The 58,056-nt window shown below is 39.6% G+C and overlaps 7 protein-coding genes, 1 long non-coding RNA gene and 2 pseudogenes across 12 annotated transcripts; 7 read left to right on the top strand and 3 right to left on the bottom strand.

The window, feature by feature from the left end:
- The first annotated feature begins 4,896 nt into the window (after nucleotides 1-4,896).
- On the top strand, nucleotides 4,897-7,226 carry LOC104757781 (protein SENSITIVE TO PROTON RHIZOTOXICITY 1). 4 transcript variants are annotated; one of them, XM_087495645.1, is made up of 3 exons: nucleotides 4,946-5,135; nucleotides 5,503-5,973; nucleotides 6,090-7,226. In XM_087495645.1, exon 3 carries the CDS (start codon nucleotides 6,213-6,215, stop codon nucleotides 7,080-7,082), a length of 870 nt encoding a protein of 289 aa, XP_087351771.1. In that variant the 5' UTR covers nucleotides 4,946-5,135; nucleotides 5,503-5,973; nucleotides 6,090-6,212; the 3' UTR covers nucleotides 7,083-7,226. The 4 variants fall into 4 exon arrangements, with proteins under 4 accessions (XP_010478871.2, XP_010478870.2, XP_087351771.1 ...); XM_087495644.1 differs by having other exon boundaries at nucleotides 4,969-5,193; XM_010480569.3 differs by having other exon boundaries at nucleotides 4,897-5,135; nucleotides 5,503-7,226.
- Nucleotides 7,227-7,362: 136 nt separating this feature from the next.
- On the bottom strand, nucleotides 7,363-9,137 carry LOC104757782 (uncharacterized). Of its 2 annotated transcripts, none has more exons than XM_010480570.3 (5): nucleotides 8,710-9,137; nucleotides 8,481-8,624; nucleotides 8,113-8,347; nucleotides 7,710-7,932; nucleotides 7,363-7,607 (listed from the first exon to the last, which is right to left on the bottom strand). In XM_010480570.3, exons 1-5 carry the CDS (start codon nucleotides 9,061-9,063, stop codon nucleotides 7,508-7,510), a joined length of 1,056 nt encoding a protein of 351 aa, XP_010478872.1. In that variant the 5' UTR covers nucleotides 9,064-9,137; the 3' UTR covers nucleotides 7,363-7,507. The 2 variants fall into 2 exon arrangements, with proteins under 2 accessions (XP_010478872.1, XP_087351772.1); XM_087495646.1 differs by having other exon boundaries at nucleotides 8,477-8,624; nucleotides 8,710-9,130.
- A 1,079-nt stretch (nucleotides 9,138-10,216) lies between these two features.
- Nucleotides 10,217-10,737, bottom strand: LOC147923589 (uncharacterized). The gene is made up of 2 exons (XR_015586488.1): nucleotides 10,471-10,737; nucleotides 10,217-10,379 (listed from the first exon to the last, which is right to left on the bottom strand). It is a non-coding gene; the product is annotated as an uncharacterized LOC147923589 (long non-coding RNA).
- A 342-nt stretch (nucleotides 10,738-11,079) lies between these two features.
- LOC104757783 (putative auxin response factor 14) lies at nucleotides 11,080-14,808 on the top strand. Its single transcript, XM_010480571.2, has 15 exons — nucleotides 11,080-11,212; nucleotides 11,591-11,725; nucleotides 11,797-11,915; nucleotides 11,997-12,092; nucleotides 12,197-12,253; nucleotides 12,346-12,489; nucleotides 12,571-12,655; nucleotides 12,733-12,823; nucleotides 12,902-13,066; nucleotides 13,172-13,285; nucleotides 13,366-13,438; nucleotides 13,530-13,668; nucleotides 13,761-14,191; nucleotides 14,286-14,473; nucleotides 14,561-14,808. Exons 2-15 carry the CDS (start codon nucleotides 11,677-11,679, stop codon nucleotides 14,646-14,648), a joined length of 1,839 nt encoding a protein of 612 aa, XP_010478873.1. The 5' UTR covers nucleotides 11,080-11,212; nucleotides 11,591-11,676; the 3' UTR covers nucleotides 14,649-14,808.
- A 4,085-nt stretch (nucleotides 14,809-18,893) lies between these two features.
- On the top strand, nucleotides 18,894-22,314 carry LOC147923588 (uncharacterized). Its single transcript, XM_087495612.1, has 2 exons — nucleotides 18,894-21,776; nucleotides 21,852-22,314. Exons 1-2 carry the CDS (start codon nucleotides 19,202-19,204, stop codon nucleotides 22,157-22,159), a joined length of 2,883 nt encoding a protein of 960 aa, XP_087351738.1. The 5' UTR covers nucleotides 18,894-19,201; the 3' UTR covers nucleotides 22,160-22,314.
- A 56-nt stretch (nucleotides 22,315-22,370) lies between these two features.
- On the bottom strand, nucleotides 22,371-24,910 carry LOC147923587 (dihydrolipoyllysine-residue acetyltransferase component 5 of pyruvate dehydrogenase complex, chloroplastic). Its single transcript, XM_087495613.1, has 6 exons — nucleotides 23,892-24,910; nucleotides 23,402-23,593; nucleotides 23,221-23,308; nucleotides 23,024-23,094; nucleotides 22,785-22,868; nucleotides 22,371-22,665 (listed from the first exon to the last, which is right to left on the bottom strand). The coding sequence occupies exons 1-6, from the start codon at nucleotides 24,744-24,746 to the stop codon at nucleotides 22,561-22,563; spliced, it is 1,395 nt and encodes a 464-aa protein (XP_087351739.1). The 5' UTR covers nucleotides 24,747-24,910; the 3' UTR covers nucleotides 22,371-22,560.
- Nucleotides 24,911-25,553: 643 nt separating this feature from the next.
- On the top strand, nucleotides 25,554-31,478 carry LOC104759680 (putative long-chain-alcohol O-fatty-acyltransferase 10; annotated as a pseudogene).
- Nucleotides 27,035-28,215, top strand: LOC147923586 (uncharacterized). The gene is made up of 2 exons (XM_087494375.1): nucleotides 27,035-27,885; nucleotides 28,172-28,215. The coding sequence occupies exons 1-2, from the start codon at nucleotides 27,153-27,155 to the stop codon at nucleotides 28,213-28,215; spliced, it is 777 nt and encodes a 258-aa protein (XP_087350501.1). The 5' UTR covers nucleotides 27,035-27,152.
- A 3,355-nt stretch (nucleotides 31,479-34,833) lies between the features above and the next one.
- On the top strand, nucleotides 34,834-41,710 carry LOC147923584 (putative long-chain-alcohol O-fatty-acyltransferase 9; annotated as a pseudogene).
- LOC147923585 (uncharacterized) lies at nucleotides 37,941-40,038 on the top strand. The gene is made up of 2 exons (XM_087494177.1): nucleotides 37,941-39,772; nucleotides 39,813-40,038. The coding sequence occupies exons 1-2, from the start codon at nucleotides 37,941-37,943 to the stop codon at nucleotides 39,985-39,987; spliced, it is 2,007 nt and encodes a 668-aa protein (XP_087350303.1). The 3' UTR covers nucleotides 39,988-40,038.
- Nucleotides 41,711-58,056: the final 16,346 nt, after the last annotated feature.

The raw sequence follows: 58,056 nt of genomic DNA, 5'->3' as shown, positions 1-58,056 counted from the left end.
TTAAAAACTTATAGTTCTATATTTTACGTTAATAAATTTTGAAAAAAATAAAAATTCATTTTAAATAAAAATAAATTTGCATAAATATATAACAAAATAGTATTCTTGAGAACCAGAAATATCAAAGATGGAATATTTTGTTTCTCTATGAATCATATTATCAAATATTATTTCTCTTAAAATTAATTGTTATATAGAACTGTGTGAATTATATAGAACTAAGATTAGGTTGTATAACTAGGACTTGTTTCTCAGGATATGCAACTCCACCAATTTAGTTGACAAAATTTTTGTATTTCGAATATAAATTAATTTTGTTAAAATTAAATTTCAAAACAAAATTTAGCAATTTATATTTCTTTTTTTTTTTGCTAAGTGTGTAAATATCATTAAAAAGAAACCAGAGTTTGTTTTTACATGAAAATTGAGATCCCACTAATTTGGTTCCTTGGCAAAAAATAAAATAAAAAACAAGGAAGCAAATTTTGAAACATTTCAAAAGATAGACTCATCTAACCCAAAAATAGAAGAGCTTCTTAAAATTCTTGCGGTGTCTCCTCGCGATAGTTGTATTGATGATCTCCCGATCTATTTCCTTGAAGATAACATATGGTGGAACGGCTTGGAGATTGTGCAGAATGTTGTTTCTCTGTTTCCAGAGTGCATAAATTGTGGCTTGAGCGACGATCTTCCTCAGTGTAGATGGGGAGGAGGCTGTGCTCAATCTGATCCAGCCCAGCAAGCTTTCCCAATTCCTGAAAAGTGGTGGAGGCAGCGAAAGTCTTCGATGGATCATTCTCCAAATTTCCATGCTGTAGCTGCAAGATAAAAGTAAGTGGTCTCTAGTCTCGACATTTGAAGCGCATAAGCAGCAGTCGGTGGAGACCTGCATTCCCCAAGATTGGAGTCTGGAACGAGTGGGTAATCTGTTAAGATGGGCTATCCACATATGGAACGCATTTCGAGGAGTAGCTCCTTTGAACCAGACAAGACTTGCCCACGGCTGAACAGCCTCTCTGTGTCTCAGCGTTTCCCACGTACTAGATGAGGAAAATCCAGAACTACTTGTATTGTTGACATACCACTCATAACAATCTTCAATCTGAGTAGGTAGCGGCAGCTGGATAGTGGTGAGGTATATGTGGAGATCGGTTGCTTGATGAGAGCGAGGAGAGGGTAGAATCCAGGAGTCTCCTCGCGTGGCCTCTGCCACCGAAGCTGATAGAGGAACTCTGAGATTGCTAGGGCCTGCATCACCTAGGAAAATGATCAGAGGTCCAAACGGTGACCAGGAGTCGTTCCATAAACTGGCGGTGCTCCCATTGCCTAAAGACACTCGCATGAAACTCTGAGCAATAGGTCTCAAGCGGAGTAAGCATTTCCAGTTCCAAGAATCCTGAGCCTTTTCTTTTAAAAACCAGAATGTCGAAATAGAACTAGTTAGGCGACCCGGGAAGTGATGAAATCTGTGCCATGAAGCCCAAAGGGAATTCTTTTTGGTGAAAAGATTCCAAACAAGTTTTAGACCTAGGGAAACATTCCAGTCTGTGAAACGCCTAAGTCCGATTCCCCCCTCCTCCTTTGGTAAACATACCTTCCGCCAGGCCACTTTTGCTTTGTGATGGTTTTCAATACCCCCAGACCATAAGAAATGAGAGCATAGAGATTCTATTTCTTTGATGCAACCTCTCGGCAGTCTGAATGTTGAGATCCAGAAGACTACAATACCTGTGATTACTGAGGCTATCAGCTGCAGCCTCCCTACAAAAGATAGTGACTTCACTGCCCAGTGAACGAATTTATTCTTGATTTTCTGCACTAAGGGAGCGTACTCAGCCACCTTTAACTTCCTTGACATGAGTGGAAGCCCCAAGTATCTTATGGGTAGATTAGCCTCAGGAAAACCGAAGTGAGCAATTGCTGTATGCTCCACCTCATCAACACCTGCTAGGAAAAGTTCTGTTTTGTCTCTATTCATAGTTAGTCCAGACCAACCCGCAAAGTCATCCAAAGTTTCATTTATCCCTTGAAGAGATGAGCTTCCACCATCAAAAAATATCATCACATCATCCACAAACATCAAATGAGAGAGTTCCAAGTCTGATGTTTTAGGATGATAGAAGATGTAGCCTGAGGAATACCTTGAGAGAAGCAGCTTTGAGAAGACTTCCATTGCAAGGACAAACAGATAAGGTGAGAGAGGATCTCCTTGTTGAAGACCCCTCTTGCTTTTGAAAAAACCCCCAGAGACACCATTGATAACGATTGAGAAGGTTGGGGTAGTAATACATTCCTCTATCCATTTCACAAAGACCTCTGGAAGGTGAATTCCTCTTAGGGTGGATAGAACAAAATCCCATCTTAAGGAGTCAAAAGCTTTACGCAGGTCTACTTTAAGCATACCACTAGGTTCTATGTTCCTTTTGTTGTAGCCATGGACAATCTCAGTGGCAAGCAACACATTTTCTGACAGGTTTCTCCCTTTGATGAAGGCAGTTTGTGATGGAGAAATGATGTCAGGCAGAATGGTTTTGAGTCGATTTGCTAGAAGCTTTGAGATTACCTTATATAAGGTATTCAGACACGAGATTGGCCGGAACTCTGTAGGTTTGGTTGGGTTTGTAATCTTGGGAATCAAGACAAGTGTCGTTGCATTCCACTGCTTTAAGATCCTGCCAGTTCTGAAAAACTCCTTTACTGCTGATATCACTTCGCCTCCAACAATGGGCCAACATTTTATGAAGAATTCTGCCGGATATCCATCTGGACCGCTTGATTTATTCCTTGGAAGACTAAAGAAAGCCTCTTTAATGTCCTCTGAGGAGAAGTCCTTTGTCAACTGATTCTGCTGCTCCGAGGTGCAACTGAAGTTGAGGAGAGTTGTGATATCCTCTTGAGTTGACAGAGAGGGAGAGATCTCACTTCCCAAGAGGTCGGAGAAGTAGTCGACACAAATGTCTTGGATCCCTTTGAAGGAATTCACCTTCTCCCCAGCTGCATTTTCAAGATAGTGAATATGGTTTGAAGCACGCCTGGAATTTGCCATCTTGTGGAAGTAACTAGAGTTGCAGTCGCCGTGAGTTAACCAGGTAATGCTTGATCTTTGCATGAAAAATCTTTGCTTTGCTTTGACCAGCGTAAGCCATTTCCTCTCGTCATCTAGTAAAGCCTCGGCGTTTTGCGGAGTTGGGGAGGAGAGCATCCGTTCTTGACTTTTGATCACAACTTCATGGGCCTCGGAAACTCTTTTTTCAATACCTGAGTAGTTTGTCCTACTGAAATCTCTGATGATCTTCTTGAGACCTCCCAGTTTCTTTGAGACTCGAAACATATCGGTGCCAACAAAGTTAAAAGAGAACCAACTTTGGGAGATGAGGTGGATGAAACTCTGATCATGTAGGAGGAAATTGAACAGCTTGAAAGATTTCTTTTGACTCTGCCGTGGTAGCGAGAGGTTTATGTGAGCACAAGCATGGTCCGAGAAGTCAGGTTCTCCAAAGATACAAAAGGACAAAGGGAAAGAAAATGCCCACTGATCATTTACCAACGCCCTGTCAAGCTTTTTAGCTATAGGATCCGCTTTTCTCCTATTCCACCAAGTATATGTGCAACCTCTAAAGGTAAGATCATGCAGAACAGCATTGTGGATACACTCCTGGAAAACCTTGGTTGCTCTGTCAATCGAGTACCCGTCTGATTTTGAGTGGTCGGATGGGTTGAGAGTCTGGTTGAAGTCGCCCATAACAGCCCATGGTTTACCTTGCAACGTTTGATTTGTAGATAAGCTGAGGATCTCGCTCCAAAGGTGTAACCGCTGAGCCTCGTCGTTTGAGGCATAGACAAAAGAGACTACAAAGGTGTTATCCGCGGAAGGAAGCTGCACCTCACAAGTAATCATTTGGAGAGATTTTGAAATAACAAGGACCTTGACACTGGGGTGCCAAAGAACCCAAATCTTTCCTAGGTCCGAAAAGGCATAGTTGCCTTCGTACAGCCAGCCAGGCAAAACACTTGTGATGAGCTTATCACACTTATGCTGCTGCACGTGAGTCTCAATGAGACTACCAAAAAGTGGCTTATTACTACAAAGCCATTTTTTAAATCCGGTACGATGGGATAGCTTATTAAAGCCTCGGACATTCCAACAAAAAATATCTACACACATTAATATGGAATACTAGTGGTTGAGGCTAATGCCTCGTTCACGCTTGCGCTGCCGTTGTGACATCACCTTTGTGAACTCAAAATCATCGTAATCCTCATGACAGTCTGATTGATCAGAGCTCCCAAACTCACTCGATGAGACATCAGAAGAGTCTGGGTCCGCCCCGGATACACTATCCGAAATATAGATTTTACCTTGGGCCTCCTTGTGGTTAGTGGTAAGGCCAGAGCCGCTTGTTTCTTCAATTGCTTATAATCTCTCGTTTCTTCAATTTAGTCCTCCTATTGCTTATCAAACAAATTGTTTAGTCATCATACATGACAACATTTAACTCTTAAAAACTCTTTTCCACCAATTTGGATAATCCAATGTTGTTCTAAATTCTTCTTAAATGTCTAGTTGGGAAATAAAAGCAAAAAAAATATATTGCTCAATTTTCAATTATGGAAGTAGCCAAGTCAAATATTGCAAAATGAAGCCGCATGGAATAGACACAAAAGAGAAAGAGAAATATATTAATAAACTGACGGCTGTGATACATCGTTACCATGATTGATGCTATAATAAAACAATTACACACCGTTGGATCTAATTGATGCCGATACATACATATAAACTGAACGGCTGAGATGATCTGTTGACTTTACTTGATCGTCTCATAAATCAACGGCTGTAATGTAATTGTTACGGTGTTTGATGCGATAAAACGAACATAAACCGTCCGATCTGAGAGATATATGAAATGAACGGCTGAGATGAATGTGTTGACTTTTTTACATTGGGTAGATCAGAAAGTGGAGAGCACCCAGGTAGAGAGTGTAACATGAGCCCCGCTCTGGCGCTGCTTCTTCCTCTCTCTCTCTCTCTCTCTCTCTCTCTATCATCATCATCACTTTCTTTATCTAATCTCTCTTCTTTTAAAGCGGCCATTGGAGCTCTCCAAGTTCTATCTTAACCTTTACTTGTTGTGGTGATTTTGATTTTTTTTAATCTCTCTCTCTTTCTCTTTCAAGTGAATTTTGAATTCTGTAAGTTTTCTTTTTCAATTTCTTTGAACCGATTTGGTTGTGAAACTTTGCTTTTATCGTGAGGAAGTGAATTTATTGATTTTAGGGTTTTTAATTTTGTTGTCGGCGAGTTGTGATTTATGTTTTTTTTTTTTTTTTTTTTTTCTAATTGAGGAATTTTGGGTTTTTGGATCTTTAAGAGTTGTGTGATAAAAAGTGTTGATTTTGAGAAATGGGTTGGTTACTTGAATTGTGTATGATGAACTTTGAGCTGGGTTCTGGTAAAGATTTGTACTTTGTTTATTGATTTTGATTCTGTATGGTTTGTAGGTTTTATTGTTTTCTTTATTGAAATCAAAATGGAAACTGAAGACGATTTGTGCAACCAGACCAATTGGGGAAGCTCTTCTTCTAAACTGCGGGAGCCTTGTTCATCGGACCAGGCTTTCTCGGGTTTCACGACGCAGCAGAAGTGGGAAGATGTTTCGATCTTGGATTATGAGATGGGTGGTGTGGAGCCTGCTGCTTTGCAAGTTTTCGACGACATGAAAGCTTCAGGGCAAGCTAACGTTGATTTCCTTCAAGGTGTGAGGGCTCAAGCTTGGGATCCGAGGACGATGCTTAGTAATCTATCTTTCATGGAGGAGAAGATTCACCAGTTGCAGGATCTTGTTCATCTGCTTGTTGGACGAGGTGGTGGGCAGCAGCTTCAACAAGGAGGTCGTCAAGACGAGCTGGCGCAGCAGCAGCTTATAACTACGGATCTTACTTCCATAATCATACAGCTGATTTCAACTGCAGGTAGTCTTCTTCCATCTGTTAAGCATAATATGTCAACACCTCCGGGTCCATACACTGGGCAGCCCGGTTCAGCCATGTTCCCTTATGCAAGGGAGGCTAATAACGTTGCTTCACAGAGCCTAAACAACAACAACAACAACAACAACAACAACAACTCTTCTGGTGCCCAAGAGTTCGATTTGCCTAAGCCGGTCGTTCTTGTTGATGAGAGAGATGGCCATGTTGTGGAGGAACATGAAATGAAAGACGAAGATGATGCCGAGGAAGGGGAGAACCTTCCTCCTGGTTCATACGAGATATTGCAACTTGAGAAAGAGGAGATTCTCGCACCGCATACCCACTTCTGTACGATATGTGGCAAAGGTTTCAAGAGAGACGCGAATCTGAGGATGCATATGAGAGGGCATGGAGATGAGTACAAAACTGCAGCTGCTCTTGCCAAACCGAACAAAGAATCTGTACCCGGGTCTGAGCCGTTGCTGATCAAGAGGTACTCTTGCCCATTCCTGGGTTGCAAACGTAACAAGGAGCACAAAAAGTTCCAGCCTTTGAAAACGATCCTATGCGTGAAGAACCACTATAAACGCACCCACTGCGATAAAAGCTTCACTTGCAGCCGGTGCCATACCAAGAAGTTCTCTGTCATAGCAGACCTGAAAACTCACGAGAAGCATTGCGGGAAAAACAAGTGGCTCTGTTCCTGTGGTACAACATTTTCAAGGAAAGACAAGCTGTTTGGTCACATAGCTCTGTTCCAGGGACACACGCCTGCGATCCCCCTTGAAGAGACAAAGCCTTCAGCCGGTACATCTGCTCAGAGAGAGAGCTCTGAAGGCGGGAACAACAACCAAGGAATGGTTGGCTTCAATCTCGGTTCTGCACCTAATGCCAACCAAGAAACCGCACAGCCTGGAATGACGGATGGGAAGATGAGTTTTGAGGAGTCTTTCTCGCCGATGAACTTTGATACATGTAATTTTGGAGGGTTCCATGAGTTCCCGCGACTGATGTTTGATGATTCAGAGAGTTCATTTCAAATGCTTATTGCAAATGCCTGTGGTTTCTCGCCCAGGCATGTTGGGGAGTCTGTTTTAGATACTAGTCTCTAAGGCATTACTATATATGTTAAAAGAGTATTATTAAGTTATGTAAGATGTTCTAGTTTTTAGCCTTTTTAGCAGCTCTTTTATGTCTGTAATTTGTTTTCGCCAGAATAATATCAGGAAAGCAAAAAGTGGATTTCCTTTTTAAAATCTGTTGCTAATTAATTAGTTATAAGAAAGTTTAGATTCTTTATTTTTTCTTAGCTATTTTGTTTATCTTCATTGGACCAACTATGTCCATCTCCGGTGATAGCGTCAATCTAGGAAAAGAACTGATCAGCTCTCATGATACAACAAATTGGATGTAAATTCATATCTATGAAAGTATATAACAAAATTTGATATGAGCTACAACGTCGACAGTTAGTTTCAAGGTTACAGAAACTTGCTATCAGCTAAATTGCGATGGTGTGCTTGAGAGCTTCTCAGTATCATCTACGCAAGGTTGAGAAGAAGCTTGACAGTACTTGTGAATCATTGCTTGTATCTCTCTCAACAAGCCATTCCTCTTGAATCTGTACCCTCACATCCCTATCATAAAAGAATGCTTACAGAATTAGCAAGAATAACTTACAAGTAATGAATGCATAATCATCAAAATATGAAGGTGTTTAAAGTGAGAAAAGATAGAACCTTTTCAAGGCAAGAACTTGATAGTTTCTTCTCAAGTAATCTGCGTATTTCGTAAGGGCCTCTTGAGCATATGGTCTCCCCACGGTTCTTACAGCTGCAGCACTGAGTAAACTCTCCAAAGAACCATGTTTTCTCACAAGTTTCATCGCTGTTTTCCTTCCAAACGCTGGGACCACGTGCTGAATCCCCGGAACTCCATCAACTTCATCACCCATTATACATCCTGTCACCAAATTCATAGTCCTGCTTAATAAGAAAACATGCAGAATACTTCTCTGGCAAAAACCAGACATGTATTTATATATCTGGCCAAACACTCAGTTCGAGTTGGTTTTTGACACATAACAACGCAAAATTGCACAGGCATGTATGTCTACAGAGATAACTCGGATTAGGCACTTACGAAAGCTCAAATCGGACTGTGGATCACAATTATACTGATCATGGTAGTGTTTCAAGGTATAAAAGGACCATCTATTGAGATCTGCCAATGGAATGACAATCTGAACATTTTCTGAAATCAACTGCTTAAAGTCTTTGTCCGGTGATGCAATAACCACACGATATCCTTTTTGCACGGCTTGTTCCATCAGTGTAGCCACCACATCGTCTGCTTCATGCCCTTCCATTCTAACAACCTAGCTCACAACAACAAGATCCTTAGTCAGATCATTTTCATCTACTTCTATGGCTAATTCAAATAACTATGATCCTCTCTCCTAATCAACTATATCCAAGTGACAGAAATTGAGCTAGTTTAGTTTTACCCACTGGCACATTGCAATTTCTAAGAACTTCATCGACGAACTGATGTGGCCTCTTGGAGTATTTCCCAGGATTTGGTGATTTCCTATGAGCTTTATATGAAGGCAACAGTTCTCGGCGTTGCTGGTTACCTTCTTCTCCATCAATAACCTAAAAAAAGAACATCTTTCATCAATCGGAGAAGAGAGACATAAAATTGTGGCAGAATCAAAGAAAAGAAGAGATGTTTTTTTACAGCAATGACAGGATCAGTGAGGCTGACTTGAGAGAAGAAGAGTGAAATCCAGTGACCAAAAGCTTGCGAACTGGGTTTGTTTCCTTCGTAGCAAAGTGGACTAACGTCTAAGAAGAAGACCCTTTTCTTTTTCTTCCTACTTTCTTCATTGATGCTACTGAGAAAATCTTTCTGGAGAACTTGCCCATAACCTGTTCGATGAAATGTCTCAGCGGAAGATGACGAGGAAGGAGGAGAAGAAAGAGAAGAAAATGAAGAAGAGACCCATTTGGTTCGTGAAGCTTGTGGCTTGTCGATAGATTTAGTTGTGAAGGAAAGGAGAGAATTTGGTTGAGAAAATCCTACTGTTATCATCGTCTTCAACCTCGGCGTCTGTTCTACAAGACTACTACTACTAATGTATCCATAGTTGTTTATTATTTCCAACATACTTGAATCGAGCCTTCTTCTTATAATGGGCCTTAAGTGGGTAGTTTTGGGATTATGCTTTTCGGTCCAGTAACATATAACAGTTATGTCGTTTGAATTGGAAAATAGCCAAACTATTTTCAAAACACTTTTTCATATATACAATTATTAACCTAAACTAACTAAAATTTCAAATTTTCAACCTAAACTTTATAAAATTTAGCCGTTTTCAACTTTTCCGTAAATGATATTACTTAGCCTTTTAATGGTGCTGAGTAAAACACCAACATTTAGATATTTAAATGTTAAATCAGACCGCGAATAATTCATGTTGTTTGAACTCTACCCATATAATTTTTGCAAGACAAACCAACCAACACTAGAGTGTTTGGCTTATCTAATCTCCAAACGCTAAAATTTACATTTTTCCTATTAAACAAATATTTTGCCCGTGGCAACTAGGATGAGACTCCAACTCCTTGGCAACTTGGAGTTGTGGAAACCACACAAATTTCAAAATTTGGCACTTTAGAATCGGTTTTTCCTTTCTTGCTTCCGTCTTGGATGATCGTTTTCCTCCATTGTTGTTGTTTTTGTCTGTTATTTCTGTAGATTTTTGGTTTTATGCTACTTATATTCCTTGTAACTTCTGTCAAAAATTCAAAAATGTTATAAAATCTTCACATTGATACCAAAAAAAAAGTATGATAAGCATATATCGATCAAATTCTATCTCAATACATGAGCTACCTCTTTCATCATCAACACCAAATATTTTTTCGGCTTCACAATGGAACTCATGTCGGGCGCCTTCAAAACAGGCAATGGGGTTCATTTTTTCCTTTATGTATAAAAAGAAATTTTGTTGAATAGTTTTTCAGATTCAAAAATAAACAAAAAAGAGATATATTTTTTGAACGAAAAAGAGAAAAATCATTAGTTTTATTTTTCTACATTAACACAACGAAAAGATTAAGAAGATAGTCATAGAATATGAAAAAGAATCTAACCACTTGGCAAAAAATTTATTGTTGGTGCAACTTTAAACAATTTATAATGCTTATGATTACGAAAAAACAAAACACGAAAGTAAAAACTACCTAACTAGGCGAGCTAGCGAATACGCTTAATCGATGAGAGTTGTATCCTATATAAAAGATCAACCCAACACTGCCAATGACATTTGCCCATAAGTCCATGACATTGGCTCTTTCCTCAATTGCTGGAGGTCCATGCGGAGGATTGATTCCATATTTATTTTCCTATCAGAACATACAATGAAAACTAAAGTCATGAAATGATGGGAATATGAACAGTAATTATTTTAATTTTGTAAGGATAAATAAAAGCTACCAAAAAAATGAGCATAAAATTTATGTTAAGAAGCGAGATCGCTCTCCACGGCTTTGATTGATGAAACCAATTGTAGCATAATCCAAACCTGTCGTGAGGCCAAACCACTACCGTTGGTTCAAGCACGTCTCCACATGTTTTAGATCCTAGGCGAACTAAATTTGTAGGGGCCTATTGACAATCACTATATACCGTGAGATATAAAGCTCATAGGAACTGATTAGGAAACTAGAGAAGTCTCATTCATGAATCATAATCAAATATGAAAAAAACAATGTTTTGTCTGCAATTATCAATTTTCTTACCATATTGTTTAAGTTTTACAATTATAATGCAGATTTTATTTTTGGTAACCTAATCAAATCAACATCTAAGAATATTAGTAACTTCATTAAATTCATAGTCAATATAATAGGGATGTATCACTTAGTCAAATTAACAATAAATATCACTAAACTACCTTTTTTTGTAGTCAAAATAATGATATATCACTAAATTACCCTTATTCTAGTATATCATTTTTAGTAATGTGATTTAATTTTTATTCAAAATGTTCAAATATAAAGAAATCTTCAATGAACAACTTCAGCATTGTTTTCCTATAAACTTGTCCAATCTAGTTTATAGAATTCATCACAAAATAAAATAAAATCAATAAAGATCCTTTAAGGAAGAAAAGTAGTATTCATTTATTTTAGCTTTCAGAAATATCAAGAATTTCTCTCCATTTCATTAGATATAGGTACTCTGCTAATTCTATAAACGATTAGTTTGTTGTTCTTTGTTGTCTAAAATTTCATAAAATCCAAAGCTATGTTTCTAGCATATAGCTTTGAATAAACAACTTTTGAATGTGAAAAAAGGTTTAAATACTCAAACTCGTTTCTTGATATGAATTTGCTTTTGGTATTGATATGTGTTTTGTTTATCTACATAGAAAATATTTGTCAAGTAAATTTGTTTTGTTGGAAAAATTTAAAATTTAGTCAAAAATTATTATTTTTGGTTCATAAAATTAAAGATATAGTTCCTAAGTAAATTAATTAAATTGAGTTGAAAATAGATTTTCTTTTATCAAAATTTGGTTTGCTTTATGTGTGATTTTGTTTTCTCATGGCAGAGAGGGAAGTGGAGCAAAAAAAAAAAAGTGGTATTGGTACTGTTGAAAGAACATATTTTGGTATATTGATCTTTGCATAAGAACTGATGGAAAGTGGAAACGTTGTGAATGCACAACCTGAATTATCAGGCATAGGTAAAAAAAGAAATTAGTTTGTTTCTTGAATTTTAATTTTAATTAATAATATTTTGGTTTTTGTTTAGTAGTTGATGAAACCAAAAGCTATTTATATGAACAATTATGGAATCTGTGTGCTGGACCTTTGTGTGATCTTCCAAAACTTGGAGATAAAGTTTATTATTTTCCTCAAGGCCACATAGAGTTTGTAAGTCCTCTCCGTTTCTATCTATACTCTCTGTTTTTTTCTCCTTTATTTAGTCTTTCAACATTTTGATGCCTTTTAAAGGTTGAAGCATCTACAAGAGAAGAGTTGAATCAAATCCAACCAAATTTTGATATTCCTTCCAAACTTCAGTGTCATGTTATGGCTATTCATCGTAAGGTATATTATAGTAAATACACATGAGCAACTTTGTCTTATTTTCGTATATTTTAATTTCACTATTAAAAGAAGTTATTTTTAATTGGTTAATGTTTGATTTTTAGGTGGAAAAAAATACTGATCAAGTTTATGCTGAGATCACGTTGATGCCAAATACAACAGTGAGTGAAAAAATGTCAAAGCTTTACTTTTAGTTAATTGTAATGTTCCTCGAGTTATCTCTCACTGATTTTCTAATTTTGTTAATATTTAGCAAGTTATAATCCCTACTCAGAATGAGAGCAATGATAGGCCAAAAATAAACTTTTTTAAGAAAATTTTATCGGCATCAGATACAAGCACCCATGGGGGCTTATCCGTTCCTAAAAGAGATGCAACTGAATGTCTCCCTCCGCTGGTATTTTTGTTTAGTTTCTCTATTAATTAAATTCAAAATTTAAGGTTTCACTTGAAATTTATGTACTAAATAATGACGTAGGATATGAGTCTACCTGTGCCGACACAAGAGTTTCTTACTAAGGATCTCCATGGTAATGAATGGAGGTTCAAGCACAGTTTTAGAGGTAAGAAATCCTTTTATTTTCAAAAATATATGAAAATTGTGATTAAGAAATAATAGCAATATTCTTGTTGCATGCAGGGACACCACGTAGACATCTCATAACTACAGGGTGGAGTGCATTCGTAACAACGAAAAAATTAGTTGCTGGTGACGTTTTGGTATTTGTTAGGTAAATAAATTTGTCTTTTTAAAAAAATCTGTTTTGGGTCAAGATAATTGGCTTTAAACTATTCACTTGTGGTTTCAGGGGAGAAAATGGAGAGTTACGAGTTGGTATCAGACGAGCAGGACATCAACAAGGAAACACACCTTCATCACTAGTATCAACAGAAAGTATGAGACATGGAGTAATTGTTTCTGCAGTTCATGCTTTTCATAGCAAATGTATGTTCTCTATAGTTTACAAGCCAAGGTAATTTAAAGAACCACTTGAACTAACATTTATGAATCTATTAAAAATTATGATATTAGCTTCTTTAACATTAATGTTTATATTTTGGTTTTTGATATGTATCAGGTCAAGTCAATTTATTGTCAATCACGACAATTTTTTAGATGCTATGAACAAGAAGTTCAATGTCGGTTCACGTTTTACAATGCAGTTTGAGGGTGAGGATTTCTCTGAAAGAAGGTAATACCATATGATAACTTGTTTTCTTTTTCTTTTCTTATCTATTCTCTATCATAACACATTTTCATTTATTAACTAAGATATTTTGGGACAATTATTGGAGTTAATAATTTCTCCCCTCATTGGAAGGATTCTGAATGGCGAAGTTTACAAGTTAATTTTCTTTCACACTTTATAACATTACTTTGAATTACGTTTTTGAGTGCAATAAATAAAATATCACTAATTAACTCTAATTTTGCAGGTACGATGGGATGAATTTGTATCCTTTCCAAGACCAAACAGAGTTTCCCCATGGGAAATCAAACATTTAACGCCTTCTTCAAATGTTATCCAATCATCTTTGCTGAAGAACAAGCGTTCTCGACATGTTAACGAAATCGGTAAAAGAAACATAGACATTCTTATAATCTTCTATTTAATGAATAAAATATTTCTTTTGAATACTTTCTCACTATACATATTACATACATAGGTTCATCATCATCACATTGCTTACCTCCTATATTGATCGAAGGCCAGGATATAGGACAGCCAAGCATGACCTCTCCCATGAGTATTCCTCAACTCAGTAATCGTGATGCAGTTGAAGATGCTAAGAAGCCTTCTAATGGGATAATGAGCTATTCTGTCCCATCAATGCCTGACAGATATTACAATAATGATCAAATGATTACACCAATAAAAGAAAATATAACTATCAATGCAGGTTGTAGTTGTAGATTGTTTGGAGTTACTCTGACCACTCCTTCAGAGATCAAATATCCTGTGGAACCAAATGAATCATACCAAATATCGGATACTTCAAAACTCTCTCAAGAGAAAAAGCTTGGTTTAACCCAAACATCAACATCACCTACAGAGATTCGAAGCAAGCAGTTTAGTTCTATTAGAAGTTGCACTAAGGTAAGCATAAGATCACCATATTCTTACTCTTTATAAATGAACATGTTCATTATATTCTCAACTCAAACAATTTTGATATGGTGTTATTGAATAGGTTCAAATGCAAGGTGTAACTATAGGAAGAGCTCTGGATCTTAGTGTTTTAAATGGATATGATCAGCTAATACATGAACTAGATAAGCTATTTGATCTCAAAGGAAAGTTGCAAACCCGCAACCAATGGGAAATAGTTTTCACTGACGACGAAGGAGATATGATGGTTGTTGGAGATGATCCATGGCCGTAAGTCTTCTTTATCTTTTCTGTTTATAAAATATTTGTTAAAATTTTAAAAAATAATATTACATTTTTGGTATTGTGTGCATATAGTGAATTCTGCAACATGGTGAAGAAGATATTCATATTGTCAAAAGAGGAGGTCAACAATTTGAAGTCTGGAACCAACATTTCAAGCTAAATCAATAATTTAAAGATCTTCTAACATATACCACCATAAATAAAAAGAACTATCCATGACTATGTTTTGTGGTGCAATAGAGGTAAAAATAGTTGGAGAGGATTTTTTCTTTTCTTTTTAAGTTGTATTTTTTCTTTCTATTTCTATGATGTCTTCTTCTGTTTTTTTTTTGTTATTGTCAACAACGTTAATTGTTGTTGTATGATTCTGTATTATGACATCTCTATTGTTCATTTATAATAATAAAAAAATCTCCTTCGTTGTGTGATATTATGCTTATGTCTTCTGATGATATTTTTACTTAACCTATGTTATTATAGTATTTGTAAAACTGTATTCTTCAGAGACGAAAACCAAAATGTGGCTCAAATTTTATTATATAGTTCTTTAGATTGATCACTAGCTACATTATTATTAGTATGTTTATCATATAGATGTACTATGAAAAATGTATATAGTCAAGTATAACTGTCCACCTTTTTGATATTTCTTACCAAAGTTTGACTGCAGTAATTCATGTTACCTTGTGACATTTTTTGGAAGAATAGGTAAAAATGAGAAGTATGAAATTCCACTTTGCATCGATCATTTTTTACCCCACAAATGGAAGATTCAATCCTTATAGCAAGCATTTGCAACGTCATCATAACAAATTCAAGAAATAATATTTTTGTCACTTGTTTTGGGGGGAGTTTCTACTTTGTAGTGCAATAAAATTTTGTTGATATAGTCTAAGGAAGTTCAGCCCATTCTACTCCAACAAAACTAATAAGTCGACATCTTATGTTAACCAAATTCATAATCTACTGAATTCATCAAATGAGGTGAGAAAGGCAAAAGAGAAAAAAAAATGGAAAGAAGTCATCATCGATTAGGGAGTAATGGCATCATTAGGATTCATATTTGGAGAATCAGAGTAATTTATTCATTTTTCTGACAAACATGGCACACATGGACTGTATAACGACAATTTTCTCAACAAAACACATTTGGAACCAACAATAACAATGCATTTTTGTCTATTTTACTGTACGTTTATAGGTTTTTAATAAGGTTTCAGGTGTTATAAGTACTTTCAAGAGTCTTTACATGTTTTAACAAAAAGGGACAAAAGGCGAGAAAAAGAGTTTCATGACAATTTTCAAAATATTAGGGCCTTGAATGGCACTTGATTTTGGTGCAGTTTTTGGCTTTAGATTTTGTAAATTCCACTTTCTAAGCTATTAACGATTTTGAGAAAAATAGATTTCCTAGAATTTAGTAAAACCAGATTTTGGAGGATTTTAGCCATTTGTTCATAAAATCTAAAAACCACATTTTGTGGGTTTTTAAGCGTGACTTTTTCTTTTTTTTTTTTCTTTTTTTTTTTTTTTTCTTTTTTTCTGATATATATTTATTCTAATTTCTTTAAATTTTAAGATAAACTAAAACCTTTTTTTTGTGCATCATTGTATTTTTTTTAATCTTTTAATAAAAATTTATAATTATTATTTTATTATTTTTAAAATAATTATTATACATAAAAACCAAGAACTAATTAATTCACCATTCAGGATTTTGTAAAAACTAAAATCTACACCAAAAATCAAAAACCAAAATCCAAAAGCTAAAAACCAAAATCTAAAAACTAGTTAAAAACCAGCAGCCATTCAAGAAGAAGTTTGACACCAGTTAAAGACCTTCCCAAACACCAGATCAAATTTTCGAGGTGTCGTTGGAAATTTTAAAAAGCTATCTTTTATCTGCAAATGGAATTAGATGAAACCTCAAACCCAAACATAAGTTATGCCCGTTTGAAAGAAGCTCTGTCATGCCGCTCGTAAACTCTTAAAACCTAAATGTTCTTAATTGCTTTAATTAGCTTGAATCAGAATGATGGCAATGATTCTGGCAAACAAAGTATTATTAATGCAAGAATGATGTTAAACTCAAAACTTAAACGATAACACATCAAAGGTGCTAACACATCTTCTTTTGAATGGTGCTAATTACGAAAGATGGTCAAAATGAACCATAAATTAACGTATTCACTCTGATTCGGTTCTATGCTTCAGGCATAATGAGCTTCAACCGGTTGGTCGTAATCTTGGATAAAACCTTATAAATAATGTTGCAATAAATAATTGGTGGATGGTCTTGCATGTTTGTTATGTCGGTATTAAGGACAATGTTCTGGCGTTGACACTACAAGGCATGAATACATACACAGAAAAATATTAAACAGCCATGACAAATTTTTTTCCAAATATATCCCAATTGGCTTTAAAAATATTTGTCAGATGACTTATTTTGTGACATTATGGTTGCTTCAATTGGAACTTCTACAAGAGCCTCAACAATCCCATGTTTGAACCATACAATCCATGAGGTATTTGGGCTATAGGTGTTTTATTGATGGCTCTTGGAAGGATAGTGATTTTTTTGTAGGAATAGGGTGGTATTATTCCCGTTGTAAAGACCCGTTGCCAACCATGGGGGCTGCAAATCTCTGTCGTAGTTTGTCAGCTTTACACGCAGAGGGGAAACACTAGTGTGGAAAATGAAGTGTATGATGGAAGCAAACAAGAGAGATGTGATGTTCGTAACCGACTGCTTAGATTTGGTGAAAATGGTATCTTTTCCAACCGAGTGGTCCACCTTCTCAACCTACCTAGAAGAGATTCAAAACGATAAGAAGATTTTTCTTCATTTTTCATTTATTTTAGTTTCTCGTCAAGCTAATACTTAAGTGGATAATTTGGCACGTAAAATACGAGCCGAACTGCTTTTGGGTTTATTTGTAAACGATATTCTTTCGCATTGGTTGTTTTAAGGCTAATCAAATAAAGCTGTTGACAAAAACAAAAAAATGGTTGCTTCTCTACTTTGACAAGTGTGATGGAAGAAGGTAGTTTTTTGATCATCGTCCCACAGCCATGTTATCCTTGATTTTTGTTGGAAATTTTTTTCTGAACAATTGCGAAATAATTTTAGTTATGGCTGGCTAGCTTCAATTCAGAAGAAAAATTTTCTAGTGTTGGATCCCATAAAGCCAATTTTTGTATGAAATTTAGAGTCTCTAGAGCTTCTTGGAATTCATGAGTAGTGTCTCCATAAAAATCTATATTTAACGCCCGAATTAAGATTCATTATAGTTTTTTTCTGGAGAACATAACGTGAATGAAAAATAGTTTTCATAGAATAGTAGACTTGCGAATTTACTACAATAAAAAAATCAAGATGATTTGTGAGGAAAGTAAAATTTTTAAAAAGGTTTCCTCATATATTCCTCACTATTCGATTTAAGTGAAGTTCACAATATGCATAATCAGATATAAAATTTATTAAAAAGTTTCTATTTATGGAAAATACTACTAATTAAATTTGAAACAAAACTTGCATTAAAAACAATAGAACTTTTTCTCTAAAACATGCTTGACAATTTTATATTTTGTCGTCTTTAAAACTCCTAAAATTTTTATATGGGAATTGGAGTGTATAACCAAAATAAAATACTATAATTTAAAAACTAACCACACTAACCATGTGTCTAATATATAACCTATATTTTATGTATTAATGACATTTTCTACCCTTCACCATCCTACCTCCAACCATCACTAACACCCCAACCATCCTCTTACCACCACCATCACAACCTCCGACTACCGACCATCACCACCGCCGACAACTTCCGGCGAGAATCTCCTGCGACCACCTCCGGCAACCACATCCGGTGAACATCACCGGCGAGAACCTCCGGCGACCATTTCCGGCGAGAACCTCCAGCGACCATCTCCAGCGAGAACCTCTGGCGACCACTTCCAGCGAGAATCTCCGGCGACCAACTCCGGCCACCTCCTCCGGCCGTTGGCCTCCGGCAACTTCCTCCAACCGCCGGCCTCCGGCAATCTCCTCCGTCCACTGGACACCGCCGCCGGCCACCGGCCAACACCTCCGACCAATAGCCACCATGCCCTCCACTACCTACAAATACTAAATTAGTAATTTTGCTATATTCCAATCATAATCTTCTAATTTTTTTCAAATATAGTGTTAATTTCTATTATGATTTTTTTGTTTTGGTTATTAGACAAATTCACCCAATTTTATATGATAATCTTTTTTCCTGTAGACAGCGAATTATATATTATAGGCAATTCAAATTATGTATAAGCATTTTGTTTGAAATTTTGAAGGCCTATTTTTCCTTTTAAAAAACGTTTAAATGATTAGGGTTCTCTACGGTTTCCTCGAAAAAAGAAGGAACAAAGTAAACTATTATGGTCAACAATGTGAACGTACACTTTTGTCAAAAAAAAAAAAAAAAAAAACAAAGAGTGATGACGTGGGAAAGCTTCACTCGAAAAAGACTTGTGTTAACGCATCAGTCAAGTCAACTCCTTCAACCCAATCAACACGAGACGGAAAGTACACACTGTTAGCTATTCTCTTCACTTTCCTTGACCTGTCTGTTTCCGTTTTCTAATCGAATTTTCTCGGCAATCTTGACGCGTTAAGCTTTTCATCATACCTTTTTTGCCTGAAAACAATAATCACCGGGGTCAAGAAAGATGATGAAGAAGATACATGTTCATCCAGAAACAGGTAAGTTCATGTTCTGTCTCTTCTTCATCTTCTGGTCTTGTTGCCATGTATGTTTCTCGGAGCTGTCTCCGGACCAGAAAAACACAATGATCGAACTCTCAAGATTCCTTAATATCCCGGATTGGAACCGTCCTGGTTCTGAGATGAATCCATGTTCATGGAACGGTGTTCTTTGCAGCCGGCCAGACAATGGCTCTGTGATTAGCCTCTCTGTCTCTGGCTTTGATCTGTCCAATTCTTCCTTCTTACCAGTTGTCTGCAATCTCCATACTTTGGAGTCTCTTGATGTCTCCAACAACAGTTTAAGCTTAATCCCAGATGGTTTTGTGACGAATTGCGAAAGACTAGTTGGGTTTAAGCATCTGAACTTGAGCTCCAACAACTTCTCTTCTTCTCCTAGTTTCCGCGGTTTCTCCAAATTGGCGGTTCTTGATATCTCTTACAACGTGTTGAGTGGGATCATTCGAGATTATGGTTTTGAGGGGTTGGTTCAGTTGAGGAGTTTGAATCTTAGCTTCAACAGTTTAACTGGTTCTGTTCCGATCAATTTGACCAAAAGTCTTGAGAAGCTCGAGGTTTCAGATAACCATTTGAGCGGTACTATCCCCGAGGGCATCGGACATTATCAAGAATTAAGGCTGATAGATCTCAGTGATAATCATCTTATTGGCTCAATCCCGAGTTCATTGGGAAACCTCTCCAAGTTAGAAAGTTTAATTCTTTCCAACAATAATCTTAGCGGGACAATCCCAGAATCACTTTCAAGAATCCAAACTTTGCGTAGATTTGCAGCTAACCGTAACAAATTCACCGGAGTAATCCCTTCAGGGATCACTAAAAACCTCGCAAACTTAGACCTCAGCTTCAACTACCTAAACGGGTCGATTCCAGGTGATCTTTTGTCACAGCTTAAACTCGTCTCTGTGGATCTGTCATCTAATCAACTTGTTGGATGGATACCACAAAGCATTTCGTCTAGCCTGGTTAGGCTGAGACTTGGAAGCAATAAGCTAACAGGGTCTGTGCCCTCAGCTGCGTTTGAATCACTGCAGAACCTAACCTACCTGGAGATGGACAACAACCGTTTAACAGGCCACATACCTTCTGCATTTGGAAACCTTGTGAGCTTGAATCTTCTGAACTTGGCTATGAACGGGTTCTCCGGGATAATACCTCCTTCATTTGGAAACCTTACCCGCCTTCAAGTGTTACAACTGCAGCAAAACAAGCTTACCGGAGAAATCCCAGATACTATCACATTGTTAATTAACCTCTTGATTCTCAATATCAGCTGGAATTCTCTGAGTGGATCCATACCACCTTCTCTTTTGCAGCTAAAGAAGCTTTCCAACATGAACTTGCAAGGAAATCATCTGACTGGTACCATACCTGAAAACATTGGAGATCTGGAGAATGTGATAGAACTTCAGCTTGGACAAAACCGGCTAAGCGGTAGGATTCCAGTAATGCCACCAAAGTTACAGATTTCATTGAATCTCAGCTACAACATGTTTGAAGGGCCTATCCCCACTTCATTGTTTCAACTTATAAACTTGGAAGTTCTTGATCTGTCAAATAACAAACTTTCAGGCGAAATCCCTCCTTCTGGCAGTTTAATATCTCTCACGCAGCTTATACTTTCCAACAACCAACTAAGCGGAGATATGCCTAGGTTCACCCGAAATGTTTTAGTTAATATCAGTGGAAACCCCGGGATCAAGTCAATCAATGAGGATGAAGTCTCTATCAAGAGAAGCCAATCTGGGAAAAGCAAACTAGTTATGGTTGTAATATTTGTTGTCCTTGGAGTTCTTGCTCTCGTGGCAGGGATCACAACTCTCATCGTGCTCAAACTTTCTAGGCGCTTCAAGGGAGTTAACAACATGCAAGTCGACCCAGCTGAAGAAGGATCAACTGTTCTCCCCGAGGTCATTCATGGAAAGCTTCTCACTTCAAACCCTATACACAGATCAAACATCAACTTCACCAAAGCTGTCGAAGCTGTTGCTCATCCAGAAAATGCTCTGCATCAGACAATGTTCTGGAGTTACTACAGAGTAGGCATGCCCTCTGGTTCGAGTTACTTTATCAAAAGACTTAACACAAGAGACAGGCTTTTCCAGCTAGCCAGTAGCGAGCAACTAGAGCAAGAGCTAGAGATGTTGGGCAAGCTGCATCACACGAACGTAATGGTTCCACTAGCATATGTGCTCTATTCAGAAGGATGCTTGCTCATCTATGACTTTCCTCACATGCGTACCCTTTACGATGTTCTACACAACCATACCAGTGATGTGGTTGATTGGACGAGCAGGTACAGTATTGCGGTTGGCATAGCTCAGGGGATCTCTTACTTGCATGGATCCAAATCCAGCGGCCGTGAACCAATCCTTCTACCTGATCTCTCAAGTAAAAAAATTATGCTCAAGTCGCTCACTGAGCCCTTAGTAGGGGACATTGAACTGTTTAAGGTAATCGATCCATCCAAAAGCAACAGCAGCCTCTCAGCAGTTGCAGGCACCATCGGCTACATTCCACCAGGTGAGTGCAAAATGTTTTTCGGCTTGTCTAAAAAACATCAACTCTCTTAATCCTTCACTTTTAATCTTTCATCAGAGTATGCTTACACTATGAGGGTGACAATGGCTGGGAACGTCTACAGCTTTGGGGTGATTCTTTTGGAGTTGTTGACTGGGAGGCAAGCGGTAAGCGAAGGAAGAGAATTGGCTAAGTGGGTGCAGAGTCATTCGAGCCAACAAGAACAGTGCAACAACATTCTTGATCTCAGAGTGAGTAAAACATCATCTGTAGCAACAAGGCAGATGCTCCGTGCCCTCAGTGTTGCTCTTGCCTGCATAAACATCTCTCCTGGGGCAAGGCCAAAGATGAAGACTGTCCTAAAGATGCTCACAAGACTAAAGTAAAAGTGTCAGATGATAGATGTAAATTTTTGCTTGTTACTGTATGTATAAGCAGCATATGGAGATTTCTTTCCTCTGGCAGACACTATTCTCTGCATCTCCATTTTAGAGATGCTGATAAACAAGAAGGATCTAATGCATTCAGAGTTGTGGTTTAATATTATCAGTCCATATTAGATTCATCACAGGAAGTGGATAAATATGAAAAAGTCAGTGGGAAAATCATGTGAGAAGGCCTTTCAATGCGCCAAATGTTGCAAAGATAGCTCAAAACAAAGAAATGATTATGTTCAACATTACTCTTGAAAGGTCGACTCTATCAAAGAAATTGATTACCGCAGAAATACAAGCTCCCATGAAATCAAAATCAGAGAAGACTGGGATGCGAAAAGCAGTCATTTGGCCTAAAATGTCAGGTCCTTTGGGTCCTCAATAATGCTTGCCAATGTTTGCAAGAACTGTGCGAGATCAGCACCATAGATGACACGATGATCTGCTGTCACATTCACCTGTGGGTTTGCAAGTGTTCAGTCATCAGTGACAAGTTCCCAGGACAACTCGAGACGATTTCATGAAGACAAAAGGAGAAGATGACCAAGGTCTAACGATGGTTGATAATAAGATTTACCTGCATCTGGTTTTTCATGCCAATGCGTCCGTCTTTAGTAGCAACCGTTGAAGGTTGAGATGCTCCTACAGCCATAATTGCTCCCTTCATTGATCATAGACAACAAAAAAAACTCATTGAGCTGTTATTCCTTAGCATAATTATTAGGCTAAAAGATATACGCTAAATAGTTTTAGAAACTACATTAATGTATATAATATAAAATAAATAAAAAAATACGTAGAGTAAAAAGCACTTACAGTTCCAGGGGGTAGAATGGCATCAAACCGATCGACGCCAAACATTCCAAGGTTAGATAGAGTGAAGGTTCCTGAAGGAGAAAAAAAGTATCAAGTCTCAAACAATGTTGACAACTGATTATGAACCTACTTAACAAACATTTCCGTTGCAAAATCTCAAACTCAAAATCACTTGTATATTCTAGTATTAGGTTTACCAGTGTTGTACTCCTGAGGCTGTAGCTGCTTGGCTCGGGCCTTATCAACCAATTCTTTCCATTTTCTAGACAACGAATAAATGTCAACCTATTTACAAAAGAGAGAACAATCTGTTATATACCGGTTTTGAAGACAGAATAAAACTCAAAACCTGTTATAAAGCATACAAAAGAAAAGAACCTTATCAGCGTTCTGAAGCACCGGAGTGATCAGACCACCATCAATAGCAACAGCAACAGCAACGTTGATGCTACTGTTATACACAAAACTGTTACCATCTCTACAGGAAGAATTTACAACTGGATGTTTTGCCAGTGCGAGTGCAGTTGCCTTTGCTAGGAGTGCCGTCATTGTCACACCTTTCGACTTAATCTAAACCAAAGAAAACAATACAATACAAATCAATACATAAACTTACTGTTCGAACTCAGTGTGTGCTTCTGAGCTATCTATTGGCCAACATATAAACCTTGGACAAAACGAGACCCCCAAATCAGTGGTGAACGATTGATTATATAGGTAACAAAAGTGCAACCCTTAAAGCTACAATCTTCTTCAAATTTTCTATCATAAAGTTCATAAAATTTCCATCCATTTGTATTATTCTCATCAACCAATCTATTCCAGTTTCCTATCATGTCAACCAACCTAATTTTCAGAACTTACTCACCTTCTTGTAGAGAGCATCAAGAGCATCAGTAGTGATCGTGTATCCGACTCTAAAAGTAGGAACCGCAAGACTCTCCACCATATTCCTACTCACAGCACCCTGCATTGTCGTAAACGGAACCACCGATCCGAGCTCCACACCAGGAGCTGCCGCTACCTCCTTAACAGCTGCGGCAGCTTGAACTCCTCCTCCAGCTGAAACCGCCTCAACATCTTTAGCCACAATCCTTCCCATCGGTCCACTTCCAACCAAACCAGCCAACTCAACCTTCAATTCCTTAGCTAACTTCTTAGCATACGGAGACGCAACAATCCTCTTCCCTCCTTCAGACGCCGGATGCACCGAAGACGCAGCCACAGCCTTAACCGACACGGGAGCCGCAACCTTCTTCTCAACAGACACAGGTGATTCAACTGCAGGAGTCGGAGGAGAAGCCGGAGGAGGAGGAGGAGGCTTAGAATCACCACCACCGGAAGCTTTAGCCTTAGCATCAGCGATCTCATCCTCAGTCTCAGCTAACAAAGCAATAGCTGAACCAACGGGAGCAACACCACCTTCTTCAACCATGATTGCAGCGAGGTAACCGTCGTAAAAGGTCTCAACGTCCATATCAGCTTTATCGGATTCAACAACGACAACACTCTCTCCTTTGTTGAGCTTATCGCCTTCGGATTTAACCCAAGAGACGATTTTGCCTTCGGTCATCGTGGAACTTAGTGCAGGCATGAAGATTTCTCGGATCTTTGCTTGGATTGGGATGGTCCGGGGCTTTACCCGGAAACCCGGAACGGACGATCGTGTTTTTGTGGGGAGAGACACGGAGGGTAAGAAGGGTGTTTGGAGAAGACGAGACATTTTTTTCCCAATTTCGTTAATCACAATGCCAGAGAGAGAGAGAAATGTGATTTAAGGAGTGAGAGAGAGAGAGGCGGTTCCTCGGAGTTATCGAAGAGCAGGCGGAGTGAGTTGCCAACTAATTTACCGGTGACGATCATGGTGTCACTCTACCTGTGTGATTTATTGTTTGGCTTTTCGTGAAGGCCCAATAGATAATTATTGGGCTTTTCACCCTTATTTATAGTTTTTTCTTTTACCCACGGTTTCACTTGCTTTTGTATTTCCCTATAGACAGAGAAAATATATGACTTCAGTAGGTAGTAGGAGTGCTCTCTCTCTCTCTCATTGGTTCTAATTGAAAGTTTTTAGTTTAAGCAATCAAGAAATATAATGAGACTAGAAACTACTTGTGAGTTTCATAATGTCAAAACAATCTCTGAAATACAATGAGGATCGCTCAATGTCTAAGAAGAAGCCTGCAACTGTGATAATCATATATGTTTGACCTTCATGGTCGTTGAAGTAGTTGGTGGAATCAAAGCGCATAGTCTTGCAGTCCTGACCGATGCGGTTCAAACGAGACGGAGTACAAATAAGACAAGAGCCAGCAATTAGAGAAGGAAATCAGAAGTCAAAAGACAGATTACGTAGAAGCAAACCTTGTTCTTCATTGTTTGACCTGTAAACCACATTCCTAATTTTCTCTTCAATTCGATTACTTTTTGGACACGCCAAACAACCAGGTTAAAACTTAGCCAGACCTAGGTTATATTGCAGAAACTGAGCAACGCACAAAAAACTAAAAAAAAATAAAAGAACAGAGCGATGGAGGAAGAACTCAAGAGCTTCGTCAAAGTATGGGTTTCTGCAATAATCTCTGTGTCTTACTGTTACTACGTACCATCCAAGATCAAAAGTGGTGTTTATCGATTACTCTTTGTTCTTCCCGTCTGTGTTCTTTTTCTTGTTCTTCCTTTGTTCTTCTTCTTTACTGTTTTCTCTTCTACTACAGCGTTTTGCCTCTCTATACTTGCCAATTTAAAGCTAATCCTATTTGCTTTTGACAAAGGTCCTCTTGTACCACTTCCCAAAAATCTTTTCCGATTCATATGCTTCACTTGCTTCCCCATCAAGCTTCAAGAAAACCCTAACTCTCAAAAGCATGTACCCAAATGGGTTTTCCCTAGTAAAGTTGCATTTTTGGGGGTGTTGTTAAACGTTCGTAACTATACAAAATTTTTTTGCCTCCAATTCTTCTACGATGTCTCCATCCATTGCATCTATACCTGGTGTTGGACGTTCTTTTAACCATCGTCAACGCTTTGCTAACCATCATTCTTGGATGCGACCTGGAGCCACATTTTAATAAACCATACTTAGCCACGTCTCTTCAAGATTTCTGGGGTCGCCGTTGGAACCTCATGGTCTCGGCTATTTACCGACCATGCATCTATTTTCCGGTGTGTTCAGTATGGCAGCACCAAATGGGGTCCACCAATTGGGCAAGGTTCATAGGGCGTTTCACGACATTCGTCTTCTCTGGTTTGGTTCACGAGCTTGTATACTTCTACATAAACCGTGAGACGCCTACATGGGAAGTTACTTGGTTCTTTGTATTACATGGGGTCTGCACATCAGTGGAAATAGCGGTGAAGAGGAAGATGCCGATGGCTGTTGAGTCCGATGGTGTCACGGTTGTTCACGCTTGTTTTCTTGATTGTGACAGGTGATTTGTTGTTCTTTCGTCAGATTCAAAGGTATTGGGCTGTGTTGTATATTGGGCCTCGATATTGTATTGTATAAACCGACTTGTGTATTTACTTGGTGGGCACTCCACGTTTAGGGTTCATCGAGTCATCGAGTCTTGTATATAAACGCCGCAAGGCAGTTGTTAATAACACACACAACATTCATTCAATATTTACATGGTATCAGAGCATACATCCTCCTAATTCGATCTAAGCTTCTAAATTTCTTGAGTTTTCTTTTCTTTTTCGTTTCTTGTTCGGAAGTTCCGAAAGTTTCTTGTTCGTACGATGGGTGACGATAGTAAAAAGATTGTCGCGACCGGCGTGACCGGTGACAAAGGTGTAGCTGTGTCTCCTTACTCTGTGTTTTCATCCGATAACCCAGGGGCTCTCATCACCTCGGTGCAACTAAAGGGTGATAACTATAACGAGTGGGCTATGGAGATGTTGAATGCTTTACAAGCAAAGAGAAAGACGGGCTTCATCGACGGGAGTCTGAAAAAGCCGTGTGAGGGACATGCGGATCTGGACTCGTGGTTGAGCGTGAACTCGATGATAGTTGGGTGGTTGAGGACGTCAGAGATCGACGGTGACATTCATCAACGATGCTCACAAGTTGTGGGAAAATCTGAAGGAGCGGTTCTCCGTCGGGAACAAGGTGCGTGTGCATCAGTTGATGGCTAAGCTGGCGTCGTGTAAACAAGATGGGCAAGCGGTAATTGACTACTATGGTAGGCTTGCTAAGATGTGGGAAGAACTCCAAACATATCGACCTCTACCGGCGTGTACATGTGGAGCAGCGGCAACGTATGAAAAGGAGAGAGAAGAAGAACGAGTTCACCAATTCGTGATGGGGCTAGACGAGTCAAGGTTTGGGCATGTCGTGACTGCCATCATTGAAGCGGACGTGTTGCCGGATCTCGGAAAGGCATATAGCAAAGTTATCCGAGAAGAAGATAGACTCAACTCTGCTAAAGCTCGTGAACAACAACATGAAGCTGTTGGGTTCGTGACTCGTCTAGAGCAAGGACACGGTGAATCAAGTGGAGCTCGTCGTGAATCCCGTGACGGAGGTAATTTTGGAGTACAAGTCTCCGGTGGAAACAGAGGACGTGATCGGCTCTGTTCTAACTGCGGTAGAGCTGGGCATGAAAAGAGCTCTTGCTGGCAGATCGTGGGGTATCCCGAATGGTTTTCAGAGAGAGGAGGTCGCGGAGGACGTGGCCAATCACGAAGAGGTGGTCACGGTGGTCAACTTGGTGGACGAGGAAGAGGTCAAGTAAATGTTGCGTATGCAACAAGTCCACATCCTAACGGAACCCCCGCGGACCTAACTCCGGAGCAAATGTTGCAAGCACTCTCGCAGATGCTCAAAGAAAAATCCAATGGTGGGAGTGATAAGCTAATCGGTAAGAAATATGGAGATGTGATTCTTGATACAGGAGCATCACACCACATGACGGGAGATTTGTCGGTTCTGTCAAATCTCAAAAATACTTCTCCGTATACAATTGGTTTTGCAGATGGAAGTACAACTTTGTCGACACAAACGGGGGTGTTTCGTTTGTCAGATCGTATTAGTTTATATGAAGTGTTATATGTACCGACTTGAATTGCACGTTAGTTTCGGTTTCGAAGCTTTTGAAGCATTCTAACTGTTTTGCCTTTTTCACCGATGCGGTGTGTGTTTTACAGGACCGGTTTTTGAGGACGCTGATTGGAGCCAGGACAGAACGTGATGGAGTTTATTATTTTACAGATGTAAAAACTGCTCGTGTAAACAAGACAGTTCGGAGAGTTGATGAAGTTTTGTGGCATCAGCGGTTGGGACATCCTTCATATTCAGTTTTATCTACTATGCCTTTATTTTCTGGTGTTTCCGTTTCTGCTAGTCCAAGTCATTGTGAGACATGTTTTCGGGCTAAGCAAACTAGAGAGATGTTCTCTGATAGTATTAATAAAACAAGCGAGTGTTTTTCTTTAATCCATGTCGATGTATGGGGTCCGTACCGTATTAAAGCCTCTAATGGCGCAGCTTATTTTTTGACAATCTTGGATGATTTTTCCCGAACGGTGTGGACGTTCTTGTTGTTAGAAAAATCAGAAGTTAAGAGTGTTCTCCAAAATTTTTGTGCATACTCCGAAAAACAGTTTGGGAAGGCAGTTAAGATGGTGAGAAGCGATAATGGAACAGAGTTTCTTTGTTTGTCTTCTTTCTTTAGAGAAAAAGGGATTGTGCATCAAACAACTTGTGTAGGAACACCACAACAAAATGGGAGAGTGGAAAGAAAGCATCGTCATCTCCTCAATGTCGCAAGATCCTTGTTATTTCAAGCAAACTTGCCTACAAAGTTTTGGGGAGAAGCGATATTAACGGTGGCACATGTTATCAATTTGACGCCAACAAAGTTACTTCACAATAAATGTCCTCATGAAGTGTTGTTTGGAGAACAACCGGTGTATGATGACTTGCGGGTGTTCGGTTCCTTGTGCTATGCACATAAGCAGATACGGGACAAAGACAAGTTTGTTCCTTGTAGTAGAAAGTGTGTGTTTGTGGGATATCCGTACGGAAAGAAAGGTTGGAAACTATATGATTTGGATACTAATGAATTTTTTGTCTCTCGTGATGTTATATTCAAGGAGGGTGAATTTCCCTTTTCTGTTCAGTTGGAACCAGCGTTGCCTCATGGTGTTACATTTAACACATGTGACACTGACTGGATTATGGATAGGTCGGAGCCTGTTGGAAACAGGGGGAGTGTCAGTAACTCCACCGACAGGGGGAGTATCCAGGATAGTGGCTTGCTTGTTAATGTTGTTGAACCCAAAGTACGGGAAGTCAGTCCAGCCGAGCTTGATGGTGCCATCCTCGAAGTTGGACCTATTTTACCGGGTAGTCCGGGGCTGGTTGTTGAAGATACTGGTGTTAGTGATCACAACAATGTTGTTTCGCAGCCTGAACCTGAAATGGGACAGGGCAAACGTCAAAAGATATCGTCTGTTCGTTTGAAAGATTATGTGTTATATAATGCAGTGGCAAATAACTCCGATAATCACGTTCTTCCCGATCTCTCCATCAGCGATCCTCGCGACACGGTCCAAGGTAATTCACTCTATCCTCTCATTGATTTTATCACTGATGCCCGGTTTTCATCTTTGCATCAGGCGTTTCTTGCAGCCGTGAGTGCGGCTGTGGAACCACGAAGTTTTAAAGAGGCTATCAAAGATAAACGTTGGACGAATGCTATGGGTAAAGAGGTTGGAGCCCTTGAAGAAACAAACACATTTAGTGCTGCAGACTTGCCTCCAGGGAAGGTTTCTCTCGACACAATGTTGGTTTACAAAATCAAGTATCACTCTAATGGGAGTATTGAACGATATAAGGCAAGGCTTGTGGTGTTGGGAAATCGACAAGTTGCTGGTGAGGATTTTTCTGAAACTTTTGCACCGGTTGTCAAAATGACAACGGTTCACGCATTGTTACGCATTGTGGCGGCAAATAATTGGGAAGTGCATCAAATGGATGTGCACAACGCTTTCCTCCATGGTGATCTCCGTGAAGAGGTGTATATCAAGCTTCCGCAAGGTTTTACATATTCAGCTCCGAATAAAGTGCTTCGCTTACAAAAATCTCTTTATGGTTTGCGACAAGCACCGCGATGTTGGTATGAAAAGCTCTCTACGGCTCTCACTAAGGCCGGTTTTGTTCAGTCCTATTCTGACTACTCTTTGTTTACTTACACACGTGGAAGTGTAGAGATTCGAGTTTTAGTTTACGTTGATGATCTCGTTGTTTGTGGTAATGATGGTGAGGCCATTCGTAAGTTTAAGACATATCTCGGAGAGTGTTTTCGTATGAAAGATTTGGGAAAACTTAAATATTTTCTCGGCATTGAGATTGCCCGTAATGAAGAAGGTTTTATGTTGACACAAAGAAAATATGCTTTGGATATTGTCAGTGAAACAAGGTTGCTGGGTTCACGACCTGCTGCTACACCGATGGAGCAAAATCATCACTTAGCTACGGATAATAGTCCTTACATTCCGGAGCCCGCATCGTATCGAAGACTCGTTGGTCGTCTCATTTATCTTGCCAATACTCGACCTGATCTTTCTTATTCTGTTCACATCTTGTCCCAATTTATGCAGAAGCCGAGAGAGAGGCATATGGATGCTGCATTACGTGTTGTATCTTATCTTAAAGGAACAGCTGGACAAGGTATTTTACTTAGTTCTCGTGCAGACTTGCAACTCTCGGTTTACTGCGATGCCGATTGGGGGACTTGTCCGCTGTCTCGTCGTTCTTTAACCGCATATGTTGCTTTGCTTGGTGGGTCTCCTATCTCTTGGAAGACTAAGAAACAAAAGGTGGTGTCGCAGTCGTCTTGTGAAGCCGAGTATCGAGCAATGTCTATTGCCACGCGTGAGATAATGTGGTTACGACAACTCTTTAAAGATTTGGGTTTCCCACCAACTGGACCTTCTCGCCTCTTTTGTGATAGTAAGTCTGCTCTCTATATTGCTGCTAATCCAGTTTTTCATGAAAGAACGAAACATATCGAGATCGATTGTCATCGGGTACGTGATGCCATCAAAAGCGGAGTTCTTACAACTGCTCATATCGGTACTAAGGAGCAGTTGGCTGATCTTTTAACTAAAGCATTGGGAAAAGTTCAGTTTAGTAATCTAATGTCCAAGTTGGGCGTTTGTGATCTACACGCTCCATCTTGAGGGGGAGTATTGGGCTGTGTTGTATATTGGGCCTCGATATTGTATTGTATAAACCGACTTGTGTATTTACTTGGTGGGCACTCCACGTTTAGGGTTCATCGAGTCATCGACATCGAGTCTTGTATATAAACGCCGCAAGGCAGTTGTTAATAACACACAACATTCATTCAATATTTACAAAAGGAGCAACATGTTGGAGAGACGCGCCAATGAAGCCTCCCTATTCATTGATTTCTTAAAACGCAAGGTTTTTAACTTTCAGTTATAATCACCAAAAAGTGGAATGTCATTTTCTTCTTTGATATGAACACATATCATGTTTTTTTTTTTTTCTTTTTGTTTTTATGTCTAATATGAACTAGCTCGATCTTTGTGTTATTTACGGAAGCGTTGATCCGCATTTATGTATTATAGTTTTAAATCACAACAAACTGGGTTTTAACATCTGAAATTTGCCGCCATCTGTGGATATAAAGCTTTTTATGACTCCTAAAAGAATGGATCAGATAATCTAAGCCAAAACGATGACGATCATGATTTACAGATTCGATCATAGATAATTAGGATCTAGGGATACTCTGGAAGTGATATAGAAGTGATACCTCCTATGAGCTAACCGCATATCCAACTTGTTTGTGTTGGACATCCATGCCTAAGAAGTAAGATCATTTCTAGTTGTTTGTCACAAGTTCTAATAATGAAGAAGCTAGTTTAGTATTTTTTTTTTTCTTTTTGCCAAGTGAGTAAATCTTATATAATATGAGAATGGTTTTTTTTTAACTTTGCCTGCCAATGCGACACTTGGCGCTCTATATTTGTGACATATGTCTTTCTCACTAATCATAAATTAAACATTTTTACATACGTTATTTTATTTATATCTTATATAGTGTATAGCTTTAAAAACAAAAATCACATTGTCACAAAAATATATTTCTTCCAACTTTTTAGTTTTAACATATAATATATTTTTCTAATGAAAGCAGATACCATATAACTTAAAAATAAAACTACTAATCAAACCAATTAAAACAAAAAAGTTTTCATACTTTAATGTAAAAATTGAAACCAAGTTCATTTATGATAGACTAATTTTAAAATATAGAACATGTACTAATATATTTTAAAAATCATATTGTATTCAATAATCATATATATTGTAATAAAGACAAAACTCAGATAAAAATGAAACTACTGATCTAACCAATTAAAACAAAAAAAAGTTTTCATACTTTTAAAATATAAATTGAAGCCAAATTAATTTATGACAGACTAATTTAAAAATATAAAATATGTTCTAATATATTTAAAAAATCACATTGTATCCAATAATCATATATATATTGTATTAAAGACAAAACTCAGATAAAATTAAATTATAATTAATATTCTATAAGTTACAGTTTGACTGTCTTTAAAACGTATGTACTAAAAGAAAATAAAAATAACATAATTGCTTAATCACCCCCATGAAATAAGAGGAAACAATAGTTTCACAAAATAATTTAATGGTAATTATAGTATTTATTTTAAAATGATTAGAAAATAGATATAATATATCGAATCTAAAAAACATTAAATTTGACACATTTTTCTTTCCATGAATTTTATTCAAAATTTAATGTGAGATATAGTATAAGATATTTCATAAATTTTTATGACATGAGCCATATTTTAATATGCATAATTCCAATTTTTTATATTAAGGGTGATTACAAGATTAGAAAGTAAACACTGGAGCATATGATAAATCATGAGTACACTTATTAAATATTCAAAATAATCATTGGTGATTCTTCTGTTATCTTGTAAAACATATTATCTAGATTCATAATCTCATTAGTATAGTACGAAATTAAGGTTTTAGAAGTTTAGTTTATTGATTGGATGAATTTGAGTGGGTCTGATTTTTTTTACTCACATATCTTATTTTAAATCATCAAAATCTGATGGAAAAGTCAACATATAGATATTATAAGTTTTTATATAATTAATTAAGAAAAGCATTTAGACGTAAGTTAAAATAAATTAGAAATGCAGTTATGTCAGAAAAATAATTGGAATATATCTATTGTTGATATCAATTTTTCTAATTTTGTCTTCCCTTCCATCTATACCAATTGACATGTTGGAGAGTTCATTTTTTTGACAATTAAAAGAACATAATGAATAAGAATAGAGACAAAGACCGAGAAATAACATCATCATAGAAGTATAACACATTCTAAGCATTCATATAGAGTTTATAATTAACAAGATATTTGTTAGGAGGCTAACTGAAGAAAATCAAACCGTAGCAACATATGGTGGAGTCAAAAAGAAAATCAAATATCAAAATTGAGTTAAAGAATATATAAAGTTGTAAAACCACTCGCAAAAAGATAAATATTTATCAATTATTTTTCTTTATGATCATATAAGTCTTGATCACATCCATATATTACAGCTTTGAAAAAGATGTAGGGAAAGATGAGATTTATTTGGTAATATTTGTAAACAATTTTCAATACTCAATTTTCGTTTCGAATATCTGATATATGGTCTCTACACAAATTTCATGTGTGCTAAGACTATCTCCAATATATATTCTATTTTTTACTCTAAAATAGAGCATAGTTTTTTCAATATGTCAATCTATTTTATACTAAAAAATGGAGTTAGTGTAAAAAATTAAAGTTACATATAAAGTAATTCTACCATTTACCCTATTTTAGAGTAAGATATAGAGTAGAGTTAGAGCAAATGTTACCCTATAACGGAGTTTTGACTTTAAAATAGAGTGAGGTTGGAGATGCTCTAAGAAACTAACAATTTATCACAAAACAGTAAAATCCAAAACAACAAAACTTTGAGAGATTTAATTACTTCCACTAAAAAAAATGTCCGATATGTTTTGTTTATTTTATTTTGCATCCAAACATTACGAACCATATATAAAAAGGAACAAATATTAAAAAATATTATAAAAAATTTATTTAAAAAAATATATATTTCTAAATTTAAAATATATCATAGTTAACAAAAATAAAATTAAATATATCTCGCGTATCGCACGAGCCTATTTCTAGTATCGTATAAAATGAAGAAAGTTAGGAATATACTAACTAGCTTTAGTTCCTTGGCAAAAAAAGAAATAGAAAAACAAGGAAGTAAAATTTTCTTTCACGAGTGAATATTCAAAAGAGCCAGCAGCCCATTAGTTTCCGAATCATTTTTCAGTGCCTTCTCGCCATGATGAAATTTATAATTTCACGGTCAATAATCTAGAAGATGGAAGCCGAAAGTTAGTATTTCATTTGGATTTATAGTGTTGTCACAAGTTTTGATAAGAAGTTAGTTTGTATTTATAAAGTTTAGAAATTCAAGTCTTTTTGTCAAATGGTACCCAAGTAGCCAATCTTCTAAACTAATTTTGTGTTTCATATTCCTTACATATTCAATGGAGTGAGAAGCAAAAAATCAGCAATTGTGAAATAGGAAGAACGTACAACCAAAGCTGTTTCGTTGTTCGAATATTTTCGATTGCATAGCTGTAAGAAGCACATGCCTTAATTTACTCTCATTTTTTTTTTGTTATACAAGGCAAAATTCAGCCAACACTAACACAAAAAGAGATTTGAGAGATGGAGGAAGAACTCAAGAACTTCATCCTAGTTTGGATATCTGCAATGATCTCAGTATCATACTGTTACTACATCTCAGCCAATATCAAAACTGGCGTTCTTCGATTATTCTCTGTTCTTCCCATATGTGCTCTTTTTTTTGTTCTTCCTTTGCTCTTCTCATCTGTGCATTTCTCTAGCTCTACAGCATTTTACCTCTCCGAGATGGCCAGTTTAAAGCTCATCTTGTTTGCATTTGATAAAGGATCTCTTTTCCCAGTTGCCCCTAATCTCATCAAATTTGTTTGCTTCACTTGCTTCCCCATCAAGCTTCAGCAAAACCCTAAATCTCAACCATCTCTAAACCATTTCCACAAACGAGCTTATGCCATTAAAATCATGATATTTGGAGTTGTGTTACATGTCTACAATTACACTCATTTTCTTCCTCAGAATGTGCCATTGGGTCTATGTTTCTTGCATCTATACGTAGAGCTTGAGATTCTCTTAGATCCCCTTAAAGTTCTGCTAAGTATCGCTCTTGGGTGTGATCTCGAGCCACCATTTAACAAACCATACTTAGCCACCTCTCTTCAAGACTTTTGGGGTCGCCTTTGTGATGCGGACATCAGAACTAAACCAAACCGGGAGCATGGCGAACCAACCAGTCCACACACTAAACCGGTCCACGAAGAGCATCTTGGAGAATCTTTTCCCAAATGGAGTTCTGATCAAGCACAAAGAGAAGGGTTAATTATTCATCATCAAATTAACCCTAAGGAGTACAATGGTTCAAGAGGGATCAAGCATCAGCAAGTCAAATCACCTCATTGTTGGAATATGACTGTTGCACTCTTTTTCCCTTGTCTAGGGTTTTTCCCACTGGGTTTACCTAGAAAGGTTTTTAATGAGGCAACACCAAGTCATCAAGGAATCACTTACCATCCATCTGATTCAAAGATGGCACAAGAAGTCATAGCTGAAGTACTTGTTGAACTACTTGCTGGACCTGCTGAACTACTCGCTGACAGACATGCTGAACTACTTCCTGATGGACTTGAACTACTCGCGGATGAATCAGACATCGTTGCAAGTTATGAAGAGTTTCGGCCTTTTGACACTTGGACCAGTCCTAGAGGGAGCCCACACACCTATTTGATTCACCTAAGTCTCCAGCCCATGGAGAACAACCCAAGAGAAGACCCAAGTCCAAGCCACCCTTTGAATCATGTCCATTGATCTACTTGGAGCCAGATAAGGAAACTTTCATTTACATTCACTTGGACGTGTCCCAAAGCTACATATGGAAACCAGGAGAACCTCTAAAGCCACCAGAGAATATTTGGAGGATATTCACAAGCAATAATAGCCATTGGATCAGGCGGATTCAATCTTATTATTATTTGCTTTTTTCGGACCCGATTGTCATCAATGCACAACGACTACTTCCTAATCTAATCATGTGCATAGTCAAGTTTCCACAAGTGGCCAGAAGTTTCCAAGACGTCACAACTTCCTCCCCAAGTTAACGAGATACAAGACACATCTTTTTACCTTATTTGGACCAATTCTACACTTAATGGTCCAACGATCATATTTTCAATAATTGTTGTGATTTCTTTCTTGTTTTAGAACTCTAGAACGTGTGTAATCAGCCTATATATGCTGATCAGTTAGTCTCATTGTAAAAACACCCTTGATCATTTTTAAAGTAATAGAAACGTTTTCTTCTTTACAAAGTTTGAGTCTTTGTATTGCTTTGTTCTTTAGTTCTTTGTGAGTGATTCACTTAGTGCTTCAGAATCCTGCGGATTAAGTTTGTTGAGTGATTCAACATCCTTCATTCGTTCATTGATCGAGCGAGTCGATTATCCCACCGATTGAGCGAGTCAATCACCCATCTATCCATCGTACCACCCCTTGATTCACGAGAGAGTGCTTCAGAGCCAGCTCGTGAATTCCACCTTCCGCAAGATAAGCTTGGAATCTCTTGATCCTTGTGTGATCTTAAGTTGGAGTGATTCCAATCTTATATCATCTGGTATCAGAGCTTCAAAAGCTCCTATCCCCAAGGTTGTATCTTTTCAACCTATATCATTTTAATTTTTGTTATTTATTTATATTAATAAAACCTAAAACCAAATAAAAATTTTGTTTCTTGCTTTTTGTTCTTGTTTATTTGCTTCAGTTTCATTAAACAAAAAAAATTATTATTTGCTTTAGTTTATTATTTTGTTTTCGTATTTATTATTATTTTTTTTTTAAAAAGAAAATTCTGGTTTCTATTTTGTATTTAATCTTTTTTTTTTCTCCTTATTTGTTTGATTTACTTTTGATACATCTTTCTTTTGCTTGTGCAAGATTCTTCTATCACGAAGACCAGAGCAAATATGAAGTCCATTGAATTTTATTCAGATGAAGAAATCCAGAGAGAAGAGCCCTATCAAGTCACGTCGGATGAGGAAGATAACTTTGACGCTATCTCTTGGCAACGAGATGATAGTTCAGTTTCTGATTCAAGTGATGAACCAGATCGTGAAGCACCAGACCCAGAACCACCCGACTTATACAACACCAATACAGGCTATTCTAAACCATGGATTAAATTTAAAGATGATTTTTGTAGACATGGTTCAAAATCTCCACTGACCAAAATTATGTCTTTTTCAGGAAATGATAATTACATTAGGAAGGGAGACAACATGGAGTAGGATAGAGGAACAACAATGGGCTACCATTATCAATGTCTTAAAAAGAGAGAACAGAAGTCCAACCATCACATTTTTTCACACCAAGTGCCTACAACCTCACTTCAAGCAAAACCGAGAGACAAGTTATGTCGCACAAAGCCACAAGTGGTACAGGAAGTGACTCATGGAACATCAATTCGACCTAAACCACCTCCAAGTGGTAGACGTGATCCCCTATCGGAGAGAGACGCAAGGGCCACTAAGCTAAGAGGAGATGAGCTTAAACATGGCGTTAGTAGAGATCCATTGCTATCCAATCCCAACCAAACTTACAAGACCAATTTCAGGTTATCTCTAGACAATGGTTATGAATATTTTGGACCTGAATGTTTTGAGTTTGCAGGATGTAAAAGAGATTATCTACAATGGGAACTCAACATGGATAAGTATTTTAAATACTATTCCATTCCCAAAGAAGAGAGGCTTGAATACTGTCTTGAACAACTCATGGGAAACGCAAGGCTTTGGTGGAACCAAGCAGAAAAAGTTAGACGAAGGTTTAAGGAGCCAATACTCAAAACGTGGGGACAACTAAAGCTGCTTATGAGAGAGAGGTATGCACCTAAAATTCTGTCCCAGCCTAGTCAACACACTTACTCTTCAAAGGAACCAAGCCAAGAGAAAACTACACACCGGCGTGATAGTTCCAATCAAAACCCGGATCAAAATTCCGCCAAGGTAAGTGGCAAGAATATTGAGCTTAATTTTTATCAACAACTTGACCACGTGATGTACTTGCTTTCATCCAAAAGGTATGAGAAAGGTACAGGTGCAAAAGGAAAATCGGATCCCATACCTTCTCTAGAACCGCAAGACAAACCCAAGAAAGAAGAAGCCACATTGCTAGAGTTTAAACTGAATGTATCTAGCTCAAATGATTATTTATCGACATCAAGTTTAGAAATTCCCAATTCTAGATTAATGCGGTTGTCTTTGCCAAAGGTTATTGATGCAGGTCAATGTCTTAGCATGGATGACACATCTAAAGAGGTAGTCTACAAGGTAGCAACTTCAAAGGAAGTTGAGAATGACACAAGTTTTGAGGAACAACTTTTGGAAACAACATCTTCACAAGATTACCGAAATAAGGAGTATGAGCAAGCGAACCTTAAGGCACATGTGGAGATAAAACCAAGTTCAACACCATCTGATCTTGCTTCTAAGATCATCCCCATTAAGGCTAAGTTGATACCAAACAGTCTACATGGTATCCTAGTAAGTGAAACATATGATCTTGTTCGATATTGGAATAATTTGACAATTGATCGTAGCTTCAAACAACTTGTTTTAAATGATTCAACTTCAAGTATAATGCACTTGATTTTATCCTTAAGTGTCAAGCAAGATAAAGGTACCACAAACGTGTATAGTGATGAGCGAGAGACCACATCCAACATGATCTTAAGTTTTGAGCAAACAGAGAAGCTAGAAAGGCGTGATAACATGGAATCAAATCCAGAGCTTAAGTTGAGCAAGCTAGCCACTAGAGAAGATGAAGTTGACACAAACAACATCTTGTTTCAAGAAGAACCACCAGATCAATCATTAAATCAACCAACCTTGTTGATTTTGAATGATACACTCATCGATGAACTATGTCAAGTAAGTAACCCATTATTTCAATTTACTTCTATTAATTTGAATGATGTGATTATAAACTTGTTAGGACTTAAAGAGTGTGAGAAAAACATAGGTTATTTAAATAAACCTATGGAACCAATTTCTTGTATAGTAATTGATACAATTTGCAATATACTTAGTGTTACACTTTGTAGAAAAGAAATGGTTCAAACCAAAAATATTTTACATGTTTATATTGATCCCATGACTGTAGTAATGCACTTGTTCTTCGCCAAAAGTGTCAACAACATTGCAGGTACAAAAGAGGATCATAAAGGCGATTCACCGGAGATAAAGAGACCCATGAATATTCTACATCAAAACCGGGGTAAACCAGCGCCATTGGTGGTCACACCACTCAATAAGGAGACTAGGAGTGTCCCGAAATCTTGCTTAATTAAAGAGGAGCCACCGGATCTCAAAGCTCAAGCGCAGATCCAAAGAGGAGCTAAGCACGCTACACAATCAACCATGATACCGGATCAAAACCGAGGCGTGATCCTATCTTTCCTGCTCAAAGGAGAGCAACTTGATGCACCACACATCACAAAACCAAAACCATACCGAGGTAAGACCCTAAACTCCCAAAATCGAATGAAAGCTAACTTGCTTTCTCTTGGTGCAGATTGTACAGTTTCGAGGACGAAACTTTTTCAAGGGAGAGGGTATGATGCGGACATTAGAACTAAACCAAACCGGGAGCATGGCGAACCAACCAGTCCACACACCAAACCAGTCCACGAAGAGCATCTTGGAGAATCTTTTCCCAAATGGAGTTCTGATCAAGCACAAAGAGAAGGGTTAATTATTCATCATCAAATTAACCCTAAGGAGTACAATGGTTCAAGAGGGATCAAGCATCAGCAAGTCAAATCACCTCATTGTTGGAATATGACTGTTGCACTTTTTTTCCCTTGTCTAGGGTTTTTCCCACTGGGTTTACCTAGAAAGGTTTTTAATGAGGCAACACCAAGTCATCAAGGAATCACTTACCATCCATCTGATTCAAAGATGGCACAAGAAGTCATAGCTGAAGTACTTGTTGAACTACTTGCTGGACCTGCTGAACTACTCGCTGACAGACATGCTGAACTACTTCCTAATGGACTTGAACTACTCGCGGATGAATCAGACATCGTTGCAAGTTATGAAGAGTTTCGGCCTTTTGACACTTGGACCAGTCCTAGAGGGAGCCCACACACCTATTTGATTCACCACAAGTCTCCAGCCCATGGAGAACAACCCAAGAGAAGACCCAAGTCCAAGCCACCCTTTGAATCATGTCCATTGATCTACTTGGAGCCAGATAAGGAAACTTTCATTTACATTCACTTGGACGTGTCCCAAAGCTACATATGGAAACCAAGAGAACCTCTAAAGCCACCAGAGAATATTTGGAGGATATTCACAAGCAATAATAGCCATTGGATCAGGCGGATTCAATCTTATTATTACTTGCTCTTTTTGACCCGATTGTCATCAATGCACAACGACTACTTCCTAATCTAATCATGTGCATAGTCAAGTTTCCACAAGTGGCCAGAAGTTTCCAAGACGTCACAACTTCCTCCCCAAGTTAACGAGATACAAGACACATCTTCTTACCTTATTTGGATCAATTCTACACTTAATGGTCCAACGATCATATTTTCAATAATTGTTGTGATTTCTTTCTTGTTTTAGAACTCTAGTACGTGTGTAATCAGCCTATATATGCTGATCGTTAGTCTCATTGTAAAAACACCCTTGATCATTTTTAAAGTAATAGAAACGTTTTCTTCTTTACAAAGTTTGAGTCTTTGTATTGCTTTGTTCTTTAGTTCTTTGTGAGTGATTCACTTAGTGCTTCAGAATCTTGCGGATTAAGTTTGTTGAGTGATTCAACATCCTTCATTCGTTCATTGATCGAGCGAGTCGATTATCCCACCGATTGAGCGAGTCAATCACCCATCTATCCATCGTACCACCCCTTGATTCTTGAGAGAGTGCTTCAGAGCCAGCTCGTGAATTCCACCTTCCGCAAGATAAGCTTGGAATCTCTTGATCCTTGTGTGATCTTAAGTTGGAGTGATTCCAATCTTATATCACTTTGGAATCTCATGGTCTCGGCTATCCTCCGGTCAGGCGTCTACAATCCTGTGCGGTGCGCTTGACATCCCATAATGAATTCCGGTTGGGCTAGATTCATGGGGTATTTGGTAGCGTTCCTTGTCTCCGGTCTGTTTCATGAGCTTGTATACTTCTATATAACCCGTGAGACTCCTACATGGGAGGTCACTATGTTCTTTGTGTTAAATGGGGTTTGCACGGGGACGGAGGTGGCTGTTAAGAGGACAGCGTTTTTACGGCAGTGGTGGCCAGTGAAGTCGTCAGTGTCACGGCTTCTCACGATGGGCTTTGTGTTTGTCACCGGGGGTTTTCTGTTTTTCCCTCAGTTTATACGGAGTGGCATGATGGAGAGACGCGCCAATGAAACCTTGTTTTTCTTTGATTTCGTGAAGCGCAAGTTTTCCATTTTTAGGTTGTAAACTACTGATCGCAGTTCTCTCGTTTCTGCATGTGCATGTGCATTGCTAATGTCATTATTTCGTAAAATTGGGGAACAAAACTAAAAGAACCATGTAATCTTATTGTATTTTTAAACTAAAACTAAAAAAAAATGTAAATTAAAATTGTTGTTTTATCTCGTTATTAATAATATTATGTAAAAAAAAAAAAATATTATGTAAGTTCCAACTTGTAATATCAAAAGTGATGTGCAGCATATCTTTTGGTTTTAGCGTTGCATGCAAAATCATTTTTGATGTTAAAGAATCGTGCTATGTTTACCTCTAAAGCTAATTTCGGTCATTCTTCAAAGCCAAAGAGAATTGTTCATAAAGAACAACACAAAAACACAAGTTTCTTAGATAATAGTTTTTTCATATCGATTCTACAATAGACGAGATGCTTAAATACACAAAACATAAACTGACTCCTAAGAACGTGAATAGTGGGCAGAGAAACACATTCCCGCTAAATATTAAAATAACTAAATGCTTGGCCACGTCAACTTCTTCCTTGAGTTGTATTGGATCTCATCATGGTATAGATTCAAAACTGTCTAGTAATAAAACAAAGATCTTTCTTAGGTGTAATTGCATAAAACGATTAAGTTGAATCAGGGCCCCGATAATTTATGTATATTGTTATAATAAACCAAGCCAAACTGAAGATTGGTACTGATGCGATCGACGGACACGGTCGCAGTACGGACGAAAAGGTCGCTCTCAGGCCGATCGAACTAGGAGAGATTTTTCCTCGGACAAGACTCGATGAAACGAGTCTAGAGAGGAAACGAACGAGGGAAACAAGAGATGAGCGAAAACAATTGAGCGGATTGGAAGATCAGACTTTTGGCCTCGATCTGGTCGAATGGCTACGGTAGGCTGCGAGCGGCTGCAAAGGGCTACGAACGGTTACGATGCGGAACAATGGAGGTTGCGAGAGGTTGCGATACGGAACGATGGTGAACTCAAGAATTTTCGAAGGAATGATGATGGTTTGCGAAGGTGGATCGAACAACGACACGCGTGGATTGGCTCGCCACACGATACGGCCACTAGCGAACGACGAACCCGGTTCGAAGTTAGCTAGGATTCTCTCGATAGTTCAATCCCGGATTGAGACTAAAGAAAGGAGTGAGACAAGATCAAAGAATCTCTCTTTGAGGAAAAGTTTTTATTTCATTCAAGTCTAAAGGCTACAAAATGTCTAAGAGAGGGTTTAAATAGCTAGGTTAAGAGAAGGCTTAAGGACACGCGGACTCGCGATGGTCCGCACACTTGTCCTTTGACGTGTTCTCTTTGAAATAGAACACGTCGCTCTCTTTGACCAACAAACTTAACCACAAACACTCTCAACGTTCAAAAGAAGATTCTAGAGTTCAAATTAAAACGCACATCATAAGTAAAAAAAAAAAGAAAACCGTATTTGGCCTTGGCGTAGGAAACAACTTGGCTTTGGACGTTGTGCATTGAAGCTCCTCGCCTCGTTAAAACTTCCTCCGGTAAACCACTTGGAAAAAAGCCAGAGTGAGGAAAAAGAGCACGATTCCTCACTTGCAATGACTTGGTTGGCTTCACCCTTGGGTAAGAGTGAAGGCCATGCGAACTGTTTCTTCATTGTCTTTGGTTGGGTCGCGGTGTTGGACGAACGCTCGGACAAAGAGGTTGATCCTCTACTTGGTGGCTTTGGCGGAGCTCCTTGACCTTGTCGTGGCTCCCGGGAGGATCGCTGGAACCTTGGCCGTGCTCGGTGCTGGAGTCTCGGTTGCATTCGACGCGTTTTGGTCGCGTCCGGTGCGTCTCGGTCGTCTCGGTCGGGTTCCAGTTCTGTGCTCACATCATTCCCTCCCCCTTGAAAAGTCTTTGTCCCCAAAACTTCTTCGTCGTCACCTACATCAAATGGAACGAGGTCAGTAACGTTGAAGGAAGTAGATGTAGTATACTCACCTGGTATTTCGAGTCGGTAGGCATTGTCATTGATCTTCTCGATGACTCTGAATGGTCCGTCTCCGCATGGGCTAAGCTTGTCCTTTCTCTTCTGCTGGAACCGCTCCGGCCTCAAGTGCAACCAAACCCAATTGCCTGGTGTGAACAACATCGGTTTGCGTCCGCGGTTCAAGAAGCGCGCATACTGTTCGGTCCTTCTCTTGATGTTTGCTCGAACCTCCTCGTGCAGCTTCTTGACTAACTCTGCTCTCGCGGCTCCATCTTGATTCTCGGTCTCGTCCGGTGGTAGAGGTAGGAGATCCATAGGTAAAAGCGGCTTGAATCCATAGGCAACTTCGAACGGAGACTTCTTTGTTGAAGAATGGACAGCTTGGTTGAAAGCGAATTCAATAAGGGGAATGCACTCGAGCCATGAACCCTTGTTGCTCGCGATCGCCATCCAAAGCAAGGCTCCTATTGACCGGTTCACAACCTCAGTCTAGCCGTCAGTTTGCGGATGAGCGGCAGTGGAATATAGGAGCTTGGTGCCAAGTTTCTTCCACAGTGTTTGCCAGAAGTGGCCAAGGAACTTTGGATCTCGGTCGGAGATGATAGTGCGCGGTAAGTCGTGAAGTCTGATTACTTGACTGAAAAAAAGGTTCGCCAGTTGCACAGCGTCGTTGTTCTTGTTGCAAGGTATAAAGTGCGCTATCTTCGAAAACCTGTCCACCACAACCATTATATTGTCCTTATGTGCTAAGAGAGGTAGGCCGAGGATGAAATCTATCGACAAGTCGATCCAAGGTGCTGTTGACACTGGTAGAGGCATGTAGAGGCTGTGGAGGTGAGTTGTTAACTTTGAAGCTCGACACACTAAGCAGCGTCCGCAGTGTTTCTCGACCATGCTGCGCATCTTCGGCCAATAGAAATGCTCTTGAAGTACGGCTAGCGTCTTGGTGATACCAAAGTGTCCGGACAAACCTCCACTGTGAGCTTCTCGAACTGGTAACTCGCGAATGGATCCGGTGGGGATACAAAGCCGTCGGCCTCAAAACAAGAACCCTTCATGCAAGTAGAACTCGGTGTAGATTCCTTTTCCATGGTTCTTGAAACAATCACCAAACTCCACATCATTAGCGTACGCGTCTTTAATGCTTTCGAACCCCAAAACTCGAGCGTCCATTGTAGTGATCAAGGCGTGCCTTCGTGAGAATGCGTCGGCAACAATGTTCTCCTTTCCCTTCTTGTATTTGATCACATATGGAAATGATTCAATGAACTCAAACCACTTCGCGTGTCTCCTCTTGAGGTTGGTCTGGCCGCGCAAGTGCTTCATCGCCTCGTGATCGGTGTAAATCACGAACTCTCGAGCCAACAGATAGTGCTGCCAAACCTCCATTGTGCGGACGAGGGCGTAGAGGTCCTTGTCATAGGTGGGATAGTTGAGCGTGGCGCCACTAAGCTTCTCGCTGAAGTAAGCCACCGGTTTGCCTCCTTGAGTGAGAACCGCACCGATGCCTACACCAGACGCGTCGCACTCTACTTCAAACGTCTTGTTGAAGTCAGGCATGGTAAGTAGTGGGGCTTGAGTGAGTCGCCTTTTGAGCTCCTTGAACGCTCTCTCTTGTTCTTCTCCCCATTGAAACTCCCGGTTTTTCTTGATTACTGCGGTGAGGGGCGCCACGACCGTACTGAAATCCTTCACGAGCCTCCGATAGAAGCTTGCGAGGCCATGGAATGATCGAACGTGTGAGATGCTTGTAGGCGTAGGCCACTCCTCTATGGCGCGAATCTTCTCTCCATCTACCTTGAGACCCTGCAAACTTACAACAAAATCTACAAACACTAACTCATCAGCAGCAAAGACGCACTTTTTCAAGTTGGCGTACAATTGCTCTTCGCGGAGGGTAAGTAAGACAGACTCAAGGTTCTTAACATGATCCGACAAACTAGTACTATATACGAGAACGTCATCAAAGTAAACTACCACAAACTTATTAATGAAAGCTCTTAAGACGTGATTCATAAGGCGCATAAATGTAGAAGGAGCGTTAGAAAGACCGAATGGCATTACCAACCATTCGTACAAACCATGTTTTGTCTTGAACGCTCTCTTCCATTCATCACCCTCCTTCATGCTAACCTGGTGATAACCGCTCTTAAGATCGATCTTTGAGAAGACGCTTGAGCTGCTTAGTTTGTCGAGCATATCGTCCAGCCTTGGAATGGGATGTCGATACTTGATGGTGATATTGTTGACGGCTCGACAGTCAACGCACATGCGCCATGAACCGTCCTTCTTAGGCACGAGCAAGACAGGAACTGCACACAGGCTCAAACTCTCTCGGACGTAACCCTGGGACATAAGCTCGGACACTTGGCGCTCGAGCTCTTTCACTTCCTCCGGGTTGACTCGATACGCGGGCCGGTTCAGGAGTTGAGCTCCGGACACGAGGTCGATCTGGTGTTCAATGCTTCTGATCGGTGGTAAACCTTCGGACAGTTCTTCCGGGAACACGTCAGCGAAGCGCCAAAGAACGTCTCTTATCGTGTCCGGTAAGGCGTCTATCAAACCTTTGAGTCCTGCGACCAATGAGTCTCGAAAAACCATCAGTAACACTTGGTTAGAGTCCTTAAGGGACTTCCTAACAACACCATATTGAATCAAAAAGTTCTTTTTATCGTCCGAATCTTTTGACAATTTTGATTGCATTTCATGAACTTGCGTGGGGCTTAAGGGTTTCAAGCAAATACGTTTATTGTCATGGACGAAGTAATATTGGTTGATGTGGCCGCAATGAGTGGTTCTCTTATCAAACTGCCATGGTCGCCCCAATAGGAGGTAGCTAGCATGCATAGGAACCATGTTACATAGAACTTGGTCCTTATACGGACCTACACTAAACGGGACCGTGACTTATTCCTTCACATGAATCACGGTCTTGTCATTCAACCATTTTAAACGATAGGGTCGAGGGTGGTTTGTGGTTTCGAGAGATAATTTCTTGACTAGACTGGAGCTTGCGACATTAGTGCAAGATCCACCGTCTATAATCAAGCCACAAACCTTCCCACTTACAGTGCAACGGGTGTGGAAGATGTTGTCGCACTGGCTTGCGTCGTTGGCGGTTGCTACGCTGGTGTTGAGGATGCGTTGGATCATCAGGAGCTCCCCAACGTCTGGCTCAGCTATGGCCTCTTCAAGCTGTTCCTCGACTCGATCTTTCACCTCGGCCTCTTCTCCGTCAGACTCGAGCTCCCCGAACTCGGTAATGATCATCGTGCGCGCATTTGGACACTCTCAAGCGTAGTGGCCTCTCCCTTGACATTTGAAACACATAATGTCGCGGCTCCGGACGTCAGTGGTGTTACGTCGCGGGTCTTGACGCTCGTTGGTGGCCGGCTCTCTCGGTTTGAACCTTGTGTCGAGGTTGGTCGCCTTCGGCTTTTCTTGGGGCCGGTTTGATGTTGACGCATTAGGAGACCAGTTTGGAACTCCTTGAGCTCTGGTTCGACTTGAGGCGACGTTCTTCTTCTTAATTTGTCCCTCAATTTGCACCGATAGATGCAACAACTCCTCGAAGCCTTGATAAGGCTGGCGTTCGACCTTGCGTGCGATTTGGTCTTGTAAACCGTCCAAGAATTGCGCCATGAGAGACTCTTCGGAGTCTTTGACTTGTAGACGATTGCGCAAATGTTTGAACTCCTCGAAGTACTCTTCCACCGATTGCGTGCCTTGTGTAAGCCTTCAGAACTTCTTTTGAAGCTCGCGGTGGTAGAACGGTGGAACATAACGCCTTCGCATCTCAGACTTTAAGACCTCCCAAATGGTGATTGACCGGTCTCGGTTACGGTGTTGCTCAGCTTCAAGTCAATCCCACCAGGTAAGAGCGTAGTCGGTGAATTAAGCTACAGCGTACTGGACTTTGCGCAACTCCGGGTAGTTGTGACACGAGTATAAGTGGTCCATTCGGCTCTCCCATTCAAGATAGGCCTCCGGGTCAGATTTTCCGGCGAACGTGGGCGCTATCATCTTGTGAACAGGCTCGTGATGTCTTGGAGCTTCATCATATGGGTCATCACGTCGATGACGTCGTCTAGGCCTTGGCTCATAATCCTCTTCGGACTGGTCGCTTTGCTCCGGCTCTTGGCGTTGACGCCGCATCGGTAAGAGTTCTTCCCTTGGTGGGTTTAATAACTCAAGACGGTTCATACGCTCGGCTAGTTGTTTAATGCCGTTGCGTAAAGCTGCGAGAGTGACTTCTATCTCGGGTGGAGGTAGAGGATTCGCTGTTGGTTGCTGATCGGCCATCGTACGGACGGTCAACGGTGAAGTGGAGCTTCTCACGCGGCTTGCTTGAAATTAAACCTTGACAAAACAGAAAGCGAATATCCGTGAGTATCTTAAGTTCAAAGGACCACAAAGGAGATTTTTATTTCGTCACCAAATGATTGAAGACAGCTCACAAAAATTCAAACCTATGACTAAACAAAAGCAAAAGCAAAAGTGCAAAACGACAAGAAATGCTCTATGACCAAAAACAAGACTACGTAACAAGACTCTAGCTTTATCGACTTAAAAAAACGCCTAACAACACAACACATGCACCAAATTAAACCAAATGACTAATCGGAATATGCGGAACGAGATAAAGCATACTAGACTACCAAACAAGCTCAAGATCAAAACTTTAAACAAAAGGGATGAGTTTTAAAAAGGTACAACCTTGCAGGAGCTTTTGAAGCTCTGATACCAGCTGATGCGATCGACGGACGCGGTCGCAGTATGGACGGAAAGGTCTCTCGGGCCGATCGAACTAGGAGAGACTTTCCTCAGACAAGGCTCGATGAAACGAGTCTAGAGAGGAAACGAACGAGGGAAACGAGAGATGATCAAAAACGAAGGAGCGGATTGGAAGATCGGACTTTTGGCCTCGATTTGGTCGAACGGCTACGGTAGGCTGTGAGTGGCTGCGAAGGGCTACAAACGGTTACGACGTGGAACGATGGAGGTTGCGAGAGGTTGTGATACAGAACGATGGTGAACTCGAGAAGTTGTGAAGGAACGATGATGGTTTGTGAAGGTGGATCGAACGACGACACGCGTGGATTGGCTCGCCACACAATACGGCCACTAGCGAACGACGAACCCGGTTCGAAGTTAGCTAAGTTTCTCTCGATAGTTCAATCCCGGATTGAGACTAAAGAAAGGAGTGAGACAAGATCAAAGAATCTCTCTTTGAGGAAATTTTTTTTTATTTCATTCAAGTCTAAAGGCTACAAAATGTCTAAGAGAGGGTGTAAATAGCTAGGTTAAGAGAAGGCTTAAGGACACGCGGACTCGCGATGGTGCGCACACTTATCCTTTGACGTGTTCTCTTTGAAATAGAACACGTCGCTGTCTTTGACCAACAAACTTAACCACAAAACACTCTCAACGTTCAAAAGAAGATTCTAGAGTTCTAATTAAAATGCACAACATAAGTAAAAAAAAAAGAAAACCGTCTTTGGCCTTGGCGCGGGAAACGACTTGGCTTCGAACGTTGTGCATTGAAGCTCTTTGCCTCGTTAAAACCTCCTTCGGTAAACCACTTGGGAAAATCCCAGAGTGAGGAAAAAGAGTACGATTCCTCACTTACAATGACTTGGTTGCCTTCACCCTTGGATAAGAGTGAAGGCCATGCGAACTGTTTCTTCATGGTCTTTGGTCGGGTCGCGGTGTTGGACGAACGCTCGGACAAAGAGGTTAATCCTCTGCTTGGTGGCTTTGGCGGAGCTCCTTGACCTTGTTGTGGCTCCCGGGAGGATTGCTGGAACCTTGGCCGTGCTCGATGCTGGAGTCTCGGTCGCGTTCGCCGCGTCTTGGTCAGGCGTCTCGGTCACGACCGGTCCGTATTGGTCGTCTTGGTCGGGTTCTGGTTCTGTGCTTACATCAGGTACGGTTGCTGATTTTAGAGAACTGGAACTTGACAAAAACTCGGCTAAACTGGAAGAAACCAACTAATCTAAACCATCCACGACCAAAGAAGTCATCCTCCACCTCCTCAACTGTTCCAGATTATCGATCTCCCTGCCATTGAAAACAAACATGTTCTTTGATCCGTCAGAGGTACACATCGAATTCCTTGTAGTTTGATATGTTCTTCTATATTACTGTATATCTACGTTATGCTTACCTTGACTTTAAGGATCATATCTACGTAACTACGATATGCTCAAGTTATTTTAATTTCCGTAACCTTAACTTTATAATATGAGTTTATATTTTTCTAGGTACTTTGTTGTGGCAGTAAATTGATCTCCATGTAGTTCAACTTCTACGTGATTCTGGATGACAAACAATATATGCATGCAGAACCAACTGTGATTCCATGGAAAACGGTCAATTTCTCTATGAACTATATGTTATTTTATCGCATTTATATATGATATACACATATTTTACCCTGTTTAAGCAAAGTTTATCCTTCTCTTTTGCATTGTTTATTAGGATAGAAATTGCATGACATTTGCATGTTTGCTTGCATAAACATGTGATTTAGGACCTTTTGGAGCATGGAAATAAGCTACAAGAGAAGATAGAATATCCAGTGAAGCTGATCAAGGCCAATAAGAGGGATAAAGCAAGTGTTCAAAGTCACTCGACCAGACACACAACCGAGCAGGTAGAAGGACCCGACCAAGAGGCAACAAGAAGCAGAAGGCACTCGGCCATGCACTCGACTGAGCAAATGGTCGAGCACTTATCTAGCCACCTTTGTATTTTGTCTTGTAGTTAAGTAGGGCTACCCCTTCCTCCTATAAAAGGACATTGTACCCTATGGCTGTGAGAGAGAGAGAGTCAGACCACAAAAAGCACTAAAAAACCTAGTTTTACCTTATTTAGCATATCTTGTTCCTTTTGCATCTTTTAGTACTTTTAGCACTTTGTAATTCTCATAACTTTGGATATGTTGAGAATTTGATCTTGCTTCTTTGTATTAAGTTGTAGATCTCATCATCATCTATCTATTTATTTCTCATCATTTTCTGGGTTTATGTTCTTCATCATATCATGTGTAGATCTGAGTAGTGAACTAGGATCTTAGAGATGGGTTAGGCTGATAAAGAGTTATGATTATCTAGACTGTTCAAGCTTGTTTGTTTATAAATCTCTTCCAGATTAGGTGTTCTCTATGATATCTTTGTTCTGAGAAGTTAAGGATATATCTCAGGTTTCCTTTCATTTAAAAGATGTTTAGGATGCTAGAATAGAATACTACTGGAGATTACTGTGCCTAACCTAAGAGATTAGTTATCTAGGGTGGTTTTTGACAAATAATGATCTGGATCTTTAATGCTTGTTTATCCATGTATTAGCTAGTGAGAACTAAGTCTAAGAGTGTTTAAACCTGATTACCATTGTCATGAGAATGGATTAGTAAGTATTGGAGACCATTGTCTAGGGATATCTCTTATTGATTGAGTTTTGTTGATCAGTCTAGGTAGTTATAGCTTAATACCAACCCATGAATCCCATCTCTAGGACATGTTTTATATATTGATTGTCAGTTTTATTGCTCATATCTGCTTTCTGTCTTGTTACATTACATTCTAGGTTGTTTAATAATCTATGTTCTTCTTTCTAGCACCACTCGACCCTGTCACTCGACCACACTCTTACTTAGCTTGGTCGAGTGCTTGCTCGAGCACCATCTCGTTTACTTTGTTTATGCTTTTCATCATTCCAGTTTCATTTCCTTGCACTTGTTTCTATTTAGTGTAGTTTCTGCATTGTTCATCTTAGTTCTTATTGTATTTAGTATTGTTTAAGTAAATGCAATGCAGAATGTTAGCATCAAAACCACATTCATATTTGGCTTAAATGCAATGACATTTCTTATTGTATTTAGTACTGTTTAACAATCCTAATGACAGATATGTAAATGCAAATTAAGCCAAATATGAATGTGGTTCATTGCACTTACATATCTGTCTTTAGGATTGTTAGCATCAAAACCACATTCATATTTGGCTTAATTTGAATAAGTGTTCATATCTTGATTGTTTGCATATGAACCTTTATGGATTGACATCTCTTATATTACAACAACATAAGATAAATGAAACTCTTTGCATCCCATCTGATCATCATAGGCTAAGTCTGATTGTTTGTTATCATTCATTCATTCATAGGTTAAGATAGAAGAACTCATATCTCAATACATAAAAAATTTATGCGTTGATATTCCTCCATTAACTATGACAAGATTTGAATAATATCCTATTTGAACTATATAAATCCGGTTTAAAATGACAAATTGATAAATGGTGTTATTATTCCATTAACATGTGATGACTAGGATGTGGTTTTTGCATATTAAGATGCCACGTAATACCACGAAACGACGTCATTTCAGCAATTTAAACAAAATATATGAGAAAAAAAATAATAATAGCCATCTGGTGTCGGTCGACACCCTTCTTTCAGTTACGACAGATGATGCATGCTTTGTATATTGCCTGGTTTGTTTTATCGATTGCTGTTTGTGGCATGTAGGGATCTTATTGCTTGTGTGTATAACCCAGTAGATGAGAGGATTGCCTCACTGAGTGTTTATAAAATACTCATGCATCTCAATTCGTGTTTGTGGTGCAGGTAGAGGCAAAGTGTGATCGTGGAATGAAGGCAATGAAGAGGAAGATGTTTTAGGGACTCGATTGGTTGTTGTCTGGCATTGCTAGGTTGCTAGAGTTGGATCATTAGAAACATTGCTAGGTTGCTGGTTCTATGTATCCTGCTCATTGGTATTTGGATATTGTTATGCTATAATATTGGGTTAATATTGGATTATTAATGGATATTTATTGGATATTGGTGTTGGATATTTCTGTTGTTGATTGTGATTGTGATTAGGTGGCTAGTGGGTATGGGACCACTAGTTGTAGTTTATTTATTATTATTATTATTTATTATTTTATTATTAAAAAGAAAAAGTCGGGTCCTTTCAGTTTGGTATCAGAGCCCTTACGGTTCTAGGTTTGGGTTCACTAGGCTTTGGGCTGTAGATGTTTGGGATTTGCATGTCTTGATTGATTATGTGAGTTAGTCAAATGTGTGTGGCATGGAGTCCTAGAACATCCTCTTCGAGCCTACAGTGTGATTCCACGGTGAGTTTGTATTTTTGTGTATTTGTGTTACGAAAGAGTTTGCTTGTTAGCCTCTGTTCTTGGAAGTGCAATGGTTAAAGGTGTTTGAGTTGTTGGTCGTGGATGGGGACGTGGTCGTCGTCATGGTCGGGCGGGTCCCGAGGCTAGCAAGTGTGTGGTCCAGAGTTCCACGAGGAGATACGTCAGAGGGTCGCAAGCGTATCAGGAGGGACCAGATGGGGTTAGCCGGTGAGCGTGCCGGGGGTGCTGGGAACCCAGGTGTGGGGTTGCAGCAGGTGGAGCCCAGGGTCGAGATGATCGCTTGGTGGATCTGTTGACGTGCTGTTGGAGCGGTTACCGAGAGGGGTAATGGCGGGGTGCAGCCAAGGGCTGTGAATGTTGAGGACTTTCCTTTTTATGTTAGGAGGATGGAGCAGTTGTAGACGCCGGTGCAAGATTCTTCTCGAGAGGTATCGAGCCTAGAGAGGCGGATAGGTGGACATTTGCAGTTGGAGCAGATATTTTCTCTGTTCGGTGGGTAATCCAGTTGGATATTAGAAGTTGAGTGGGCAGGTGTAACATTGAAATGTTATACTCGGACCACAAGAAGTACTTTTGGTCGGAAGATGTTTATAGTCTTTAAGGATTGTTGCTCCTGAGAGGATGGTGGTTTCCTTGAGGGGATGAGTAGTTCACCTGATACCGAGATCTTAAGGATTGTAGTCCAAGAGTGAGACGGTATAACTCGAAGACGCTGGTCTGAGAGTGAGAACGGTTTGGGCTGAAGGTTGCGACCTAAGGGTGGAGGAGTTTGGAGCAAGCAATGCCTAGGATGTGAATATAAACATAACAACGGAATGTAGACCTCGAGAATTGAGGGTGGTCTAATCTTGGATTTTAGTTGTTTGGCCGATGTGCTTACTCGGGTTGCTGGAGGTCTAGCGGGTGCTGTGAGTGTGGTTGCAGGTTTTGCTTAGACCGAGATGACCGTAGCAGATTTGCTGACAATGCTGTTGGAGAAGATTTAATAAGATGATTAGTTCTTATGAAATCTTGATGTGGAATAGACTAAGGGATTATGTGATTATAAATATGGAAAGTGTTGAGGGAGTGATAAGCTCACATTAATCCCTAGAGCTACTCTCTCAAACAAGAGATCACTGCAGTACTTAGGGGTCGAATCCACAGAGACTCAAGATCAAACACAATAGATTATAGAGTTTTGTATATTATGCTAAACAAGTTAAGTTGAATTAAAATAAAAGCAATGCAAATATTTAAATGAAAGTGTTGTGAATTAAAAAAATCAAAAGAGTTAAGCCTAGGGAATTTCTCAAGAAATTACGAAATATTAAATCAATAAAATATTTAAGGTTCAAGCAATAAAGATCAGATCTAGAACTCTAAACTTTTGGTAAATTAATATTTGATCAAATCCAAATCTCTTTGTAAAATTCTAAGTTAAAAATTAGCTTTAAGAACAGGTTTAGATAAGTTCACAGAATTATTAATTCAAATCTCTTTGTAAGAAACAATTCTGCTCATCAATGGTTTAATCAGGAAAACAATTATATTCTCATATCAATTTATTTTCCTAAGATAACAATTCTAGGTGATCAATCAAGAATTATTGTGAAGAACAACCAAGGATGAAGATCATAAAAGATTAAGAACCCTAAAAATCTCAGATCTAATAAATCATAAAAACCCTATGAAAAACCCTAAACCTAACAAGCAAATTACTCAGACATGTTGAATAAAGAACAAATCATAACTCTGAATAACATGCAATAGATATTAAAAAGTAAAAGAGGGAGTTCAAGAAATCTTCTCTCTACAAAGAATTCAGATCTATCTCTCCCAAAAGCTCTCAATATCCTTTTCTCTCAAAAACTGCTAGAAAATAACTTAAGGGTTTGTAAAAACCTAAAAATACTATATATACATCCTAAAACATGTCCAGGGGCTTATGTTGCAATTAAAGAAGACTTTGGGCAAATTTGTAAAACTTCCAATTCTTGTTCTCTCGTCGGCCAAACACGGGTGTCGATCGATGCTCATGTGGTGTCGATCGACACCATTACTCTGATCCGACTCCAACTTGATTTCCTTCGGTAAAATGCTCCAAAATGATCCAAATTGCTCCATCCGTGCCAAAATCCTAGATAACCTGTAAAGACTCAAAAACAACCTAGAAACAAATCAAAAGACTCAAAAAGCACACTTATATCATGGTTAAAAACCGTAAAAACCATGATATATCAGGGAGTTAGAGTTTTGCTATTTATGGAAAGTGTCGTTGCAAAGGAAGAACAGAAAGTTCCAGAAAAGGAAAGTTTCCATAAATAAAAAGTTCTACGAATAGTTAGGACTTGACTATTTCAGAAAGGGGATGTGAAATGACGGAGAGGCAAAATGTTTAGTGGATGACCTGAAGAGTGGTCACAGATGAGACGATCAGTTCTCAAAGATTTTTGATTGGTGATATTCAGGTGGCGGCGAGTTGATGTTGGCATATTTGATTATTAGTTTAGTAGAACTAAGGAAGTAACCAGAGGATTTGTTGAGCATGGGATTCTTTCGTCCTATAACTTCACCGTGGGGAGCGTCGGTGTTGTAAGAGTAGAAGAAGGACGAGGTATGGGTTTTATGAGTTCCTTGGTTTGGCAGGTTACTACAGGAGATTTGTGCAGGGCTTTGCGAGTAGGGCACGTCCGATGACTAAGTTGACAGGGAAGGATGTTCCTTTTGTTTGGTCACATGAGTGTGAGGAGGGCTTTGCAAGCCTTAAGGAGATGTTGACTACTACGCCAGTGTTGGCTTTGCCTGAGCAGGGAAAACCCTATGTGGTTTATACTGATGCATCTAGAGTTGGTTTGGGGTGTGTATTGATGCATCATGGGAAGGTGATTGCCTACGCTTCACGGCAGTTGCGGAAGCATGAGGGCAACTATCCTACTCATGATTTTGAGATGGCTGCTGTAGTTTTTTCCCTGAAGATTTGGAGATCTTATCTTTATGGTGCAAAGGTACAAGTGTTTACAGATCATAAGAGCCTGAGCTAAATTTGAGACAGAGGCGGTGGATGGAGCATGTGGCAGATTATGATTTGGAGATAGCTTATCACTCTGGTAAGGCTAACACGGTTGTAGATGCTCTGAGTCGGAAGAGGGTAGCTTAGGCTCAGAAGCATGAGATGGAGTCTCTGGTAGAAGAAATCAGTGCTTTGAGGTTGTGTGCTGTTTCACAGGAACCGTTGGGTTTGGAGGCGGTTGATAGAGAAGATCTTCTAAGTAGGGTGCGGTTGGCTCAAGAGAAGGATTTAAGGCTGGTGAATGCCTCAAAGGAGGTTGATTCAGAGTATCAGGTCTCAGATAATGGAACTATCTTGCTGCACGGTCGGGTTTGTGTGCCCAAGGATGAGGAGTTGAGGCAGGAGATCCTGAGAGAGGCTCATGCGAGCAAGTTTTCTATTCATCCAGGAGCGACTAAGATGTACCGTGATCTCAAGAGGTACTATCACTGGGTCTGGATGAAGAGGGATATAGCTAGTTGGGTCGTGAGGTGTGATGTGTGTCAGCTAGTGAAGGCTGAGCATCAGGTTCCTAGCGGGTTACTGAAGAGTCTACCCATTCTTGAGTGGAAGTGGGATATGATCATGATGGATTTCGTGGTAGGATTGCCAGTGTCACGGACTTTTGATGCTATTTGGGTCACTGTGGACCGGTTGACTAAGTCAGCACATTTTCTGGCCATTAAGAAGACTGATGGAGCAGCGGTCTTGGCTAAGAAGTATGTGAGAGAGATAGTCAGATTGCATGGGGTGCCAGAGAGTATCGTTTCTGATAGGGATTCTAAGTTCACTTCGGTGTTCTGGAAGGCATTTGAGGCAGAGATGGGCACTAAGGTGCATATGAGTACAGCTTATCATCCCCAGAAAAATGGACAATCAGAGAGGACGATCCAGACGCTGGAGGATTTGCTGAGGACGTGTATGTTGGATTGGGGTGGCCATTGGGCAGATCACCTGAACTTGGTAGAGTTTGCTTACAACAACAGCTATCAGGCGAGTATTAAAATGGCTCTTTATGAGGCTTTGTATGCTGGACTCAGGTGGGGGAGAGGAGCATGTTCGGGGAAGATTTTGTTCATGAGACCTCAGAGAAGATTTGGGTTCTCAAGATCAGTGAGGGTTCTCGAGAAGAGAGTCAAGGAACTTCGAAAGAAGAAGGTTCCTTTGATGAGAGTCCTTTGGGACTGTGATGGTGTGGAGGAGCAGACTTGGGATCATGAGGCGAGGATGAAGGCAAGGTTTAAGAAGTGGTATGCAAGCCGCAACTTGAGCTTGTCTAGCCTGGTCCCATCTGTAATCTGTGACTGGAGCGAGAATGGAGTATTCCAGCCCATCTCTCTTGTTTACTTGGTCGCTTGGGATGGTTGGTTGTGCGACTCAGTAACAAGATGAGGTGGTGCTCGGGGTACAAAGTTTCCGTGAGGCGGGGTTTTTGAGGAATGTTTCCTCAGATAGAAGTTTCCAAAAGTGGAAAGTGCTAAAAATGGAAAGTTTTATGTGAGTTAGAATTTGTCCATTTTTAGTGGTTGTGAGCCTTGGTGTGGCTAGTGTGGTCTTAGTGACGGACTTTTGAGTCATTGTGCCCCTGTGTGGTAGTCTTTTTGAGACATTGTGTGACCTTTGTGGCGGGCTGTTTAGTCAGTTGTGTGGCCTTTGTGGCAGGCTTTTTAGCCAGAGGTGTGGCCTTTGTGACGGGCTGTTTAGCCAAATGTGTGGCCCTTTTGGCGGGCTGTTTAGCCAGATGTGTGGCCTTTGTGGTGGGCTGTTTAGCCAGAGTGCCTGTTTAGGCAGTCCTTCGGGACAGATGGTCTTTGTGACGGTCCTTCGAGACAGATGGTCTTTGTGACGGTCCTTCGGGACAGACGGTCTTTGTGACGGTCCTTCGGGACGAGTGGCCTTGGTGGCGGTCCTGTTTAGGACATTTGTTTGCAGGGGCGGACTCACGTTCAATAGAGGGGGTGCAAGTGCACCACATAAAAATATAAAATGCTTAGTTTATGCATACTAATTAGTGATGTAAGTAGCCTAGTGGTCAATGGTGCACCCCATAATATTTGAGGTAAAGGGTTCAAATCCCCAACTGAACACTTTTGGGGTTTTTTTGCACCCTCTCAAAAGATTTGCTGGATCCGCCACTGTTTGTTTGGTCTTGGTGGCGGTCCTGTTGAGGACATTTGTTTGGCCTTTGTGGCGGTCCTGT

The sequence above is a fragment of the Camelina sativa genome, chromosome 17 (assembly GCF_030686135.1).
Source record: "Camelina sativa cultivar CO46 ecotype springtype chromosome 17, ASM3068613v1".
NCBI lineage: Eukaryota > Viridiplantae > Streptophyta > Magnoliopsida > Brassicales > Brassicaceae > Camelina > Camelina sativa.
The sequence above is the reverse complement of the archived record's forward strand: the minus strand, read 5'-3'. Positions and strand labels throughout refer to the sequence as shown.

What these genes read in the sequence shown, in the direction of transcription:
- LOC104757783 (XM_010480571.2), top strand. Translation starts at nt 11,677, where the DNA reads ATGGAAAGTGGAAACGTTGTGAATGCACAACCTGAATTATCAGGCATA. An exon ending in GAGGATTTCTCTGAAAGAAG is followed by an intron (nt 13,286 to 13,365) that starts GTAATACCATAT and finishes TTATTAACTAAG; the next exon opens with ATATTTTGGGACAATTATTG. An exon ending in GTTGGAGATGATCCATGGCC is followed by an intron (nt 14,474 to 14,560) that starts GTAAGTCTTCTT and finishes GTGTGCATATAG; the next exon opens with TGAATTCTGCAACATGGTGA.
- LOC104757781 (XM_010480569.3), top strand. Translation starts at nt 5,532, where the DNA reads ATGGAAACTGAAGACGATTTGTGCAACCAGACCAATTGGGGAAGCTCT.
- LOC147923585 (XM_087494177.1), top strand. Translation starts at nt 37,941, where the DNA reads ATGGATAAGTATTTTAAATACTATTCCATTCCCAAAGAAGAGAGGCTT. An exon ending in AAGACCCTAAACTCCCAAAA is followed by an intron (nt 39,773 to 39,812) that starts TCGAATGAAAGC and finishes GGTGCAGATTGT; the next exon opens with ACAGTTTCGAGGACGAAACT.
- LOC147923588 (XM_087495612.1), top strand. Translation starts at nt 19,202, where the DNA reads ATGATGAAGAAGATACATGTTCATCCAGAAACAGGTAAGTTCATGTTC. An exon ending in CATCGGCTACATTCCACCAG is followed by an intron (nt 21,777 to 21,851) that starts GTGAGTGCAAAA and finishes ATCTTTCATCAG; the next exon opens with AGTATGCTTACACTATGAGG.
- LOC147923587 (XM_087495613.1), bottom strand. Translation starts at nt 24,746, where the DNA reads ATGTCTCGTCTTCTCCAAACACCCTTCTTACCCTCCGTGTCTCTCCCC. An exon ending in TTGATGCTCTCTACAAGAAG is followed by an intron (nt 23,594 to 23,891) that starts GTGAGTAAGTTC and finishes TCTTTGGTTTAG; the next exon opens with ATTAAGTCGAAAGGTGTGAC. An exon ending in CCATTCTACCCCCTGGAACT is followed by an intron (nt 22,869 to 23,023) that starts GTAAGTGCTTTT and finishes TGATCAATGAAG; the next exon opens with GGAGCAATTATGGCTGTAGG.
- LOC147923586 (XM_087494375.1), top strand. Translation starts at nt 27,153, where the DNA reads ATGGCTAAGCTGGCGTCGTGTAAACAAGATGGGCAAGCGGTAATTGAC. An exon ending in TGGGAGTGATAAGCTAATCG is followed by an intron (nt 27,886 to 28,171) that starts GTAAGAAATATG and finishes TGTGTTTTACAG; the next exon opens with GACCGGTTTTTGAGGACGCT.
- LOC104757782 (XM_010480570.3), bottom strand. Translation starts at nt 9,063, where the DNA reads ATGATAACAGTAGGATTTTCTCAACCAAATTCTCTCCTTTCCTTCACA. An exon ending in TCACTGATCCTGTCATTGCT is followed by an intron (nt 8,625 to 8,709) that starts GTAAAAAAACAT and finishes TTCTTTTTTTAG; the next exon opens with GTTATTGATGGAGAAGAAGG. An exon ending in ACAGTCCGATTTGAGCTTTC is followed by an intron (nt 7,933 to 8,112) that starts GTAAGTGCCTAA and finishes ATTTGGTGACAG; the next exon opens with GATGTATAATGGGTGATGAA.